The sequence below is a fragment of the Mesocricetus auratus genome, unplaced genomic scaffold, assembly GCF_017639785.1.
Source record: "Mesocricetus auratus isolate SY011 unplaced genomic scaffold, BCM_Maur_2.0 Super-Scaffold_100015, whole genome shotgun sequence".
Classification (NCBI taxonomy): Eukaryota; Metazoa; Chordata; class Mammalia; order Rodentia; family Cricetidae; genus Mesocricetus; species Mesocricetus auratus.
In genome coordinates this window covers 61,011,453-61,073,552 of record NW_024429198.1, presented here as the reverse complement: position 1 = coordinate 61,073,552, position 62,100 = coordinate 61,011,453, and the positions used below count along the sequence as shown (strand labels likewise).

The following is a 62,100-nucleotide window of genomic DNA, read 5'->3' as shown; positions in this document are numbered from 1 at the left end:
CTAGAGAATCCCAAGATTTTTTTTTTTGAGATTTCTTTCTTAGTCTGTTATTTGTGTGTAGGAAGGTTACTGACTTTTTGGGTTAATTTTATGTCCTGCTACTTTACTGAAAGCGTCTATCAGGTGTACATGTTTCCTAGTGGAGCATTTCAGGTATTTCATGTATAGAATCATATTTTCAATTTAGACACTTTGTTTTCTTTCCTTCCTATTTTTGTCCCCTTGGTCTCCTTCAGTTATCTTACTGCTCTAGTTAAGACTTTATACACTATATTGAATGGGTGTGGAGGGTGTGGACATCTTGTCTTGTTCCTGGTTTTAGTGGAATTGTTTCGAGTTTCTCTCCATTTAAGTTGTTGTTGATTAGGAGCTTGCTGTCAGTCACTATTATTATGTTGAGGTATGTTTTTTGTATCTCTAATCTGTTGAGGACTTTAATCATGACGGGGTGTTGGATTTTGTCAAAGGCCTTTTCTTCATCTAATGAGATGATCATGAGGTTTTTGTCTGTCAGTCTGTTTATGTGGCAGATTATGTGTTTTGATTTACTTATGTTGAGCCATCCCTGCACTTCTGGGATGAAGCCAACTTTCGTGTGGTAGGTAATTTTTATGATATGTTCTTAGATTCAGTTTGCAAGTATTTTATTGGGAAAATTTTCATCTGTGGTTGTTAGGCCTATAATTTGCTTTCTTTGTTGGCTCTTTATATGGTTTTGGTATCATAGAAATAGTGATGTTTGTGAAAAGAATTAGGCAATATTCCTTCAGGTCCTATTTTGAGGAATAATTTTAGGAGTATTGCTGTTAGCTTTTCTTTGAAGGCATTGTAGACCTGATCTGAAACCATCTAGCTCTGGACTTTCATTGGTTAGGATACTTTTAATTTGTTCCTCTCTCTGGATCTTAGGTAAGTGTGGTGGCTGTGGTTTGCTGATGGGGAAGTCCTGTGTGTATGTCAATAAAGCACTGTTGGCCAATAGGGAAGCAAGATAGGTGAGACTGGGAGTTGAGGAGGACTCTGGGAAAGAGAGACACAGGGAGTCACGATGTAGCCTCCAGAGGAGTAAAAGGTCCGGACCCTTTCTCCGGTAAGAGAAATACTTAGATTAGCAATTATGGGTTAAATGCTTAAGTCAGAGATAGCCAGTAAGAAACCAAGCAAATGGCCAACAGCTTCATAATTAATATAGCCTCCTGTGTGTTCATTTGGGACTGATGCGGCTCTGGAACCAGGCTAGTGGGAAGGCTTCACTCTACATATGGTTGTCAGGAGTGGGATTGAATTTCCATGTAGAATGACAAAAGCTTAAAAGGAATTTTAGAAACAAAAGAACAGAGAGAAGCACAGCTTCTTGGTAGCAGCATTTTTCCTCAGGTGGGCTCTGTTTTGCCAGGGACAGGCAGAGACTCACACGGCTTGCTTAAGGGAATCTTCCTGACTCAGCATAAAAAACCAAACCAAAACAAAAACAGCAAGGCTCTTTTAAGAGGCTCTGCTAACAATTGAATGATGTGCAGGAGCATCTGGCAGTGGCAGTGACCACATCCCCAAGCTGGCACCATGCTGCTGGATGTCAGCATAGACTGAGGCTGGAGTCAAACTTATGCCTGCCATCTTGTAAAAACTGCGGTTTAAGCAGCCATGGTTTTTAGCATATAAGACACGTGGCCAGAAAAACATAAAGATTTACAGTGAAGTCAGATTCAGATGAAGAAAAACCTCTAAAGGTTTACAGTGTGTTTAAAAATAAACGTAGGATTGAGAGAGAAAAAGAAACGGCCTGTAGGACTTGCTGCAGAGGCAGGCGGATTTCCAGAGAAACCCTGTCTCAGAGATATAAATAAATAAATAAATAAAAGTAAAAGAAATAGAGTAATAATAATAGATAAATAAATAAGCCATGTAAAGATGGAAAATACACAGAAAGTCTGGACACTGTATGCTATTGTGTTTTTCAGTTTTTGATTGCTAAAGAAGGGAAAACTGCTAAAGTATACTTGATTATAAATGCTGCTGAATTAATCCAACTTATATATTTCAAAAACTCTTTGACTTCTAACTTTAAATATAAGGACCAGCTACTTAGGAAAAGAGTTTTTGTTTTATGTTTCTACAGGAAATCAAAAGCTGTGAATTCCTTCCAGGCTTCTGTGGTTTGATGAACCAAGACCCCCGGAAGCGGTGGGCCAGGTGTTCCAGCAATTAAGACAGCTAAGATGATGCAGCCTTACAGACCCGAAAATAAGGACTTATACAGGTTTTTGTGTTTTGTCATTATCCCCATGTATGAACAGCTGCCCCATCCAGCAGGAAGCAGTTTGGAATGAGCAACGTCCAAATTCCCATATTGTTTATAAATCTTTGTTTTCATTTGAATTGGGTTGCTTATAATTGGTTAATAATCACAACCAATCTCTTTTTAATGGTAAAAGGGGATTATGGTATGGAAATGAATACTTTGTATTGGTATGGTTTTTCATTTATTTATGCAAATCCAGGGTCAATTTTGTCATGTGTATATTTCTCCTCTTGATTAAATATTGTGCTTATACTGGTCTTTTAAAAACCAGGCTGGGCCGGGCGGTGGTGGCACACGCCTTTAATCCCAGCACTCGGGAGGCAGAAGCAGGCGGATCTCTGTGAGTTCGAGGCCGGGCTGGACCGACAGCCTCCAAAACAATACAGAGAAACCCTGTCTCGTAAAAAAAAAAAAACAAAAAAAACAAAAATCAAAAAAATCAGGCTGCTACTGGCTGATGTGAGAAGGGAGAGGTGATAACGGGCAACCGGAAGGATGACTTGAGTCACCTGCCTGAGTCTCCATTATGTGTGTCCACTGGGGTGGGCTCCAGGTAGACAGCATTTCTAGGATTCTGTGGCTGACGCCAAGGAATGGGAAGGGAGGGTTGAGAGGATCCACAGGAAGGAGAAACGTTTTGTCCTAAAGGATTCTGGGGAATCTCTGGGAAGCTGGACCGATGTGGAAATATTTTAGAGATTATTGACTTTTATGAAGACTTCAGGTGCAGTTAATAGTGGGGCTGAGGCTTTACATATAAAATATTGATGACTTTGCCCACCACAGTGAAAATAACTACTGTGGTGATTTGGTGGCTTGAACAGAAGTTCTCCCTGCACGGCACTCCAATGCCCCAACTCCACCCAGCATAGGCTCACAGTTTTGAACACTTGTTCCTCACCGAATGATGCTGTTTGACGAGGCGGTGAGGAGGTGCTGTCTTGCTGGAGGAAGTGTGTCACTGGGACTTGCAGAGTCTCTAGCCTTCTACAACTTCCTGTTTACTGCCTATGCTTTATGTCTGTGGTTGAAGAATGCTGTCTCTGTTTCTTACTTTGGCCGACTGCTTCCCCAACCATTGTGTGACTCCCTGGAACTTTTAGGATCCAAAGAAACCCTTCCTTCTTCAACTTGTATTTGGTCGTGGTGTTTTATCATAGCGACACCAAAATATCTAATGCAACTGTTGATAACACAAAATAGAAATGAAACACCTGATGCAATAAGTATAAACACACATGTGCGGATAAAGAGTAAAACACGACAAGCAAGTATTCTGTGGCAACCTTAAGAGTAGTGCGTGTACTTCATGGCTTAGACTCCCAAATTGGTTCAGGGGAAACAATGCGGTTGGAGGTAAAGGACGTATGAAGGCGAGACGATGAAGTAAGTAAATAGGACTGAGCGCCAACAATAGATGAAACTGGATAAAAGGAGGTGAACGCTGATTCTCTTACTTTTCTTTCCCCACATGTTGTAAGCCAAGAAACCAGTTATTCAAAAACAGTCCAGAATTTAATGGCAATAATGAACCATGATGGATGGTGTGGCACAATAAAACCCCTGGGGAATTTCTGGTGCAGAGCTTCCTAAGCCTGAAGTTCTCTGCATGGGAAGAATACATTTTGTGCTAATAACATGACAAATGAGGCCCCTAATAGCTGCAGGCTGACAGCTGGTCACCAGAAAGACATACTGTATGATTAAAAGTTTGGAAATGTAGTACTGTTGACAGAGAAGGAAATCAGACTAGTTGAAAAGAGTGAAAACCCCATGAATCTGAGTTGCATAGTCTAAAACAAGCAAACAAACGGAACCCCCCCACACACAGATTCAAGCGGTTTTGAAAATGTGCTGTAAGATTTCTACAAAATGGCAGTTGCTGGAAAAGGAGTTGGCAGTTACTTCATTTACTGTGAACCATGATGGAGACTATGAGTTAAATGATTCTCCAGCAAAGCATTGGGTGCTGTCTCAATATCATCGAGGTTGTTCATGCGAAAATGAGTCCTATCTAGCAAAGGCTGGCGAAAGTTGATGATGTCTAAGGTTACTTGTCATTTATCAGCCTAGGCAGAGGTCTAGCTGTGCGAACGTCTGCCTAAGATCTGACTCCTGATAGTTCGCAATTCCATTTTAAGTGTCCTGACTCACTGCTGTCTCATTTTGGTTTATTCTTTAGTCCCTTGACAGGGCAGTCAAGCCCCCAGAGAGAAGGTGTGGTGCCCGAAGACGAAAGAAGTCCAGTAAGAACTAAGGACATCCATGGTGGTGCCTCGTGGTTATTTGGTAAGCACACCAAATGCACTGGGACTTCCAGGTGTGCTGGCTCGCAGAACGAGGTAATAAAATCTGTGTGTTTTAAAACTTTCTAGAGCTTTCTCTGTATTTAGGAGCTCTCCAAGTTATTCTACAAAGCTGTTAAGCCTAAGAAGGTCACGGAGCTCTCAAACGCTTGGTCAGAAGTGCAGGTCACTGTGGAGACATGGGGCATATATCCGAAGCGAGATCAGCCATGTACCTATTGTTAGAGCAGCGCTAACTTGTGGCTCACCCAGTTAATATCAGCACATTATTGACAAATCATTTAAAGAACTGTGGTATGAAGTCAGCAGTGCCCGTCCCAAACACTCTTACTCAGTGGCTCTAGATGGCATCATCTCACATTGCGGGGACTCTGTTGTCTGCATTTGTGCCCTGCAGTTCGAGTAGTCGCTATGGAATTCTGAAACCCTGAATCCCACACGCCACAGGTTCTCGCTGACAAACTGTGGACTCATCGCCTTATAGGAACACTGCCATCTTCTTTGTGACGTGAGGCCTCTTAGGAACTAAACACGGTACATAGTTATGTGCATTCCCTTACTCTGAGTACGTGACAGTCCCAGAGACGGCAGAAGGCGGACGTAGAAGAGAACATGTACACCCACGAGGAGGGCCAGGTAGTGCTTTCCTGTCCCCCCCCAGAGTGCTGGTTACTTCACACTGTGTGCATTTGGTGAGCAGCAAGTACAGGGAGGCATTTCCTCTGAACATTTTTGTCTGCCTATGGAAAGGCCAACAAATTACGTCGTGAGCCTGCCCAAAGGAATCCCAGCAACCAAGAAGAATTCATTTCTCTTAGAGGAGAAAGACCAGAGGTTGGTATCATACTGGGATAGGCATTGTCACAGGCTGTCCATTTTTCTCCGGAGAGCCTCGAGCCTCTTGTCTTTCTTGAAGCTTAGTTTTTGCTAGACAGGGTTTCTCTGCGGAATAATCTGTACGCTGTGAAAATGTCCTGCCCTCATTTTTAATAAAAAGCTGATTGGCCAGTATCCAGGCAGGAATTATAGGTGGGGCAATCCAACTAGGAGACTGAGGAGAAGGAGAAGGCTGGAGTTAGAGGAGATGCCACTCCCCCAGCTGCTCAGGAAGCAGGACATGCAGACAGTGAGGTAACGAGCCATGAGCCACGTGGCAAGCATAGAGATGAAGTGTGGGTTAATTTAAATGTAAGAGCTTGGTAGTAAGAAGCCTGAGCCATCGGCTGAGCATTTGTAATTAATTAAGTCTCGAGTCAGTTATTTGGGAAGTGGTTGCTGGGGCAGGAAAACTTCCAGCTACACGATTTCTCTGTGTAACTGCCCTGTCTGTCCTGGTACTCGCTCTGTAGTCCAGGCTGGCCTCAAACTCACAGAGATCTGTCTGCTTGTCTCCGCAGATCTGGGATTGAAAGTGTGCACCACTACCAACTGGCTTCTTAAAACTCATCTAATACCCCCTAAACTCTTACACGCCTTCTTCCTGCTTCCTTATGAACAGGTGCAAAGCTGTAGATGTCTGAGATGCTTCCTTCTCCTTCATGGCCTGACTCCATACACAGAGGAAGTACCTTTCCTTGTCAATCTTCTCACTTCCGTTGATTTCACAAACTCAGTTGCTGAGCTCAGAGGGAAGCCAGAAACTTCCCCTCTGACATTTATTTAATTTTCTTCAATTGTTTCATCTATTGTTTCCTGTCTCATCCTCCTGTGGTCAGGAGTGTGCTGTGCATTGTAATCACTTTGTGATTTGTTCAAGTTTTAGATACTTGAAAGGCCCAAAATTTATGAGACTGACGAGCTACCTACTGCGCTAACGAGGCTCCTTAAGGCCCAACATTTAGAACACATGTTCACCTCTTATTTTTGATTCCTCCTCCTCACAGGCGGGTTATTTACTTTTTGAATATGTAATTGGTGTGTAAACATGTAATAAGTAATTGATTGACAGATAGTCAATACATAACTAACGATACATATACTGATTGATAATTGGCTACAGTATTTGAAAGTCTTTGTCACTAAATTCCTTATAACTTTGTTTAAAAGTAGTATATAAAAAGATACCTGAAAACTGAATGAAAGCCTGGTATTTTTTTTTGTTTTGTTTTGTTTGGTGTGGAATGGTGAGAGAAAAGAAGAATTTGAAGCTATTAAAACTACAGAGGCTTAAAATACGAAGTATAATAATTTAATCAATACTAGAGTGCTTAAGCTTTATACCATAGAAAACAAAGCCTATTCACATCCTGTTAAAAGGAACAGATGCTATCTGAGTTGTGATCCATGAAGATAAATTGGATTACAGATGAAAGGAAAATATTGTGGAGGAGAGACAAAAGAGCGGCCAGAGGCCATTGTTGCAGTAACTTGGCTGAGGTACGGCTGTAGTTTATAAGCTGAGGATCTCTAGTCTGTTTTAAAATTGTCCTCATTGTATTGCCATTGGAAAGTTGTGAAAGTATAGCTAGCAGACCCTGAATCACTGGGGATGTGTCCTAGAAGGTGGATGGGACCTTGGCCTCTTTGTCTTCTGCTGCTTCCTAGTTCCTGATATGAGTAGCTTCCTCCGCTGTACACTCCAGACAGGATGGGCTATCTACCAGTGATCCGAAGCGTTACAGCTGCTTGATAGGGAAGCAGAGCAAGCCCTATTTTCTTCATACATTAATGACCTCATGTATTTCTTATTATGATGGAAAAAAAAGAGGCAGGGATGGTGAGGATCTGAACGGGAACTACAGTGCAGCACTGATTGCATAGTAGCATCCCATTACTTGTTGTGTGTGGGAAGGGGGCCAGCCTAAAATGATGCTGAATTATGGAAAAACACGGAGATCATGCTTTTCAATGCAGTTTGAATGGGGGATATTCCTAAGTACAACAGTGAATCTATAAAGCTTTGGAACAACTGGACGTGGCAGTAACATTGTGATAAGGCCAACTGAGTGGGTTGATAAGAAACCCAACAGATACATAGATGTTACATTTTCTTCCTTTAAGTGTTAATATGTGGTTCCCTTGTCTCTAGAGCTTTAAGGCTTAGAAATAGCATCCTCTATTTGAAAGCACATTTGGATCCTCAGTGTGTAAGAGTGATGGATTTCTTCACGAATGTCATTAGCTCTCAGTGAGGCATGGTTTGAATAAGACGTGTGTAGTTGATGACTCTTTACTAGAGTTCTACTTTACCTCTAACATATATAAATATACCAACTGTGGCTCAGTCATTAAATATGACTGGAGACTGCCAAAATTATCACCTTTATGGTAAGCAACAGCATTTTTTCAGTGTATATGCAGAAGTGTAGGCATCAGGTATGTAATTTTGTTTTTGTTTAACTTTCTTTTAAGAGAAGAAAAAAGCAACCGGTTTTATTTTCCTTGGGTTTCCCGTGTAATCAACTTTTATAACCCAAGCTAATGCATAGCTGTAATCTTGTTATGCAGTCTTTCATTCTCCTGACCCAGAACAATATCATTTGCTGAAAGCAACAAACACAGAAGTTGGAACAAGTCTTCTAAAATGAATATCCACCGTAAACGTTAAAAAACAACACTCAATAACTATTGGTTGATAAACAATGATGCTTGTAGTACTGTTTATTATCTGGGTCAGTTGGAGTCAGTGCCTTAATCTCTTGTAAAACTCTTAAATATTTCTGTAAAACGCCCTTCATTCCTGCCCCATTTGACACTTTCTGTGTCAATAAAGACAAAGTGAAGCCCTTTGTTAGGTACAAACACACAGACAGAAGACACAGGCACACGCAGACAGAGGGACACATTCACCAGAAAGTCTTCAGGCAGGCACAGATTCAGAGTCATGTAGCAGGCTGGGTAGAGGACTCAAGAAGAAGGAGGTAGAGGACTTGCTCTTTGTTAAAAGATTCCAAGGGACTTTTATTTCTTAATTTGAAGCTGAGGCATGTGTGTTGATCCAGAGTTAACCACTAATGTTTTTAATTTACACACCATTTTATGTCAAAAGTAACACAATGATATTGATTATACTATAGTTATTGCAGGTAATACTGTTTGGAGCTTTGATATGTCCTTAAAATAGTATTAATATTTTCGTAAGAGTATGTATTGCCATAGACAGAGTGAATATGACCTTCACCTTCTTTCTATTGTGGAGTTCTGTTATGTTATTTAATGAGTAGACTCTATTGGTTTTTAGGGTTAGACCTTGGTAAAAATCTAAGCATAAGTGAGAGCAACGTATACAATATTATGGTGAAGAAATTAGGAGTAGGGGAAAAATTTTGAGCAGCGAAAGCATTTTGAGTCTACTAGATGGCAAACACCAGTGGTGCTTGTAAATGGCTTCTTTTTTTCCTCCTTTGAGACATGCTTACTCTTTCTTCCTACTACTAGAGCAGGTAAGATCTACACCTTTCTGCCCGATGAGCTCTGCTCTTACTTTTCTCTGGCTTCCTGCTCAACAGCATTTGATGGCTACTCTGCCAGCTGCATCTCTGTATTGAAAAGAGACCCATGTCCTGCTCAGACACAAAATGCAATTTTTGTGTAGCTCCGGATATTCTAGTGTTAGTACTGTTATTCTTGGTAGCAGCACACACGGTACAGCGTGGTTGTTTGTAACTTGTGGCGTAGCCCATTGACTGTGACCCACAATGGCTGCTTGGGATGGCCAAAGAGAACGGTGCTAGCATGTGACTAGCCTAGGAAAACTCAAAGTCAACATTCAAGATTTAGTTTTTACTCCGCAAGTGTGACCTTCATACCATGTTAAGATTGAAAAACAGCAAATCTTTGAGCATTTTACACTGTGGTATCTAACTACTACACATACATCCATTCCAGACTGGCCAGTGCACACACTTAATTTGATAAGCTTAAGATAAACCAGGTACTTTTTTTGTTTTTCTTTTTCTGAGCGCTTTCTTCCTTCCTTCCTTCCTTCCTTCCTTCCTTCCTTCCTTCCTTCCTTCCTTCCTTCCTTCCTTCCTTCCTTCCTTCCTTTCTTTCTTTCTTTCTTTCTTTCTTTCTTTCTTTCTTTCTTTCTTTGATACAGGGTTTCTCTGTGTAGCTTTGGAGCCTATCCTGGCACTTTCTCTGTAGACCAGGCTGGCCTTGAACTCAATGAGATCTGCCTGTCTCTGTCTCTGCCTTTGTCTGGGATTAAAGGCATGAGCCACCATCGCCCAACTAAACCAGGTACATTGTTTAAACATAATTTTTTTATTGATGCCCCAATCCCACCCATTTCCCAGTCTCTCCACATCCACCCCTCACCTTTATAGTTCCCCCCCAAGAGAAAACTAAAGGAGAAATAATAAAAATGAGATAAAAACAAAAAGATTAAATAAAAATATTAGATAAAAATAAGTATATCAATTTCAATTAAAACAATTAACAAATAAGCCAATAAAAAAACAAAGAAAGCAACAACAGCATAAAAGAGAAAACCACTTTGCTCTTCCGTCTTTGCCTCTGCATTCGTCTTAGTGGCACTGGGAGGGGCTATGTATCGTGCAGTACGCCCTTGTGTCCAAACATCTTTCCTTGCAAATGCTCATTGTGTAATGTGTTGTCAGCTAGGCTTAAGGCCTCTGGCCTCCCATTCACCAACAACATGGGAGCCCCACAGAAACTCCCTGGATATTCCGCTGTTGTTCCAAGTCATGCAGACCATGCGGCCATGGTTCTTTGGGACCAGTCCCTTCATGAACTGCCGCAGGTCTTCGTTGGGTAGATTTTGGGGTGTGACAGCTCAAAACCTTGGATGTTCACCTGGGTGACTGCTGAGTTCGTCGCTCTGGGCTTCTGGGACACTCCTCAGGTAAGTGACTGGACCAGCTCTCCTAGGCCCATGGTGAGGGGCTGGCCATCTTTCTCAAGGGGTGGGGGCCACCTTTCGGGTGCCAGGGTCATGGGGTCTGTTATCCCAAGGTTCAGGTGAGGGATGGGATCGGCTCTCTGGTGAGGAGCGAGGACAACTCAGAGAGGCTCTTGTACTTCAACTCATAAGTTCAACACATGGCTGATGTGGGCCCCAGTGGTAGCATGGGCAACGGACATCCACACAGACTCCTGCTGTAACAGGACCATAGACCCAGACATGACCATCCGTTACTACAGAAGCAGTGTAGGCTTCTTTAGATTGTCACGGGCCCAGCAGCATGGTCCCTGGGACAGTAGAGGTCCCCCCCCATCCAAAGCAGTCCCATGACCCTCAGTGGCAACAGAAGGCACAGACCTCAACACAGACCCTGGCTGCAGTAGGATCATGGGGCCAGACATTCCCCACGCCCCTCGGTTGAGATACCAACATGGCCCCAGGTGGCAGCACACTCCACCCAATCTGCATGGCCCCAATGGCAGCATAATCTTCGGGCACTGACATGGCCTGAAGTGTCATCTGAGACCACAGACATCTGCATTGCCTTCAGTTAAAGATTATTTTTAATTTTTAAAATTCATTTATATTTTAGGTGTGAGTGCTCTGCATACATACCTTCGTGACAGAAGTGGGCATCAGGTCCTATTATAGATGGTTGTGAGCCACCATGTGGCTGCTGGGAGCTGCACTCAGGACTTTTGGAAGCATGGTTGTGCTTTTAACTGCTGAGCCATTTCTCCAGACCAACCAGGTGTATTTAAGGTTGGTAAAGTCTCTTCTGCCCTAAAAAGTTTGAGTCCCTCCCCTGGCCCAAATCCAATCAACCTAGTCTTGTAGTCACTCAGTAGCGTGATTCTTTAAATGGCATCGTAGATTTCTCTAAATTGTAGTTTGTGGCATCCTAGATTTGTTTGTCTTCAATATCAGGTGTGTGTTCTCACACTTGCTAGTTGTGGAGCAGCGAAGAACTGTTTAAAATGCTGCTAGTTATGATTCACACTAGAAGAATGAAGTCACGATTCTTAGGTGGAATCTAGGTAATGATGCTTTTCATGAACTTCCTCATGGTCGCTGAGCCTCTGCTTTATGGTTTGAGAACTTCCAAAGTTTAATAACCATAGTTAACTTCACTTTTACCTGTTGAAAAATAGGAATGGTTGTTTCTATTTAACTGGTTACTAGGTTGTTAATTGTCCTTCAAAGTTCAACTCTGGCATTTAGAATAGAATGTATAGCAAGAGCATTCATAAAACTGTCTTAGCTTCCCACAACAGCCTGTTTGATTGTAATCAAAACTCTATAGGACAGATCGGGAGTTGTTTTAAAATGACATGAATGATGATTTTTTTTTTACCTGCTGCCCATTTAAACCTTAAACATGTATTTCAAAGGCAAATGTTACATAGAAATAGATAAGACCATTTATTGTGACACAATTCCAAACTTAAAGAAAGGTTGACAAAGAAGTACAAGATATTCTTGTGCATACTTCACTTAAATTCACCAATGTCTTCTATTTTACTCCATTTATTTAGAATTTTATATTAAATATTTTTCCTGAAAAATTTATAAGTTGAAAATGATATATTCATGTGACCCCTGGAGGGGATCCCCGACCCGCGGGGATGAGGTGATGAGGGTCGCTACTAATTTGGTGGGTCTTCACGAGCAGATCCGATCTTAAAAGTAAACTTCAAGAGGTTAAGGGAAGCAGGCTCAAGACAACTTTTTGCTGATCAAGAGCGTTTATTTTTGGGGTGAGATAGTTCTTATAGGAAGAGAATCTCAGGGGGCGGTACAAGCATGCCAATCAAGTCTCAACTCAAATATACACCAAATAAGGTAAAGAGGAAGCTGTAATTTTCCATCAGTTGCATTCAGCAAATGCTTGTCAGTGTAAGCCAGGTGCAGGAATTAGGGAGGGGTAAAAGGTATTCAAAGGAACACATTAACCTTTTGTTAACAAAGACAATTGCTCTATAAGGGTTACTTCTGCCTATCATTATGGTAAAAGCATCCAAAGGAACACATTAACCCTTTGCCAACAAAGGCGATTGTTCTATAAGGGTTACTTCCCCCTGGCTAGGCGGGTGGGCTGCCCTGTGTAAATTTAACTTTTGTGGTTAACTTTTTCCTTTGTCTCAAGGGCATGTGTGCCCGCAGTCACGTGGGCAGAAGGCCAAGAAATGGCTGACAGACTCCATTTTGTTCAAGGTTCTAGCAGTCCCCAACATATTCATGTACTACTAAATATGGGAATTTTTATTTCCTAAAAATGACATTTTCATTGACTAAATGCATTAGTGTTTAACTTTGAGTCACAAATAATGCATCAGTTTTGCATTAAGGAAAGAAATAAAAGCACCTCCAATAGAAGTCATTTAACCTTGAGTGAGCCCAGATTTGAACTCTACTCCACGTTCCCTATGTCTCCTCTCTTATAAGATTAGGAGTCTTAATCTGTGCTTACCTGATGGTTGTCTAATAAATCTGCCCATTTGTCTGTCCCCAACGCAGGACTTCACTCTATCTTTATGGATCAGCACAGAAAATGTCATGATTGGGATAGGTTACAGAAATCTTTAACAGAGTTTTACAAAGGATTAAGTCAACCAACAGCAACAGTACTACAGATATCATTGTTTATCAACCAATATCCGTAAGTGAATACACTTGTGGGAGGGACTGGGCTCCACGACTTGAATTTTGATTGCTTGTGATTTTTCTGTAGTGATATCCCTCTGTTGCAAAGAGAAGTTTTCTTGATGAGGGGTGAAGGCTACACTTACCTGTGTGAACAAGGACCAATTTCCATAGACTGTTGGTAGGGATTGTGCTGGTTTTGTGAATTAGTGGTTGCAGGCTCTCCTCCAAGAACATGGCATCACTAGCACTGAGTAGTAAGCCAGGTTTCCAGCACCAGGCATTGCTTTCCAGCACCAGGCATTGCTTCCCTCTGGCTGAGTCCAGTTAGAGAGCTGTTGTCTACCTCCAAGGTATGCATGCCACTACTGAATCCTTAGAGTTATCTTTCCTTGATGGCTGTTGGTGCGGTTCATAGGCGTTGTAGTTGGGTAGGACTGTCAGTTGCCTTCCTCCTTTTGGCGCCTTCTGGTACTGTGAAAACTAGTCCTTAGGGAGACAGCATTCAGGTCATTTCCAGAGAAGGGGTTTCTGGATTTTTTTTAAATGAAGTGCTTGCTGTCTTCAGCAGTAGATGCTTACCTTACACCTCTGGGGGCAACCAAAGGCAGCAGCGATGGGCTGTGTTTTTGGAGTCCCCTGGATAGCTTTGAGGAATAACTCAAAGGAAGGCTTCTCAAATTTGGTATTGGATTTTGTTTGGTGGTCTTTGGTTCCTCTTTTTCTGTTTTGATTTAACGAGGAACAGATTGTGTCTATGTGTGGGGAGGTTTGAAGGGGAAATGTCTTTTGAGCACTTGGTTCCCAGTTGATGGCATTGTTTCAGGAGGTGTAGGAGGTGTGGTCTTGATGGAGGAAATGTTTCATTAGAGTGGGCTTTGAGAGTAAATGACGTCACCTTGTTTCCAGTGTGATCTCCCTTCTAGCTTGCATTTAAAGATGTGGACCTCAACTTACTCTTTTGCTCTCTGCCTGCACTTGCCTCCAACACCCCTAATGGAATCTTACTGCTTTGGAACCGTAAGATCAAATAAACTCTTTTTTCTAGAAGCTGAATTTTCTATAAGTTGTGCTTTAGCACAACACCAAAAAAAGTAACTAATACTCTAAGTAGACATGTTTTTTTCTTGGCTATGTAATATTGAATGCCTACATTTCAGCCTTTTGGGGTTGTGTTGTCTGTTACCTTATTTCCCTAATTTGTTGCTTTGTTTTTCTTTACAGAGTTGATTTATAGCTTAAGCATTGTAATTTTATGGTTTGGGTCCCAAACACCCAGATTAAATTTATTCTGATACTTGATGATCCTGTGAGAATGATCGCGCCTTTGTGTTATTATAAATTCTTCCGGGAGAGTGGGAAATGCATCTATGCTGAATTGCTAAAGAAAATAATACATTTGAAACTCTAAACGCAGTGCCCTCAATGTAGCATCTATTAAACATTGGTTAGACTGTATACATCTTTTCATCACAGATAAAAATCAGAATGCACTGAGGTCCTAAGGATGTAATATCAAGTAACCAATAAATCAAACTGATCAGTAATTAACTGATTTGCAAGAAACAAACATAAAACTGCAAAAAGGAAATGGATTTATTACTCACAATTTTTCCAGATGCTTCTATTTAACATTTTCATTCTTTTTACTTGTATACTAAACTGTAAATTTTATTTACCATCCATCTTAATATTATGTCTTTTCTACTCTGCTGAGAAAAAAATAATTGTTTTTGTAAATAATGTATCTTATATTAGTTATTCACACAAGAGTGCACCAAAATGTAAACGTGATTTTCTTTTATGCAATACTCTGAAGATTACTTATATGTAACACACAAGAATATGAAAATAACTACTAGATAGCAGACATCAGGAGATTCTTTAAAGTTAGAAAAAAGGCTTGGATTTTTATTAAAGGAAGATCAAGATCAAGGCTTGAGATACTAAGTGCCAAATTCTGTAAAATATAAGCAATAAGAAAATGTAACTTGTACATCATCATGAGGGTTAGGGAAATATTTTGAAATTCACCTAGTGATAAAAAAGCATATTGTCATGCTGGACGGTGGTGGCACACGCCTTTAATCCCAGCACTCGGGAGGCAGAAGCAGGTGGATCTCTGTGAGTTCGAGGCCAGCCTGGTCTACAAAGAGAGTTTCAGGACAGTCTCCAAAACCCTACAGAGAAACCCTGTCTCAAACAAACAAACAAACAAACAAAAAAAAGCATATTGTCTTAGTTAATGTTTAATGTTGTATATTCAAAGATCTATTCTTATATAGAAATAATAGACTCAAGAGCCTAGTTAAGTCTATAGATGCTCAGGAAGGGACAGTACCCTTGCTTCTTGGACATCAGGAAGACCTCTTCCATGTAGTTGCCAAGAGTCCTGGAGTGTGGAAAAGCAAGAGAGGGTCTCATGCCGAGAGCTTGGAGCAGGGGAGCTCCTGTCTTCTCAGAATGACTTTTAAGGCATTTACTTACAAGGTTGCACTGGCTGACGAGCTGCAAGTTCAAAATCAGTAGGACAAAGGAGCAAGCTGGCAGCCAAGACAGCAATAGATGTGACAGATGGAAAGCACGTTGAGTTTTACCTTAAGTCCTTCAAGTTCTTGAAGGAGGGTCTTATATAGTCGTGAGATTTCCCCTAGAGGAAAAAGTCAGTGCAGTTTGCATGGCTACCACGCCCACAAACCAGCCTCATGCATTAATCTAGAAGTCACTGTTTTTTACACACTACCTTCCATAAAGACTCAGTGTCAGTGATGGAAACTGTAGGTTTCATGAATTTAGGGGTCCTGATGCTGAACATAACAGGAAGTGATAATAAACAAACTACAGCCTTGCCTAGCCTTCTCACCTAGGAGGAAAGAACAGTCTATGATGCTAAAACCCATTTGTTCTCAATCACAGCAAAAACAAAACAGAAACGAAAAAACCCGATCAAAAAACCCCAATGCTTCATCCCTTAATACTTAAAAATACCCTCTTTAGTTGTTTCTTTAAAATGACTTTGAAAATTAATATTGGTTCTGAATGTTTAAGTTAAATAAGCATTATTCTTATTCTTTGATGTTAGAATATATGTGATTATAAGTTGCTATTAAATGCTGTTTAAAGCATAGTTTTTAAAAGGCCTATGGATTACACTAGATTTCCTCAGGAAAGAAGGAAATTTCACACAATATTGTCAGGAACACTACCTACTGAAGACAGAAAAAGGAGAAGAAAGTAAATGACAAGAAAAGAAATCAGTGTGGACTATAATTAGAGCCTATTACTCACTTTATATAAATGTTTGGGTAAAAATTTAGCATGTTACATATTTCTATTATAGTGATGAACTTAAACATGAGGTTTTTTTTTTTTTTGTTCTCATGCTTGAATTTGGATGATGAATATATCCTGTTCAACTTTCTCATTTTTTATGTTGGGTGTGTTGCATATTGGATTTCAGGAACAACTTTAGATAATTAACTTGCCATGTCAGGGTAGATATCTGCACTCTGAAATTGATTTCTACCATCTTCTTTTGTGTTGTTTAATTATGAGAAGGAGATCATGAATCCATTAAGGGCATTGACTATACCCACCTCTTCACGCCTTTACATTCACAGAGAGCTGAATTTCCAAATTTCCAACACTGTACATTTTAGAACACTAAACATTTTTGAAAAACATAAAAGAGAAAAGATTATGTTGACTTTCATAATTATACACAAGTTTGGGTGCTATCGCATACTGTATCAAGTATTTTGTGTGAGCAAAGGATCTATGCATACCTTCAAGACTGTGACTTGTAAACAAGACATAACCTAAAAATGCACATTTACTGCCCTTTTACGCTATCTTTCAAACATTTTCAAATGTGTTACAATTGCGGTTCTGTTCACAAAGTCCCTCTTTTGCTTTTGTTTGTAACTGCATTCAGAGCCAAAGCTTGCAGCATTGTCAAGGAAAGTCTTTTGTGATGGTTATCAACTTGATTACATCTGGAGCTAAAACCCAAGCTGTCGTGGTGGTCCATGTGTGACTCAGTTTCCATCTGGAGTCTCTTCTGACTTATAAGACATTAGAGTTCAAGCTGGCTTGTTTCATTCTCCTTCAGAGCCGTGATGAAGCCCAGGGAAAAGAGCATATTATCTAACTAACGAGCTTCTGATGCCAGCTGTAGGCACGCAGAGCTAGGAAATGAAGCCCATTGCTGCTAGCAGGACTCACATGATAGATGGTGAACCTGGCTGCTCCTGGATTCAAGGACAGTGCAGGGAGCTGGTTAACTGACTACGCTGCTCTTTGTTCTGCTTTGCCTCTAGTCTGTATATAAGCAGGGTCTAAATTAAACTCAGGGCTGTCCAGTGTGCTGAAAGGCATGGGCCGGGCAGTCCACCTGAATCTATCCTGTGCTTCTGTTGCTGTCTCTTTCATCTGCCTTTTCTCAATCCTCAGGAAACCCAGCTGACAACAAGCCTGCTCCAACGCGCCAGCTGGGTTACCTGAGTAGAGGCTCGAGGATGCTGTGCACACCTGTGAGGTATTATTCTGATGAGGAAGGATGACTCAGCCTAAATCCAGATCACATGAGGTGGGAAGACATACCTTAAATCTGGGCCACACCTTCTGGTGGCAGCCCATGTAAAGGGTATGGAAGAAGGAGGCATGTATTCTTTGCCTGATTGCTCACACGCTCACTGGCAAGTTCATTTCTACACTGGCATTAAAGCCTACTTCTTCAGGATTTCTGTGTATACGAAAGATGGCTTTCAACATCCCTCCTTGTGAACTGAACAACTAGTGGATTCTTGGACTTTCCAAGGAGCAGCCATTGTTGGACTGTTTGAACCATGGGCTGTTAGTCTTACTAGTAAATCACACACACACACACACACACACACACACACACACACACCTGATCTCAAGTATAATACCAAAGAGGAAGTGAAACCGTGTTGAATACATTGAATATTGTATGTTCTACAAAAGATATACTCTTCTAGTTAGAAGGCGATTGCAGATAGTGAGTGAGTGGTCCCACATGCAGGGGAAGGCGCTGCAGCCATGACTCCTAGAATTTCTTCAGGTGCAAGAAATGAGAACTCTTCTGGTCGGCCTTCTTTTGCGCAAATATTTTTCTCCGTATGTCTGCTTTGGATTTACTTGTGAATACCTCTGGAAAATTATCTCGTTTCTTTCTCAAAACACTAGCTTTTGTGATCCATCTGCTCCAGTGGTGGATCTGGTTCTGCTTCAGTGCAAAGCCAGGGTTAGGGAATGACTATTGTGGGCTACTGATCTTTACGGCAGATTGGGGGACAACTTTAGAGACAATCTCTCTGTCTCTCTCTGTCTCTCTCTGTCTCTCTCTGTCTCTCTCTCTCTGTCTCTCTCTCTCTGTCTCTGTCTCTGTCTCTCTCTCTCTCTCTCTCTCTCTCTCTCTCTCTCTCTCGTGTGTGTGTGTGTGTGTGTGTGTGTGTGTGTGTGTGTGTGACAATAGAGTACAGAGTTCTGGGGTCAGAGAAGAGTGTCCTTTGTTGGTACTTCTATGTTCTCATGCAGAGGGAAACAGCCATACACTCTGGGAGAGTATCTATCCCAAGGCAGGGAAGCTGAGTTGCTTGGTGTCACTAAAGCATAGCCCCTTTAATATCATCGGAGTCAGCATTGCACATATATTTTTGTGTACAGAATTCCTCTCTCTCTCCTTACTTCTGAGATTGCTCTTTGCAGACCAGGCATCCTTTCCTCCAGACACTAGTCTTCTGAAAGTTTGTTAGATTGTTGATAAAAAGCTACACGTACTGCACCCGGGTAAATAATGAGAAATTTACAGATGGAGTCTGGATTCTTAGCTACTTGGAAAAGGTATCTTTGCTTATTAGTTTATCCTTTGCTGTGGGCTTTCATATTCTGGAGAGACTCCAAGACAACATGTTTTCTACAGCATGCCTCCCAAGGTGTTAGTGAAAAGATGATGTCAGTCTAGAGAGAGACCATGAGTTTCAGGCTGTAGGCTGACTAAAGACTATTTTCTGAAGCACTGGAAAGGGAGTCACCTTTTAGTAAGTAGACAGCTCTCATTGCCCCACCATATTCCCAAGCCACTGACATGCTTGTAGAAGAAACAGGAGCTACATCCAGGCACACAGACTCATTCTGAGATTCATAGTTTTATTTTATTAAGGCAATACAAGTTGTTACACATAAAGAACCAACATAAAAAAAAAAAACCAAACCAAACCAACAAAACAGTGGTCTCCGTTCAAAACTTAGGTTAAAAAATAGAGATGCTTCCTGAATTCACATAAAGGTCCCTTAGCATTTCCTCCACCACCCCACTCCATACCCCGAACCCGCACATCCCATGCCAGGGACTCCCATGGTAAGGTACTCTCCATACAGACTGATTTTATTTTTTTTCCAACACAACAAATCTGTCTTGGGTCTCACAGCTAGTGCCTCTTCCTACTCTGACTACCTCTTCCAGTGACTCTTCAGGCTTCTTCCAGGACCTCCTAGAAGAAATCTTAGGCATTATCTACTTAGCACAAGTGTAGTAAAAGACTTCCTGAATAGGACTCCATTTGCCCAAGAAGTAGGATCAATTTTTTGACAAGTGGGATTTCGTAAACCTAAAAATCTTCTGCACAGATAAAGAAACAATCAACTGGGTGACCTTACAGAAAGAACAGATGGCAAACGAGGAAAGCTAGGAACCAGAGAGGTGGCTTTCCCCAGTGCCAAATAGTCAGCTCTGAAAACATACCTACAGGTAGCGTTATATGGGCTGAACAGGTTATATTTAAGAATATGTATATACACATATACATGTAATAACAATTAATTTTAAAAAAGGCCATGATTTGAGGGAAAGAAGTATTAGTCTGTAGGATGGTTTGAAAGGAGGAAAAGACACAGAAAAATTAAGAATTACAATCTCAAAGAAACAATTTAAAATAGCATAAAATAAAATTATTCAGCAAATCTATTTTTAGAAGTACATTTGTACCAGTGCATATGTTTTAAGTTGGCTGTCAAATATATATAGTAGGATTGTATAAAATTGTTTGACAATGTATCAAATGTATATAAAATATTGAGGTTTGAGCAGATTCATAGGCGGAACTTTGAGCATAACTCATCATTTTTATTGATATTTATGTTTCATTTACAAGTAAAACAATGTCAGTTTCATTACCAAAACCATCTTGAATGCAAAAACAGCAAAGCTATGAACAACAGATTCTTTTAAAGGGCTAGCAAGCAAAATATTTCATATCTGTGGTTCTTGATGACACACGAACTTGTCACTTTGTATTAAGCATGTCAGTATCTCAGGAAATTGTTAATTCACTTAGAAGAATTAAAAGTCACAACATATGACCTTGGGGAGCACATTACAGGGACATACACATGAAACAGTTGCATAGACAAAGGCTGCATAAATTAAAATGCTAAGTCCATGTTATCCAGATGAGATGTGCTGGGTGGTGGTGCACACCCTTAATCCCAGCATTCAGGAGGCTGACAGGTCGATCTCTGAGTTTGAGGTCAGCCTGGTCTGTAGAGTGAGTTCCAGGACAGCCAGGATTACACAGAGAGACCCTGTCTCAACAAAACAAACAAACAAGCAAATAAATAAAGAGGGTAAAGTTTAGATACAACATGGAGCATAGCATGGGAAGCATGCTTAGCACCACGGCATCGCTCACATAAGAAACAGTTTCTAACTGAACAAAGGAGATGCCTGTTACGGTACAAGAAGCATAAAGAACACTAAGAAGTCCCCTCACCATGTAATAATCAAAAACACTAAACATACAGAACAAAGAAAAAAGCATTAAAAATCTGCAAGAGAAACAGACCAAATAACATATAAAGGCAGGCCTATTAGAGTTACACATGCTTTCTCAATGGAGACTCTAAAAGCCAGAAGGTTCTGGATATCTGAGACCACAGATACCAAGCAAGACTTTCAATGACCATAGATGGAGAAAATAAGATATTCCATAATAAAATCAAATTTAAGCAATATTTGTAGCTTGGTCTGCCTTTATATAGTAATTGGTCTTTTTCCTTTACAGCTTTTAATATTCTTTCTTTATTATATATGTTTAGTATTTTGATTATTAAGTGGCTAGGAGACTTTATTTTTCTGGTACAATCTATTTGGTGTTATGTATGCTTTTTGTACCTACCAGAATTATACCCTACTTCTCAATGGAGACTCTAAAAGCCAGAAAGTCCTGGACAGTCTGTACTTCAGACTCTAAGAGATCACAGGTGGCAGCCCAGATTACTATACCTAGCAAAACTTTCAATCACTGTAGATAAAGAAAATAAGATATTCCATGATAAAGTCAAATTTGAACAATATCTATCTACAAATCCAGCCCTACCAAAGATGCTAGAAGGGAAAATCCAAACCAAGGAGGATTACTACATACATGATCACAGGAAATAAACAATCTCACACTAGGCAAACAAAAAGAAGGGAAGCAAACATATGCCACCACTACCACTAAAATGGACTCAATCACCCTTCCCCAAAGACACATGCTAACAGAATGGATGTGAAAAACAGGATCCAGCCTTCTGTTGCATTCAAGAACCACACCAACAACATCAGAGACAGACATTAACTCAGAGAAAAAGGTTTGAAAAAGATTTTCCAAGCAAATGGAGCTAAGATGTAAGCTGGTGTAACCATTTTAATATCTAACAAAATAGAATTAATAACAAAATTAATCAACAGAAACGGGGAAGGACACTTCATACTCATCAATTGAAAAATACACCAAGATGACATTTCAATTCTTAACATCTTTGCCTCAAAAACAAAGGTACCCAAATTTGTAAAAGAAGTACTATCACTGCTTAAGTAACACACTGACTCTCACACACTGATAGTGAGAGATTTTCATACTCCATTCTCACCAATAGATAGGTCATCCAAATAAAAACTAAACAGAGAAATTCTGGAGCTAACAGACATTATAAACCAAATGGACTTAACAGATATTTACAGAGCATTTCACTCAAACACAAATGAATATACCTTCTTCTCAGCATCTCATGGGACTTTCTCCAAAACTGACCACATATTTGGACAGAAAATAAGTCTCAACAGATACAAGAAAATTGAAATAACCTCCTGAGTCCTATCAGACCGTTAAGGATTAAAGGAGGAGTTCAACAACAAGAGAGACAACAGAAAGCTTACAAACTCATGGAAACTGAACAACTCTGAATTGAATGAAAAATGGGTCAAGATAGAAATAAGGAAAGAAATTAAGACCTTCTAGAATTTAATGAAAATGAATACACAGCACACCCAAACTTATGAGAAACAATGATAGCAGTGCTATAAGGAAAATTCATAGCACTAAGTGCTTACATTAAAAAAAAAGGGAGAGATCATACTAGCAACTCAATAGCACACCTAAGAACTCTAGAACAAAAAGAAGCAAGCACACCCTGGAGGAAACAATCAAACTGAGGACTGAAGTTAGTAAAATAGAAACAAAGAGAACAATACAAAGAATCAATGGAGCAAAGAGCTGGTTCTCTGAGAAAATCAACAAGATAGGCAAACCTGTATCCAAATGAACCAAAAGACAGAGAATATTCAGATTAACAAAACCATAAATGAAAAGGGGACATAGCAACATACTCCGAGGAAATCCAAAGAATTGTAAGGGCATATTTTAGAAAACTGTACTCCCCTAAATTGGAAAATGAAAAGAAATGGATAAATTTTCTCATCAAGATCAGATAAACAATTTAACTAGACCTATAACCCCCAGTGAAATAGAAACAGTCTTTAAAAGTCTCGCAATCTAAACAAGCCCAAGGCCAGATAGTTTTAGCACAGAATTCTGCCAAGCTTTCAAAGAAGAGTTAACACCAATATTCCCCCAATTTTCCACAAAATGGAAATAGAAGAAACATTGCCAAATTAATTTTATGACACCACAGTTTCTCTGATACCCAAAGCACAGAAAGACTCAACCAAAAATAAAGAACAAACAGTTGCAAAAGTATTCAACAAAATACTTGCAAACCAACTACAAGGACACATCCAAAAGATTATCCACCATGACAAGTAGACTTCATCCTAGAGACGAAGATGGTTCAACATATGAAAACCTGTCAATGTAATCCACCATATAAACAAACTGAAAGAAAAAAACACATGATCATCTCACTAGATGCTAAAAATGCCTTCGACAAAACCCAACACCCCTTTATGATAAAGGTTTTAGAGAGCTTAGGGATACAAGGAACATATCTAAATATAATAAAAGCAATATACAGGAAGTCAACAGCAAACATCAAATTAAGCAGAGAGGAACTCAAAGTGATTCCACTAAAATCAGGTAGAAGACAAGGCTGTCCACTCTCTCCATATTCATTCTAGCTAGAGCAATTAGACAGCAAAAGGAGATCAAGGGGATACAAACTGGAAAGGAAGAGGTCAGACTTTCACTATTTGCAGATGATAGGATGGTAAGTGACCCCAAAACTCCACCCAGGAACTCCCACAGCTGATAAAAACCTTCAGTAATGTGGCGGGACACAAGATTAACTAGAAAAAAAGTCGGTAGCTTTCCTATATACAAATGATAAATCCTTTCTGTTTTAGAGATCAATTTTGTATGCCGAAGGATTGTTTCATAGTTTGAGTAGTTTTCAAAGTTAACTTTGAGGATTTTCATAAATACAGAGCATCTCATTTTCAAAAGCGTATTTCAGCTTAAAATCATAAAGTGTTTGAAGTTATCTGGCTGACTCTTTTCTATTTTTTTCTAAGGATAAATTTGAAACCACAGAAGAGGAGCAGACATGCTGGGAGCTCACAGCTCTTCAGAGGCAGAGGCTGGCTGAGCTTAGGTTTCAGACACGGAGATCAGTGCAGAAAGCTCCCTCTCCCTCCACGTCTGGCTGCTGAGCTGGCTGCCTCAAGGGCGCCAGATTCACCTGCATTGTTCTTGTGCCTATTGAAGAGCATCTTCAGAGTGTTTGGTGTTCCAGTATAAATTTCCTCTATTTCCATTAGTGTTGGATGAGAGGTGGTTAGCCATCCGTTACTTTGACAAATCTCTCCCTTTGTTTGGGAAGTTGCTATCATGGTCTGTTGTGCCTCTCAGGATTGTGGTCAGGTGTCACATCACAGCTCAGAAATAAGAAAGGGAAAAATGATCAAATCAGGGACCCCCCAGTTTCTTCCAGAGTCATACCTACAATGACTTAAAACTGCTCACCAGGTGCCCACTCTCAAATATTTTACTACCTCAAAATAACACCAAACTAGACAAAGTCTTTAATACATTACATCACAGTGAACATGCGTCTAAGACGTCACTTGTATTCTTTTATTACATGTGTGACTCCTTTATACAGAATAGATGCATAGCCCTTAATTAAGTGTCTCTGAGATAGAAAAATACCAGTTCATGCCCCAAAACAGTTTTAAACACTTGTTAATTGCTCATTTATTCAAAGCAACATTTTGGCTAAAATTTAAAGGTATTATAGGCAGAGATGTCTCTCTCTAGTTTTTCAGGTAAACAAGATATTCAGCTGTGTTTTCATGCATACTATATCTTTTAAAAGTTTTTATCACAAAATTCGTTAGGGCATTTGTTTGCTGCAGATACGTATGGGACCTTAAACATTATGGCACAAGGAACAAGCATTAAACTATACTCAAAGTCTAGTGGACACACATTTGGATTTAGAATTGTAATTGGGCCTGCACAGTGTGGTGAGGTAGAGATTACCAAGGTAGGCATGGGTGTTGGAGCACTTGTGACGTGAATTCAAGAACCGGAAACAGAAATTATATTAAAGATTGCTTCCACTTGGCCATTTTGGAGACATAGAAACAGGGTCTCACAAAGTAACTTCTCCAAGGTTTGTGAAAGAACCTAAGAGAGATTTGGTTGAGATACTGATTTTTTGTTTTTGTTTTTTACGAGACAGGGTTTCTCTGTATTGTTTCGGAGGCTATCGGTCCAGCCCGGCCTCGAACTCACAGAGATCCGCCTGCCTCTGCCTCCCGAGTGCTGGGATTAAAGGCGTGCGCCACCACCGCCCGGCGAGATACTGATTTTTAACATACTCATAGAATCCAGAGAAGGCATCCAGTGATTAGTTAGGAGTTGGGGGAGGGCGTCTGGACAGAGATGCTTTCAGCTGCAGTGGATGACTGAGCCATGTAACATTTAGGAGGAAAAAGTTTGAGAAAAAAATGCTATCCATAAGACTCAAACAAGAATTTAAAACATCCAATATGGCCCCTGTGTCCCAGTCCCAGTATTTCTCAAGCCCCACTTTAAAAGCAAATACAGTTGCTCTTTACCGTTTTTTTTTTTTCAGACCACTGACTTTTCGTATTCATGCAAGTTTTCCCTACTTATATCGAGTAGACCAGAACAATAGGTTTCTTCTTGTCCCTTTCTTGTATCTTAAATCATGAAGGCTGTGCTGAGTCTCTGCAGAAAGTTCCCTTTTTCTTCTCAGGCTTAGGGTTCAGTTTCCCTTGGCTTCTGGCCACGCCCTGGCTCTGGGGAAGACAGACACGGGCCACGCTTCTGCAGCCATGCTTCGTGGCTTCTTGTTCCACGGATGCGGAAGAGAGCCACGGAAGCGAAGACTCAGGCCAGCACCCGTGTCGCGCACGCGACTGGCTTTGGGAAGAAGTAAACACACGCTGTTCTCTGCTGGTTTTCATCAGGGAACATGAGAGTGAGCCGCGGAGCAGAAAAGCTGAAATCCTTTCGAGTCTGCTTGAAAACGAAATCGCTCCGTGAAGCCTTAAGAGCCTGTAATTTACCCAGGAGCTGAAACATAGGTGCTCTCTAACAACCAAAACAGAGGTAATCTATTTTAAAACCCCGGGTTTCACAGTCTCTTGGCTCCAAATTAAACCTTTCATTGCACGGGAAGAAAGCACTTGGGCGTGTTCAACGAGAGACAAGAAGTGTTTGCTTTCAAGTTACCTGGTGGCTCTGAGATGGTTGATCTGGAAGCCACTGCTAGAGAGGCCTCACAGGAAGCGGGAGTGCCTTCTTTTCAGAGCAAACAGATGAGCACCCAGTCCCAAAGGAGGATTTGCCTCCCAGATAGACTGGTCCAAAATATGCGCCTACTTTCGTCATGGCAAAAGCGACGTTTTGAAATAAGGAAATCCAACTATTTCCATCCCTTAGGGAGGAATTACCTGTGTGGATACCCCCCCCCATACACACTCATACACTCATTCCCAGACACAGACGTGCTCTGACACACGCACATTCACACTCACAGCGTACAACACATCCGTGGGTGCAAAGAGCAAATCTCTGCATCAGCACGTTCCTTGTCTCTAATACCACACTCGGTGTGCTAAACTTTCTGTTTATGATACAGTGATCAGAGTGTGTCGGTAGGTTGTTGATTAAACCAGACTCTCATGGTGGTCCTACCCCAGAAAAAGCTAGAGGTTAGGCTTCCACAGACACACGCAAAGAAGCTCTGAAGAGTTGGGATGTCAGTGCTTCGCGGTTGCTTCGTTCAGAAACTGACCACGGTCAAAGGAAGCTCCCCGGGACACACGGCGTCTCAGACTCTTTGCTCCCCGTGGCCTTACACTCAAGGGAGATGGGTTCGCTAGCTTAACTGGATCCTTCGCTGCCTCTCGTCCCAGCTTTAACTTCTCCGGCCTCCAGATCTCAAAGTCAAAGGGACAAGAGACTGAATTCTACTTCAGAAGTATTTAGATCAGAATTTCGGCTGTGAAAGGCACTGGCGAGGGGAAGCAACAGATGTCAGGAGCGGGATTGGGAACCTTTAAAAATTCATGCCAACGGGCAGAGCTAGTACCAGAGGCAACGGCATTTGCAACAGCGCTGAAGACCCAATCCTTGCATGCTAACACACTCCTACGCTCCTTGTTTCTTGCCATGGAAAACACCACTTGTTTAAACTGTGAACCAACACAACCCTGTCTTTTGTTAAATTAATTGATCTTGTTGGGTTCTTAAGTTAAAGCAATGAGGGACTAGAGAGATGGCTCAGAGGTTAAGGGCACTGGCTGCTCTTCCAGAGGTCCTGAGTTCAATTCCCAGCATCCACATGGTGGCTCACAGCCATCGGTGATAAGACCTGGCGCCCTCTTCTGGCGTGCAGGAATACATCGCTGCATGCATAATAAATAAATCTTAAAAAATTAAAGCAATGAGAAAGGTGATTAATATAGACAATGCTTATGAAAGAGGCACAAGTTTCCTTTACTTGTAACTGCACATTTCGAACAGGAACGGGCCATTAGCATAGGTTTGATTGTTCCCAGTAAATAAAATGCATTAACATTTTATGCATTTAAAATAAACTCACGCTTAATTCTACACATTTACTTCTGAATACAAAGGCAGTAATATATTCAGTTTAAAAATATTTATTATTTGTTGTTTTCCTTTTTTTGAGTAACTGGACTTTCATTTTAATGCACAGTATGAAAAATGAACCTGTAAATCAACTGAAGTGTATATACGAGAAATGAAATAGCAAATAAGCTAGACCCGTGTTTCAAACAGAAGGTCAACTAAATGTTCAAACTTGAGGCTTCCGTGGACGCATCGATTCCACAGTCTTCTTTAAAAGGTTGAAGTCTTTCCAACACAACTTTGCTACGAGCTGGTTCAGGGACCAACAGCAAATGGGAATGCTCAGCAGGGGCGGTGATCAGGGACAGTTTCCTGGGCCGCCTCACTTGGAAACTCTGCTATACCCAGTATTGCCATGTCTCCTGGGCACCTTCCTTCGTATCCAGTCTAACAGTTGTGTGGCCTTCACCGTGGCAGCTCGGAGCTGTGCGGCCAGATCTGCACCGTCATAGCCTGCTCTGTCAGCTATGACGGTTGGCAGCAATCTCAGTGCTTTAGCAAAAGGCTCCATTGCTTTAGCAAAAGGCTCCATTGCTTTAGCAAAAGGCTCCATTGCTTTAGCAAAAGGCTCCATTGCTACAGCTTCTTTTCTCCTGGCAAGTTTTGCCACGGCATGAGCCACCAGCATCTCAGAACAGCTTCCTCCATAAACTGTCCTAGGACCTTTCACAGTCTGGGCAAGACCACAAAGGGCATCGTGCAAAGACCTTTCAGCTTCATCTAGAATTTGTTGAGTGGCACCCCGAAATGCAATGGCACAAGCCTCCCCAGAAAAATGGGTAAGTCTGTTTGATCAAAAGTGGAGGCAATCTCATCATCTGTGGCAGCATGTAGGCATGCCACACCTGCAAAATCTGCATGCTCAATAGCCAGGACACCAGCAGCACCAAAGAGCTGTTCAGGATAATTATAAATTGACTGTCTGTTAATAAAGCGATCTATCCAGTCCTTAAGAATAAGTTCAACTTTATCTTTTTCTTTTCTGCATGTTCTATTTCTGCAACCTTTGCTGTGGAATCAACTCTTACCCGATAGCCAAATATCTTTATTTTTGTCTGTATCCATCCCAGTATTTTCAATACGAATTTTGGCATTTTCAATTCTCTTTGGTTGATTTACTCCAATTTTTTTTAATCCAGCAGAAAACCTTCATCTAAATAGGAGTTTGCTAGATTCCTGCCTAGTGTCTTGATGACATGAACAGCCTCCAGATTACCAGACCCTTCATTCTGAGACCAGCTTCTACAGCTAATTCAGAAAAGTGGTCCTTGTGATGAGTAAGAAGTTCTGAGTATAGTGTTCTTCCTGCAATAGTCATTAAATCTTGCCAGAACGTGACTTCATCAGAACCATGGTCAACAGCAGAGCTCAGCAGCGTCTCTCTTGCTGCCTTGGTAGCTTCTCTCCTACCTGCAATGGTGATCTGTGGATGTATCTTTTTTGCAATGAAAGATTCCGCTTCCTGGATTAGTTCCGCTGCCAAAACAGTAACAGAGGTAGCGCCATCTACAGGACCAGTCCCTTCATGAGCTCCAGCTGGGCCTTGTGGTGAGACAGTATTTATGATTTAGTAAAGCTTGCTGGAGGGTTCAGAAAGCAAAGCCAGCCACAAGACATAGAGGTCAGGCAATGGTGATACACAACTTTAATCTCAGCCAGCCGTACTAGCTAGCCAGGCAGTGGTGGCGCACGCCTCTAATCCCAGGATTCAGGAGACAGGCACACAGATCTTTCCGAGTTCAAGGCCACTCTGACCTTCACTAGAGTGGAGAGTAAAAGAGCCTACGCCTTTGATCCCAACCCTTGGAATCACATGCCTTTAATCCCAGCACTAGGGAGGTGGAGACAGGAGTGACAATGGCTGGGTGGAGAGAGGAATACAAGGAGGAGGAGACAGGAACTCGGAGCTTTTGCCTCTGAGGATCCGTGGAGACAGGGTTGTCGTTTCATCTCGGTAGAGGTAAGAGCTACTGGCTTGGCTGCTTTGCTTCTAATCTTCAGCCTGAAGGAGAACAAAAACTCGCTTGGGAAGGGATGCAGGAGATGCCACCGCAGAGCACAGCACTTGGGACGTGGAAACAGCAGGAGCTGATGGTTTCTCCGGTCCCCTTCTACCTCTTATCTGACCTTACTTTACAGCAGGTCACAAGACCCTATTCCCCCTGTCCCCCACTCACGAGAGCAGAGGTCTAAGCAAATGCCTCAACCAGCTTTCTGCTTTGATTCATGAATGCCACCCTCTCAACGCCACTTCTGTTCGATTCCCGTAAATGCTCTCACATCCTATTTGTGTAGATTGTCTCTTTTAACGCTCGCGTATGAAAGCTCACATGTCATGCATGTCTTACATTAAGTCATTTTATGTTTTAATTTCATGGGTTTATTCTTCGTGATGGAGATTTCAGTCATAAAACTTGTGAAACAAGAACAAAGCCTGGGTTGTTTCCCTGTTGGAGTCAGGAAAGTACCAGCCAAGAACTCTAGGTGGCAGCAGCAGTCTACTTGCTCAAGAAAGATTTCAAGCACTCAGAAAGAAGGAACATTTAGGTTTTTTCTTTTGTTCAGATAAGCAATATTAAAGTTTCTTAACTGAACAGAAATATTCTGGGTTGTTTTAAATCACTGGACACTGGAATGGAAATATCTACAAAGCAATGAGATTGGAGGCAGCCCACGGTCTCCACTCGTGAAAAAATCGTGTTCTAATAACTTAGTTCAGGAAGAAAGCGTGATACCGGGAAATACACATATCCTTCTTCTTGTGCATCATATACTTACGAAATTGCACTCTGACATACCTAAGTTTTGCCTTACGATCTCGGTCATAGCCAAATACAAATTTCCTGGAGTAGCAACAGCACTGGCAGAATGGTCTGATCAGAGGCTTTCGGGATGAGGGCTGTGAAGGCTGTGCTAACGCTCCGATCCTGTGCTGGGTCTGGCACAGGTCTGGGATCCTGACTACACTAGGAGCAAGGCAGAAAGACCAAGCAAGGCATGCCTGCAATAGAGGTGTTCAGGGAAACTTAGTGAGACCCTCTCAAAAGGGAAAGAAAGAGAAAAGAAAGAAAGAAAGAGAGGCTGTGTATACGGCTCAGAGTTTGCATGCATGATGCTCTGGGTTAATGCTTAGTACCATAAATAAGCAAATAAAAATAATTTTTTTTCATTTACTCGTCTCTCCTGATCCTGGGTGTTTTTTTTTTTAACCTATTCTCACTTCTTATAGCATTTTTTATTGACTCCTCTTTTCATTGTTGTTTTTCATTCTGAGAAAATATGGTGGGAAAATACTTGTAAGTTATATAATCAATAAAATCTCTTTGCAAATCATTTTCCCATAGGAGAAAGAAGAAATAAGAGAATCACATGTACACATCACTTTTTTCTAGATTTTTTATTTATATTAGAAACAATCTTATTTTACATATCATTCCCAGTTCCCTCTCCCTCCCATCCTCCCATGTCCCCCACCAAGCCCCCATCCCATCCCCCTACTGCTCCCCGGGAAGGGTGAGGCCTTCCATGGGGGATCATCAAAGTCTGTCACATCATTTGGAGCAGGGCCTAGGCCCTCCCCCGTGTGTCTAGGCTGAGGGAGGATGGGGAATGGACTCCCAAAGTCTATTGTTACACTAGGGATAAATACTGTTCCACTACCAGAGACCCCATAGACTGCCCAGGCCTCCAAACTGATACCCACATTCAGGGGGCCTGGTTCTATTCTATGCTGGTTTCCTAGCTATCACTCTGGGGACCAGGAGCTCCCCCTTGGTTAGGTCAGCTGTTTCTTTGGGTTTCCCCAGCCTGGTCTTGACCCCTTTGCTCATTACTCCTCCCTCTCTACAACTGGATTCCAGGAGTTTAGCTCAGTGCTTAGCTGTGGGTGTTTGCTTCTGCTTCCATCAGCTACTGGATGAAGGCTCTAGGATGGCATATAAGGTAGTCATCAATTCATTTTCGGGGAAGGAAATTTAAGGTGGCCTCCCTACTCTTGCTTAGATTGTTAGTTGGGGTCATCCTTGTAGATCTCTGGACGTTTCCCTAGTGCCAGATTTCTCTTTAAACCTATAATGGCTCCCTCTATTAAGGTATCTCTTTTCTTGCTCTCCTCTATTCTTTCTCTGACTCAATCTTCCTGATCCCTCATATCCTCCTCCCCCCTCCTCTTCTCCCCTTCTCTATTTCCTAACTCCCTCTCATCCCCCCACTATGTGCTCCCAATTTGCTCAGGAGATCTTGTCCCTTTTTTCTTCTTCAGGGGACCCTGTATGTCTCTCTTAGGGGCCTCCTTGTTTCCTGGCTTCTCTGGGGTTGTGGATTGTAGGCTGGTAATTCTTTGCTCTGTGTCTAAAATCCATATATGAGTGAGTACATACCATGTTTGTCTTTTTGTAACTGGGTTACCTCACTCAGGATGGTTTCTTCTAGTTCCATCCATTTGCCTGCGAATTTCAAGACTCTATTGTTTTTATTTCTGCTGAGTAGTACTCTATTGTGTAAATGTGCCACATTTTCTTTATCCACTCTTCAGTTGAGGGGCATCTAGGTTGCTTCCAGGTTCTGGCTATTACAAACAATGCTGCTATGAACATGGTTGAACAGATGTCCTTCTTGTATGAATGTGCATCCTTTTGGGCATATGTCTAGGAGTGGAATTGCTGGATCTAGAGGTAGACTGATTCCCATTTTCCTGAGGTACTGCTATTCTGATTTCCAAAGTGGCTACAGGTACATATCACTTTTAAATGAAAGGTTGGCTCTTCATGTTAACAAAAGATGAAATCTGGGTCTAGGTTATATAGAAGAAAAATATGATACAAAGTTCAGAAACATGAGTTGGGCATGGTGGTGCACACCTTTAACCTCAGCATTCAGGGCAGAGGCGGAGGTGGAGGCAGGAAGATCTCTGATCTACTGATGATTCAAGGACAGCCAGGGCTGCACAGAGAAATCCTATCTTGAAAAACAAAACAAAAAACCAAAGAACAACAACAGCAAAAACCACCTCCACAAACAAACAAACAAGCATCAACAAAACAACACCTCCCCCAAAAAGCTCAGAAACTTATCAGTTGATAAAAGTTTTAAATTTCTGTAGACAGGGTGTCAGGTTTTAGGAACTCAGATTTAAGTAATAGGAAAGTGAGGAGAAACTATCCAAGAGTAAGACTACATTGCATTGTGTGATTACAATGATTACAGTGGACACATAGGGAAAATTGTCAGAAGAAAAAATTCTTGTATTTGTCAAGGGACAGGAACATCTCCAATTTCTATGAAAAATACAGGAAAGTGAAAATCTGCCATTAATATAGAAATTGAGCTGGGTCTATTTGGATATATATATATATTGATACATATTATATATTTTCAATCAAAGCATTTTTTGTTATGTATGGTTTCTCTTTCTGCTGATCAAATCTTGGTTAGAGTTGCTAGTAGTGTCTGAGATTGCAACCTGGTCCCAGATTGATCATTCATCATGTGCTCTGAATAGTTGAGTCTTATAGATAAACATTACTCATATCTGAATAACAATAAGAAACACTGTATCTCATTATCTTAGTATCTAACCCTGTAACTCAGAGGTAGTTAAAATGGAACAAAATAACAATTTGAATGAAAGTTACTACTAATTATTTACTTGTTCTGATAGGTTACTTAAAAATGTGTTTGGAAAATCAGTTCCCTAAAACATAAACCAGGGGTAAGGGCTATACAGTAATTAATATTCAAAATAATGCAAAATAGATTAGCAGAATGAACAGCTTCCCCATAAATTTCATAGACATCGGGGGCACACTCTTGTACCTGGGAGACTCGTAAGAGAAACCCTGCCATCTGCATTTGATTGGAAATTGCCTGTTGCTTTTGTTACACAAAATGTAACCTTATAAAAGACATCTGTGCTAGAGGGGGTAAAGAAACAGAGAACCTCCAATAAAAACAGAACCTAGAAGGCATTGCTTTCTGCACATAGATATTGGTTCTGTAAATCCAGTCTTGCCTTGTAAAGTTAATGAGGCTCCTCCAAGCTTTTAAAATCACCACAACTGGAATCCATATAACTAGAGAAATAAATGGAGGTTAACTATACTGTGGCTTTAGATTATACTTTCTATGTTAACAGTCCAATAAAAACTTGGGCTAAGTGAACAGAGATATTAAACTTTTTATTGCATATATATTGAAACAGTCATTTTGTTAGCGCTCCTGTGAACTGGGCAAGGGAATTAGGTCTCTGAATGTAAAGGGCCCTGTGAGGAAGAAAGAAATGGAATGACTTAAACGTATTATGAAGTAGCAAGAAAATACAAAAGCTACAGAAGCGATTTTAAAGACAGAATAAGACAAGAAGAAAGAGGAAGGTTGAGTGGAGAAAAGAAACAGAAAAGATATTGTGCAATAGGGGATGCTGTATCAGTCATGGAGAAATTGACAGGTGAAGTCTTTTACATTTAACTTTGTGTGTGTGTATGTGTGTGTGTGTGTGTGTGTGTGTGTGTGTGTGTGTGTTGGCTCTGAGCTGACTTTGAATGATGTGGAATATATTGATAATAAAGGGCCTGGATATTAATTATACTACTTAACTGAATTTTGAGAAGTCACACCAACTAGGAAATAATTACAAAAGCACTCTGACCACTTTCAGAACTCTTGAGTCTTGAGTATTCCTTGGTCTATTTCCTCATGGGTCACTACGTCGTCTTCTCTGAGGGAATTGTGTTTGTCATGAATCTATAGGCTGGTTTAGACAAATTTTAAACTTTAGAATAGGAACAAATAAGGCGTTTGTATGTGTGCCTATCGTATAATTGTGAGATCAATGATTATTCTTTTGATTAGCACACTTTGTTCTGTTTCATTACATAACGTACTCTGATTTATGGTTATACTATAGCTCAGTATTAATGGAATTGAAGATTGGTTTTTATTTGTTACTATGAATCACATTTTTGAAAATGTTGTGTAACAATTCCCTTTGAGATTGAAACATTCTATCTTATAGGAGAATCTCCTTAAGCAGGAAGGTAAACAACCCAAAATAGCTTTAGGAAGTTCCTGAAACTGATTGGATTCACTATGTCCCTCCCTTCCAGAGTAAACAGATGAAGCCAAGCTGCAAAGAAGGCTCTCAGATAGGCTAAGCTGCAAAGACTCTCAGGCTAGACCAGCTGTCTGGGAGAAGTAGAAACAGTCAAAATGCAGGGAAGAGGTTAGACCCCCCTGAGGCACCTGGAAACATCACTCTCCAAGCTGCCTATAGGCTGTACAGAGTGCTCCAGGTTCCCAGCTTTGTGCATTGTCACCCATTCTGGGGTGGACCATGGTGAGGCAGCTGTCATCAAGTCATTTCTGCTCCTGAAAGTAACCCCAATAAAACTCATGGGTTCACCAAGTTGGACTTCAGTGTTACCAATTCTTTTATCTGTCATGGGCTTCTCATCTGGGGTGAGTAGATGTGTGTGCTGCATCTTCTCAGAAAACATTTTGTCACACACCACATAGTTCCCTGCTGGGGTATATAGACACCCTTGGGAAGTGTTGGGACCATGAGACTTGTAAATAGTAGTTGCAGAGAATGTTATTACTTTTGCATTTCACCATCAGTGTATGACTGTTAAAGATTCTCCCCATATACTTAGTGCTTGGTATTGCCAATGCACTGACACATATGATGTAAATCCTATTCAGTAGGAATTGAACACTGTATCTTAGTTTGATCTTCGTTTGTATTCCTAAGATGAAAGTTCATAACCTTCTAATATTTTTTTTCAGGAATTGATCATATCAGACAAACCATGTATTTTGTATGTCTTTCTTACTGATTTGCAGACATTCTTATATAGTCCAGGGACAAGTTATATGACAGGTAAGTATAGCACAAATGCATTTTCCAACACAACAATCTGTCTTTTACTTTATTTGGGCGTCTGTTCATTTTAATTTTAATCTCGTAGTCAGTTTCTCTTTGCTTGACATAAGCAACTTAAGGGAGAACGGGCCCATTTTGGCTTAAAGTCCCTGAGGGATACAATTGGTGGCAGGGAGAAATGTCAGCAGGCAGGGAAAGTGTGGGGGAAGAAACGAGAGGCTAGGTGGTCACATCGCATTTGCATGCAGAAATCCGAGACACTGAGCAAGAAGTCATGAATTTGAGGGAGAATGGGGAGAAGGGTTGGAGGCAGGTAGGGAAGGAACCAATGTAATTAAATTAAAACCCCCAAAATTAAAAAATGTTTTCTTTTCTTATTTCATCAATGAATCATTGTTCATCAAAAGTGCCTGGCATTTGAAAAAGTCATAGGGAATCATATAATATTATGTTTACCTAAAATCACATAATATGCATACATACATACACATATATTTGTCTACGTAAAACTAATCATAAGAGATAGGGGAAGACCCTATACACTCATTAAAGGAAAAATCCACCAAGAGGATATTGTACTTCTAAACATATATACACCAAACACCAGGACAGCTGAGTTCATAAAAGAAAAACCAACACAGCTGAGATCTTATATTGACCTCACATAATTGGTGACCAATATACCTCTGTTGCTAATAGACAGATCATCCAGACAAACATCAAACAGAGAAGTGCTGGCCTTCATAACATAATAAATCAAATGGACCTAGCAGATGTCTTCAGAATGTTTCACCCAAACACAGAAGAATACACATTCTTCCCAGAGGCTCATGAAAACTTTCCCCACATATTTGGACACACAGCATGTCTCAACAGATATCAGAACATTGAAATAACACTCAGCATCCTATATGATCATGATAGATTAAAGCTGCGTTTCAAAAATGACAGAAACAGCAGAAGTACTCAAACTCATGGCAACTGAACAAGGCACTGTGGCATTACAGCACATCAAGAAAGATATCAAGAAAGAAAGTAAAAACTTTTGAGAATTGGGTAAAAATGAAGTCACGAGGAATCCAAACATACAGAGCACATGAAGGCAAGTTCACAGCAGTGCATGCCTGCAAAAGAAATCAGAGAGCTCTCACATTAGCAATGGTACATCTGAAAGCTCTAAAATAAACAGGAGAAACAATACCCCAAATGAGTGCATGACAAGAAATAATCAAACTCAGGACTGAATTCAATAACTAGAAACTAACAACCCTCCCAAAACTAAACCAAACCAAACCAAACAACCAAAACAAAAATAAACAACAACAAAACAATACAAAGAAACAATGTGATGAAGAGTTGATTCTTTGATAAAATCAGTAAGATTGGTAAACCCTTAGCCAAATTGACTACAAGACACAGAGAAGATGCAAATTAACAAAATTAGACACAAAAGGCAGACATTATTACACAGTGAGGAAATCCAGAGATTCATAAGGATACACTTAAAAAAGTCTGTACTCCACTGAATTGTAAAATTTAAAAGAAACGCATCATCTTTTTATATGTACCACCCATAAAAGTTAAATCAAGATCAGATAAGCAATTTAAACAGATGCATAGCCCCTAGTGAAATAGAGGCAGTAATTAAAACTCTCCCAACAACAACAACAAAAGCTCAGATAATTTCGTGCAAAACTCAACCATGTCTTCAAAGGAGAATTAACACCAATACTTCTGACATTAATCTGCAAAGCAGAAAGAGAGGGAACACTGCTAAATTATTTTTATAATGCCACAATTACCCTCATACAAAAAGTCCATCAAAAAAGAGAATTACAGATCACTTTCCTTTATGAGCATAAATGCAAAAAAAAATCGCAATGAAATACTGGCAAACAGAATTCAAGAGCGCATTAGAAAGATTATCTACCACCATTAAGTAGGTGCTAGCCCAAAGATCAGGGATGACTCTCCGGCATAGTTCCCTGAGCCCCAAGGGGTCTGATGGACGCATCCCATTTAGGGCCCAGTGCTCCATAATTTCCCACTCTGCACATTCTCCAGCTATGGGTCTCTGTATTAGTTCCCATTCACTGTAGGAGGAAGCTTCTCTGGTGGGTATAGAAGAATGCTGTTAGAAGTCATTTTGTTACTATGTCCCGTTATCAGAAAAGTAGTATTTGTGGTTCACCTAGGATTGTTTTAACTGTACTGTTTTTTTTTTTCTGTGAAGACACAAGTTGTCCTCTCATTTTCTATGAAGAATCATGTTGAATTTTTGATGGGGATTGTATTGACTCTCAAGATTGTTTTTGGTTGATTGACCATTTCCCCTATATTAATCCTACCAGTCCATGAGAATGGAGACCTTTCCATCTTCTGGTATCTTCTTCAAGTTCATTCTTCAATATCGTAAAGATTTTATTATACAGTCTTTTGTTATGCCCAGGATGCAGAACCCCAGAACACGAGCACCACAGAGCCTAGTGCCGATGCAAACGCACAGGGGTTTATTAAAAAACAAACTGGAGTTTGGGCAGTCCAGCAGCACTCCAACACTGTATAATATCACTGATCGAATTAGTGCCCGACTGTAATGTTATTCTGGCAGTTTTGCTGGTTCTGCTAATTCAGCATTGTAACTGTGGTTAGGTGTTTTGTTGATGAAATGTTAAATTTAGTATATAGCTTAAATCAAGCTGCTACTAACCTGGGATTTTCAACCCTCCTGTCTAGGTTTCATGTTCCCAGAATGTTGTATTCATGTTACCAGAGGAGAAAAGCAGTCAGTAGTCTTTCCCAGCTGTGAATCTTGTAAACTACAATAATGACTGACTTGTAAAAATATGCCCTTTGCGGCAACACTTCATATGAGAGTTATGGGAGTAACTAACTACTTTCTGGTTTGATTTAAGGCCCACATCACAGATTGAATTCATGCCACGTACTTTTAACTGGGCCCCAAACCAATCAAACAAATAAACAACAACAACAACAACAACAACAAAAAAAACGGAGAAACTCCAACCTCCCCAAACAAAAACCAAACCAACCCCCCCCCCACAAAGAAAAAAAAGAAAAAAAGAAAAAACCCAAAACAACAGACCTAGGCCCTAAGGGAAAGTCTGCCACTGTTACTCTGCTGAATGGACATAGTAACGAAGCGTTCTGGCAGTTCTTACCTTTGCAATTAATGCATTTCTCAGCTGCCACCAGTGAAGCTTCTTTTCACACAGATGACGATTGATACCGAAACCCATAACTGACCAAGGTTTGCAGAATAAGAGACTAAGTGCTCACATCTGGGTCTCGCCTCCTTTCCCGGAAGCTCAGGAATCATTGCAGAAGCAGGAGTAGAAAGACTGCAAAAGCCACAGGGAGTGCAACCAATAACAAAAACTAAAACAGTCAATTAGTCAAAAATCAGAGTTTACCCTGCCAAGTAGTTAATACTGAAATGAAAAAAAAGACAGTTTAAATTTGCAAACCAAACATCCATGTTTTCTATCAGAACACCAATTAAAAGAATATAAAAGGAACTCTCAAAACTGAAAGGAAAAAGTAAACATTCTGCTTAAAAACTAGGAAAAATAAATTTAGGAAAAATTTAGAACTAGGAAAAATAAAAGAAGCATTTTATTGCAGAGAAAACACAACGAAAATAAGCCCACAGATTGTGTTCAGTGCATTAATAAATGAAAAGCAACATTCTTGCTGGGTAGTGGCGCACACCTTTAATCCAGCACTTGGGAGGCAGAGGCAGGCGGATCTCTGTGAGTTCAGCCTCATCTACAGAGTGCGTTTCAGGACAGCCAGGGCTGCACAGTGGAACCTTGACTCAAAACAACAGTAGCAGCAAAAACAACAGCAAAACAAAGCCAACCAAACAACCAGCCAACCAACTAAACCAAAAAGAATGGAAAAGCAACGTTTCCATACACCTATCGGAACAACTAAAACGAATAATCAAAATTCCAAAATGCAGGTGAGAACTTGGTGAAATTGGATCATTTAGTGGAAAATACAGAATGATGCAAACACTCTGGGAAAATGCCTGTGATGAAGGATCCACGGCGGGGGTGGGGTGGGGTGGGGGGTGGAGTGGGGTGGGGTAGGGGGTGGGGTGTGTCTCCCTGGCTTCACATATAATCCAGGGGAAGATGTTTCATGTTTACGCTCTTTTCAAGGCCTCCCAGTAATTTTGTCGTATAGAAATGCTTTTTCCTTTGGTAAGTTTTGCACGGCCGTGTTTTGGGCTTAATTCTGAACAGTGATATAGAATGGCGTTTATCTACCGAATCCACAGCACCACACCGGAAAACTGCAAGGAAGGTTTCCAGGGTTTTTGACTGCTTAGCCACCTGGCTTATATCCTATGCTTCTCTCAGAAGACTCAATTCTGCTTCTACTTTCTCTTTGATAAAAGCTTTTGTTCTTATAGTGACTAATACTTCAGGCTGAAAGGTATAATCTGAAGATAGACAGGTACCCAAGCCCTTCCTACAAGCGCAGCCAGGCACGATCCCAGGGGAATAGCTTAGGCTGCCTTCTACCATTAAAATGGAGGGAACACATTTCTTCTATGGCAGCACAGGCTGTGCTTTTATTCCAGCAAGGAGTAACGTGTTCCCATATTCTTCTATCGAGCCCAAAATGAGGTTGGATAACAAGAGAAATAGTTGGTTCGTAACTATTACCCAGAACTACTTTAATAATAACCCAACAAATTGGGATTTTGACAAGCTGTATTAATATAAAATCTTGTATTAATATCTGATTGCCAATCCAAAACTACCCAAGAGATATTAACCACCAGCATCAATCATCAAGAATAACAAGAAATAACAAGTAAGAAATTGCCTACCGGATTGAAACATCCACTTTATCAACGATGACAGGTGTGGTTGCACAGGTAAACAGAATGGGCTGGAGCACTCGGAGTCACATTCGAGTTGTGAAGGAGAGCTCAGGGGTCTCCTCCTGGCTTAGTGCTGCCTCCCACTCTGCCACAGACATTCCGAGTAAATGCAGTAAGAGTTCATTGACAGCTCTTCACAATAGTGTGGCCGTGCCCGGGTCAGCGCCCCCTGGTTCTCTGCCTCTATCAGCCAATGTCGAATGCTGTCCTGAAGACTCGTTTCCCGGGGCTTCCCTTCCTGCCTTCAGTGAAAGCGGACAGTGATTAGCTGGTTTTAGAAATCCGTTTTTAATCCCCTAACGGCAACAACCACCTTTGCTCTTCCTAAGGTTACGTACTTAATTTAGTGCAGTGTTTACGAAGACCAATGTTCTAAACATTCGTGCTACAGAAGAAAGGCATTTAAAATTTTTATTGTTTATTTATCAATTTATTTATTATGTATACAGTACACCAGAAGGAGGCATCAGAGTCATAATAATAGATGGTTGTGAGCCACCATGTGGCTGCTGGGAATTGAACTCAGGACCTCTGGAAGAGCAGCCAGTGCTCTTAACCTCTGAGCCATCTCTCCAGCCCCAAGAAAGGCATTTAAAAAAAACAATTCAGTATATTTCTATATGTGTTATTCATGTCTCCCTAAATTGTATTTAAAATGTTAAGATAATTTTCTTTCTTATGATTAAATTATATAGTATACTTTATTTCTTACCTGTTTTACATTTTTGATAGTTCACTGTTAAGGTCCTTTAGGCCAACTCAGGATTTCAAAAATAATATACAAGAATGGTAAAGAGTTGCTATAGTGGCAAGATATGTAAAGAGGAATGTATCATATGATCTGACCTCCCTAGGAACATCATTTTAACTGTTTTGTTAAATAAAATCAGAACGGTGTTGTATTCCTTCCACCTAAATTAATACCTTTACTTACCCCAATCTAACACTCTAAAACAACATCTTGGTGAAATGGAGCTAGTCAGTCCTAATCTAACACTTTTATCCTCAAGAAAAAGGTTTCTAAGGTAAGCCCACTCCTACACACTGTATCCGTTTACGTGTGAATGATTCTGTGATGCGTTTCCGAGACAGACTACTCAGGGCACTGATATCACACTTGCAGTCCACCCCAGACATACTAAATTTTAAGATCTCATCCTTGATAGTTCCATATTTTTGTTTTGCTCATTCCTTTATTTACTATTATTAGGATTAATAGACTCTAATTTTTAAGATTATAATTACATTTCTCATTCCCCTTTCTCCCTCCAAAGACACCTCCCATATACCACCTCCTTTCTCTTTTTCAAATTTATGACATCTTTTTCTGTTAATTGTTGCTACATACATCCTGGAAATATGCTTACAAGTTACATTGTACAGTCTGAGAAGGTTGTACTTATGTATTTAGAAATCCTTGTTGTGGCCTTAGGTGATTCTTGGGAACGTGGAGATTCAGGAAGCCCTAAGCACCTTTTATTGGCATCTTCAGGATGTTACTGAGCTCTTTCCAAGTCAAGGCGCCCCGCTAAGTGGGGTGGACACTAATCCTCTCTGGGGAGAGTGGCTGAAGTGATCCCGTGGGATGGATAGTGTGTGTGAGACAAGCCTTTCCAGGTGAAATGCTTTCTGAAATGGTACAGTGAGACTAGGTTGCAACAGGACTTTGACAAAAGATCCAGTTATAGAATTACAGATACAGGAAAGGAGAAGGGCCAGTGTTACAGAAGAGAATCCAGACAGTGTAAGGAGGGAGTACACGGCCAGTGTACAGGGTTACAAACAGTAGGTAGTGATTGATACGGCCAGAAATAGGAAGTGAAACACATGCTTAGCTCAGATAAAAACAAGATTAAGATTTTTGAAGGACGTCTACCTCTTGTCTATGTCCCGTGTTTTTTTAAAATGTAATTTTAACTTAATCTCTAAAAAGAATATTCTCAATAGAAATACTGAGAATTCCTCAAAATTCCTCTATCTGTGTGTACAGTATGGGTCTCAACAAAGTACACTTTTAGTGCTTTTCCTGAGTGAATGAGCAAGGCTTTTAATGATAGCATCTAAAAATCCAACAGTAAACAGAAACTCTAACATTGTAGGAAAAAGTCCCAGATAGAGTTGAACATGCCATAGAAAAATTAATGGGACTTTATTCTTCTGATTTATGAAAGCATAACTGCAATGGATCAATTATTTTTGAGAAATAAGAAAATTGCATCCTTTTTTTTATAAGGGTGATATTGAATCCCTTTTCACCTATTATGAATGATATGCAACTGTAACTTCGACAAAATTCTGAAGGTTAGGTCAAAATGAGGAAGTTTTAAGATTTTTGTCTTACTGTCAACGTGTTGACTGGTGGTGTCACGCTGCAGGTCTTGTTTAGGTGGTCCTATTTTTGAGATTTCATGGGTGTTGTGTCTCTGCCATATCTAGTAGACACTTATCTCAAAGCAGAGGCTCTTGTTCTCTGGCTCTTACAATGTTTTACACTCTCCTTTCCCACAGTGTGCCTTGATCCTTAAGTGGAGATGTATGAACTGGGTGTGGGCTCCCCATATTCTTTTGTTCTTTGCATCTTGATGTGTTACAGATTTCTGTAATGGTTCCCATTTGGCTCAAAAAGAAACACTGAATCTGTCAGAAGAGAAAGTGGGGAATAATCTTGAACTTATTGCCACAGGAAAATACTTTCTGAAAGGATACTAATAGCACAGGCTCTAAGAACAACAATTAATAAATGGGGCTCCATGAAATTGAAAAAATTCTGTATGACAAAGATTGCTACCATTCAGACAAAGTGGCAGCCTACAGAATTGGAGGATATCGTCCGTCACCAGTTACACATCCAATAAAGGGTTAATATATAAAATATATGAAGGATTAAAAAAACTGGACATCAAGAAAAAATAACATAATTAAAACTGGGGCACAGAACTGAGCAGAGAGTTCTCAAAAGATGAGTCACAAATGACCAAGGAACACTTAAAGAAATGTTCAAAATCTTTAGTCATCAAATAAATGCAAATCAAACTACTTTGAGATTCTATTCTACACCTGTCAGAATGACTAAGATCAATAAAATAAATTTCCAATGCTGGGGAGGTGTAGGGACAGAGGAGCACTGATTCACAGTGGGTAGGAAGTGCAAACTTGTACAGCCACTATGGAAATCAGTATGGCTGTTCATCAGGAGGCAGGGAATAGATATACTTCAAGATCTAGTTGTACCCCAAATGACTCTGCATTGTACTACAGAGATACTCACTCACCCATGTTCATTGCTTCTCTATTAATAATAGCCAAAAATGGAAAACATCCTAGGTGTTTAGCAACAGATGAATAGGAAAGGAAATATACTACATTAAACAATGAAGCATTATCCAGCCATTAAAAATGAAATTATAAAATTTGTAGGTAAATGGAGTTAGAAAAAAATCACATAGAGAAGTAAACCAGACCTTGAAAGACAAATATTGTGTATGTTCTCTTATGTATGGATATCAGCTTTTAAGCCTTTGATATGCATGCTACAATCCATATAACCACAGAGGTTATTTAAATAAGGGATTGTCAGGGAGAGGAGGATCTCCCAAGGAAGGGAAATAAATATATAGTTATAGAGAGGCAGGGGGAGATTAGAAAGGAAAGATTAAATGGTGAGAGGGACAGAAGAGAGGGGGGAGGGAATGTGGGGAGAGACTACTAAAAGTATGAACTATGTGAGGGGTTATATATAAATGGAAATATAAATGGAGTAACTAAATTATGTGAGAGACAATACTCCAACTAGCATCTTTGTCACCAAGTGAAGCCTCCAGTGCAAGGAATGGTTTACATCTAGTTGAGTTGTTGGCCAAAGGGGCCCCATGGAAACCCCCAAACAACCCAGGTTAGTGTCAAGATGACTAGTTGCTCTCCAGATCTGATTGTTTGGCCCTATTGCTGAAGACAACACCTACACAACTCATTTAACACAGGGAAGGTGAGCTGGGCCTAACTAGAGTCTTCACCTCTACTGACTGGTGTTCATGATACCGAAAGGTACTCTGTGTGCTACCAGAGAAGAAAGGTAACTGTCAACTAGCTATAAACCGTGTGATTTACAACCATGTCCTACCTGTGATATATGCTGGTGCAATATTGAAAACTTTGTGGAAGCAACTAATCTCCCTCTAATTGCATTTAAGGCCCACTCCATGAGATGGAACTCATACCTGATTCTTTGGGTGGCCAAGAACCAGAGACTAGATATGCCATAGATCTAGTCGAAAACCAAACACTATTGTTCTGCTAAAGGAACACAACAATCAAATTATTCCTAATGACATTCTTCTACACCCATAGATGAGTGTCTCACCAAACCTTCATCAGAGGAGTTTCCTCCTACTGTAAATGGGAACTGATACAGCGACCCACAATCAGAGAATATTCAGAGAGTAAGAAATTATGGAACACTCAGTCCCAAATGGGATGTCTTCATCAAACCCCTCCCCTTAGGGCAGCTTGTTATTATGCCTACTCAATATAAGCATTACAAGACCCTTGCTAGGGTTGTGGTTTTTGAATTAAAAACACAAGAAGTATAATTAGGGACAAGTGTTGATGTGGGTTTCTTATTACAGTGATCAATGCTATAACTATTCTGGCTCGTAAGTGTAATAAGCATTGTCAGCTGAAGATGCTTCTCTGGTTGATAGGAATGTCTTCAGTCCTGTAAAACCAAATACTAATTTTACTTTTATAGCTTTCTAATTTATTTATTATATAGAACATATTTAAGCCACATTTATGAGATAAGAACTCATATTCTCATTGCCTGGATTCTTGCTTCTAAGAATTCTTCCTTTCTGGAAATACATAATAACTCAGATAAGAGAAATGCAGTCAGTTAAAGTATTACGAAGAAGCCTAAGAGATAACTGATTGAGAATATCTTGAAGCCCCTGTACTTCGGTAGTGATAGCCACCTCATCTTATTCCTTGTTAATATGGTGATTTCGTTCATTCCCTGATATGTAGAATGTAGTGGTGACTTGCTTAAGATAATAAAATAATCTTATAGTATAATCACCAATTAAAAATAATTTTCAAATAGACAGTCCAATTCCTGGTTCACAGGGAATGTCTCACAAACTGATGCAATCTGTAGACTCGACGGAGACCTCCTTTCCTGTAATAGACCCTTGGGAATATTACTGAACCATTGGCTTTTAGTTTGCTTTTATAGTATGTTTCCTCATGCTTATCAAGAGGGAATTGGGCTCTGTGCTCTTTAACAATTTGGTTCTTTGTGTTTTGGATTGAGGGTAGGGGATACATTGTAATGTACTTATGCTCAATCAATATTTATTGTTTATACAATATGCTAATTTATGGGATAGTTGCAAGTAAACTGTAGATTGCTAAAATCCATCCCAAGTTCTTGTACGTAAGAAACTGGGTGAGATTAAGGGAAGGTTAGGCTACCCGCACAATTTAGGGTGTCTTTATGATGATACTGATACACATTCTTCCGTTTTTTCCTTCTGCAGCCACACGCGCTCAACTGAAGCTTTATAGGCAACGTGTAGCGTACATATCATCCTAGACGGCACGCAACTTCATGAAAGGGTTACGGCTGCAGAGAGTAAATTTTGAAGAACTATTTGCTACAGCACTAGTTGTTTTGAATGCTAGACGCAGCCTTCTCGTTTGCCTTCCAGCAGGACTAGTCTACTCAGAGTCTTCCAGACCACAGCTGCTTCACAGGACCATCATCTCTCGTGAGTGCAGAGGCCCGGCCGGATGCACCGTTGGAGATTTTCTTGCGCGCTTTTTCAGTGCTCTGCTACAGCTTTTTCATGAACTGAAAGCTCCCTAAAGAAATGCCCAGCCATGGGAGCTAGAGAAACGGATAAACAAAAGGGGAATACACAGTTTTATTGTAACCAGATGACTCAGAATCTCCAATAATTAGGTAAGTACAAGCCCAGTTCTTTGAATCAGCCGCCCCGGAACAAGATTGTCTAGTGAAAAAATAAAGGGGGGGTGTCCCTGTATTAAGGAGGGAAGCAAATCACCATGGAATTAACTTTCCCTTGATACCCAAGTGCTTAATGATAGCAACATGCTCACTAAAATACATTGCTCGGATACTGCAGAACAGCACACAACGAACTTTTAGACCTTTTTAGGTGAAAAAAAAAGTTCAGGCATAGTCTAATATTACCTCTGAGGCAACCAATGTGTAAATGATGCTGTTAAAAAAAAGATTCCAGGGAGTGACACGACTTACAAGTCAATAATTTCTGTCATTAGCGTCTGTTCAGACACGCTTCTTGAATTGACCACTAGTCATCACTTCTTGGATTTCACCCTGGACTCAGCAACTGAGCAAGGCTCATATGAACTCACCAAAGCAGCAAAGGCAGGGCTGATGTGGGTCAGCAGTTAAGTTCTCTGCGTACACATTATACCTTTCAGCCGTGTGCCTTCTCTTAGGGCTCTTTTCTTTCTGTCGGATTGCTTTGTTAAACTTGGATGTGTTGTGCTTGCTTTCTGTTATTATATCTTTGCTACCTTTGGTGGTTATCTCTTAGAATACTGTTCTTTTCTCATGAGAAACAGTAGGGGAGCAGATTTGGATGGGAGGGGAGATGGGGAGGAACTGGGAGGAGTAGAAGGATGGGAAACCATAATCAGGATATAATGCATGATAAAATAATCTATTTCCAATAAAAGGAAAAAATAAGTTATAATTTCAAAAGGAAAGTAACAAATGTACATACCAACCTTCCTGCTCCCCCATGCCTTCTTCTCCCTTCCTCTTCTCCCACTCTCTTTTTCTTGGTTCCCTCTCCCCTCCCCCGATGTTCCCAGTCTGCTCAGGAACTGCTCATTCCACTTCTCTGGGGTATCATGCATCTCTCTTGGGAACCTCCTTGTTTCTCAGACTCACTTGCACTGGGATTGTAGACTGACACTGCTCCGATCCATATCTAAAGTCCATATATGAGAGAGTACATACCATGTTTGTCTTTTTGTGTCTGGGTTACCTCACTCCGGATGGTTTCCTCTAGTGCCATCCATTTGCCTGCAATTTTCAAGATTCCATTGTTTTTTTCCGATGAGTAGTACTCCATTGTGTAAATGTACCACATTTTCTCTATCCACTCTTCAGTTGAGGGGCATCTAGGTTGCTTCCAGGATCTAGCTATTACATACAATGCTGCTATGAACATAGTGGAACAGACATCCTTGTTGTATGAATGTGCATCTTTTGGGTATATGCCTAAAAGTGGAATTGCTGGGGCTTGTGATAACCAAAATTTTATCTGAAGAGAAAATTTCTTTGAATAATGATCAGACATATTCATTATATGTATTCATGTCTCTTTTCTTCCCAGCTAGTGGAACCAGGCCTAATTTTGTTAAACAAAGACATTAGTGATAAATGTAGCTGGAACATAAAATACTGAATTTAAGTTACTGATATTTAAATGAATCAGTAACTTAAATTTTAGAATTTCATGGCAATTTCTCTCAAGAAGTATTTTTATTGTCTCTCTTAAAGAGACAAAGATATGATAATAAAGTCTAAGAGGATTGTTATGCTGAAGGGAGGAGACTTGGGAGTTTACTTAGTGAAATCTTTGTGAATGTTTTTCCTGTATTACATCACCTTTGATAATTATTACTTGACACTCTTGCAATGATAGAAAAACATGCTTTTGGATAGGTCTAAGCCAGTTGCTGTCAAACCCTGTGTCACACGCTACCTTTGTGAGTGGAGTGTCAGAGCCTGAATGGTGCTAACTGTTCAGAGCAAATCCCTTCACTAACATAGAGGGAGTGTTTGTTACTAAGATGTGTAGGTAAGACATCCAACCTCCCAAGGTAAGAGATAACAGATACTGACATTGTCAGCCCAGTGGGGGGCATACCTGAGGGTCGCTGACTACCTGGGAAGACTGAGGGAAGATGGAAACAGTGGGAATTTTCCTTGACTTCAGAGTTTGGGATGTTGTCTAATTGAGATGGTTAATGTCAGAGATCTTAAATCCAACTCGTCTATAGCTGATCCTATATACAACAAACTGTAAATATGCCTGAATCTCAGAAACTGTTTGATTTTCATGAAATTGGAATTAAAGTATAGTTGGATACATGGCCTAAAAACCACGAAGTTACAAAATAAAGGAAACAAAAAGAAATAAAAGCCAGTATATAAAAGAATTCTGTTTTTTATTTTATTTATTTATATAGAAAATTACATATCTGTCTCCCCATTCCCTCACCTTCCCATCCTCCCATGCTTCCCACCGACCCCCCAATGTACCCATAACCCACTCCCCAGGGATAGTGAGACCCTCCACGGGGGATCATTAAAGTCCATCACATCATTTGGGGGAGGGCCCAGGCACTCTTTTCGGTATCTGGGCTGCAATAGTATCCCTCCATTGGGAATGGGCTCCCAAGTCCATCTGTGACCTAGGAGTAAACCCTGGCTCCACTGTTACAGGTTCCATAGACTGTCTTGGCCTCCTAGCTGAAACCCACATTCAGCGGGCTTGGTTTGTTCCAATGCTGGTTTCCTCGCTTTACAACTAGGGTCTGCGTGCTCTCATTATGTCAGGTCAACTGTTTCTGTGGGTATCTTCTTCACCAAACCTCATCCCCCTTTAAGTGCCAGCGTGTCCAGGGTTGTGTGGATCTCGTGCATGTGGTCACAGTCACTGTGGGTTCATGTATACAATAGCTCTCTCCCGTGGGAAGCCACACACAATATTATGGTCAGAGACCACAAGCATGAACTGGAAATTTTCCTGTTGGACATGAGATTTCAAATGCACATCAAGACTTCATTGGATATGTGATGGGGGAGGTCCTTCTTTGTGTATGCTGTCTTATTGGTTGATTAAATAAAGCACTGTTGGCCAATAGTGAAGAAAGATAGCTGGGACTAGGATTCGAGGAGGATTCTGGGAAACAGAGGCACAGTCAGTCATGATGTAGGACGTCAGAGGAGTAAGAGGTCCAGACCCTTTCTCTGGTACCAGGTGGAAATACTCAGATTAGCAGTTTTGGGTTAATAATTAAATCAGAGCCAGCCGATAGGAAACCAAGCAAATGGACAACGGCTTCATAATTAACATAGTGTCTTGTGTGTTACTTGGGGGCTGAGACAGTTTCGGACCCAGACGACTGGCAGGAAGAGTTAACGTTACAGATATGACTGTTTTAGTGTGCACACGTGTGTGTGTGTGTGTGTGTGTGTGTGTGTCTGTGTGAGCGTGCATGAGTGTGTGTGTTTGCCTATGCAAAACTTTAGCAGTTGTTTCTTAGTAGCTATATATCTTCATAGATTTTTCACTTTCATGGTTATTTTTATTCCAATTTTTATTCTACTGTGAATGGGACTGCTTTCATGATTTTCTCTAATCTGTTGCTTACTGGTATAGAGAACAGCTCCTGTGATTTTTTTTTAATACTGGTTTTTTATCTTACTATTTTTCTAAAAGTGTCTACCAGAATCATGAGTTGTTTAGTGTAATCTTTAAGGTCTTTTACAGATAGGATCAGATAATTAGTAGAGGGCAATAATTATTTTCAATTTACATCACTTTTCTTTCTGTTGCTCTGATGTCCATCTCAGAATTCGACCACTATGTTGAATAAAGTGCAGAAGGTGGACATCTTGTCTCATTACTGAGTTGTGAAAATGGTTTCACTTTTTTCCACACTCAGAAAAGTGATTTCCTTTCCTACTTAGTCTTCTAAGTCATCCTGGCACATTCTTGATCCTTACACCCATAGTTCTACACAAGATGATTTATGCCCTCACTAATACGAATACACAGTTTTCCACAGGGCTATAACTCAACTGTTTTATTTTAGAGTTTTTAAATATAATTTCATGGTCTCTCACTTGGTTTCAAAACTTCTGGATCAGCCCAGCTGGCTGGCCAGCAAACCCCAGGGATCTACCTGTCTCTATTTCCCCATTGCTGGGATTATAAATGACTGTCACACCCAGCTTTTAATATAGTTTCTGGGGATTGAACTCAAATCCTCATGGTTATTTGACAAGCACTTTACTAACCAAACTACCCAGCCCCTAAACAAGACTTTTGAGTCTGTTTCCCAATGTTAATTTTTTTCATGTAAAATTGCAGTAGCTCTAATTGGATAAATCACCCTCTTTTACCTAATAGCATTTTGGAGGCAATCAGAACTTCAAAGGGATCTTCTTTCGTCATGGATGAAAGGGGCAGAAATATCATGGGGAATATGATGAATCTAAGAACATGTTTCCTGCATATTAAATAAAAACTCCATGATCAAATTCCACTTTCAAAATGTGGCTATCACAGTGGGAATTTGTGCAAATTAATTTAATGGAGGGCATCTTGTCATGCGATAGAAAGGTTTCCAAAAAGTACTTGCTTGTTCAGAACAAAAATGGATCCTCTCTGGCATTTCTGAGGAATAACATATTTAGTTCTTTCTAGCATCAAGGACTTAAATCAATTTTCTATTTTTTATGACAAAGATTCATCTTTTCAGGTCTTCTGCCAGAATTCTTTGGGGATAAATATGTGGGTAATATTTTAAATAAGTTCACTCCATTGCAATTATGTCATTGTTCTTGTCTTTTCTTAAGTCATGTTGGGATTAATGAATATTTCATGAACAGCTGTAGCTACAATTATCTATAGTTCATGGACTATGTATAAAGTAAAGAGTATAGCAATCTGTGATTCTTTTAACCTCTTCATAAAACTTGTATTAAGTAGGTGGATTGGAGACTTCATGTTTCGTTTCTTGTAAAATCAGAGTCTCATCAATTCCCCTGAGATCCCAGGGGTCATATATGAGAATGAGTTCTTCAACCTTAGTTCCAAAGAACAGAACTGATGTGTCTCATATATTCTACTCATGCACACTCACGTACTGCAGAGTTCTGCGCACCTTCCCATCCTGCTGTCTTTCTGCCTATTTTTTCCCCCCTAGTAATCTCCAGGGTAGGGAGAGTTCAACAGTACCACAAGCCTATGCGCCGTCACTGCTGGCAGATAAACCTTGCTGCTCATCGACAGGAGAATAAACACTTCATTCCTGTCACTCTTGGAGTCTTACCGACAAAAGTTTAGGGGGACTTTTAAGAGTGGGTACTTTCTCATGTGAAATCACTCGTGAAATTTGGCTGTGCAACGCAGACCTTGCAATGCAAGAGAAGCAATATACACTGCGTGGTACACGGTGGGCTCAGATTTCATTTCCTCACCTCTCACCCTGTGTGTGCAATTCATTAGGCCCAGGAGGCTTCACACACTGTTCTGGATAAGAGGCGAGCTTGTGTGCTCATCTCCTTTAACTCCCGGAAGTCTTCGGTTTTACTTGTCTTCCCAGGTATTTCGGCAAACTGTAAGTCAAAATAAAACCTTCTTTCTCTGGGCCGCATTTTTTAGGTGTTTCTATTTTTTCTTTCTTTCTTCAAAGCAACAAGAAAAGTAATGAATAGAAAATTGGTACTGAGAAGTAGGGTTGCTGCCGTTTTCTTGACCGTGTAGTCCTTAAGCCCCTGGAAGTGATTTGGGCAAGGTGTGTGGGAGAGTGTGGAACTTTAGGCAAGAAAAGTATTATTGTACTATAAGCTTGGTGTCAAGGGGTCACTCCGTTGTTGACTGCAGGGGATCAGAATGTTGAGAAAACCGTGGACCGTGGCAGCCCGGCTCATAAGGATTTAGAATGAACCTGGATTCTATCAAGAGATGGGTTAGTTGCCATTCATGTTGCATTCCGTTAAAGAATTTGGATGCCTTCTGCACGTCTTCTGAGATTTTAAGTGAAGCTGTATTCATAAATTCACAGCCCATTTGTTGTAAGTTTGGCAAAGGAAATTTCAAGAGAGGATAACTTCTAGGTTGTGCCATTTTTATGCTCACTTGTCTTATGAAGGGCCATAGCGAGACGATCCAAACCAGAGGACAAAGGTAATTTTTAAACTCTGCAACTGGGTGTGGAAAGCAGGTGGTTCAAAGTTGCAGACAATGTGGTCGAAAAGAGAGTTGCAGTTGTCAAAGGGATTACCTGCACTAAGGATAAACCCAGTGTTCTGCATTGGAACAATAGGCAAGGTGCCCACCTATCAAGTTCCAACTTGAAACAAATCCAAGTTCATTTGAAAGGTGAAGGCCTGAACTGAGGATGCAGATGAAGGGATTCTAGCTGGAGAACAACTGCTTTCACAGATCACTCAGGGCGTAGAGGCCATTACAGACAGAGGGACCAGCCTGCAGCTCAAACCGGCCATACAGCTTGGCAGCAATGTCCAAGCACTATATACTGTTTTAACTGGCATGAAAAACGCCAGAGGGATGGAGTCACGGAGGTTTGTGCTAACGTTCCAGTGAGCCAGTGTGATCAGGCAGTGTGTGACGGGGTCAGATTCCTCACGAAGGTGCTCTGAGAAACTTAGGTGAAGCTGTGAGGCTAAAGTCTCAGTTGCAGTGGTAACCCCGGGATGCTGGCGGTAACAGGACTAGGGAATGTCAGCCGTGCAACCCTAAGAAACAAAGTATATCTGGTCCAAGAGAATACAGGTGAGTTAGAGGTGCTCGGGATGGAGGAGGTAACGCTACTCAAGTCACTTAGAGTGCCGACGAATGTATCCTGAGTTTCAGATGGTAAACGTAGAGCTTCAGGGTTTCATGCTTTGCTTGTTAGGTTTCAGCCTTACTTTGGCCCAAGCCTTGCTTGCTATCTTCCTCTGCTGAGAGTGGTAACGTTAATTCCACAACAGTGAGTATTGGAAATTTGTAACTGCTTAACATTTTTGCTTCGTAAGGGCTCACAGTTGTTTCAGGAGGGGCTTTTTTAAATTTTTTTTTATTTTTTTTTATTTTAATTTTAAATAGCTTGTTTTACATGTCAATCCCAGTTCCCTCTCCCTCCCCTCCTCCCGCACTCCCCTTCCACCCTCCCTCCCACCCTATTGCCAAATCCTTCCACATAGGGGATGTCTAGAGTCTATCATTTTACTCTTGGTAGGGTCAAGGCACTCCCCTAAGAGTCCAGGCTGAGAGAGCATCTCTCTTTGTGCTATAGGCACATGAAGACAGATTGTATACCAGGGATAGACATTGATCCACAGCTCAGAGCCCCATAGGTTGTCCAGGCCTTCTCACTGACACTCCCATTTGGGGGGTCCAGATCAGTCCCATTCTGGCCTCCCCACTGTCGGTCTGGGGTCCAAGAGCACTCCCCTGTTCAGATCAGCTGTCTCTGCTGGTTTTGCCAGCCCATTCTTTGCCAATTTGCTCATCATTCCTCTCTGTCACTGGGTTCCTTGGGTTCAGTTCAGTGCTTAGTTGTGTGTTTGCCTCTGCTTCCATCAGTCCCAGGATGAAGGCTCCCGAATAGTTATAGACATCAAGTTCATTATCAGGAATGGGCATTCGAGGTGGTCCTTCCACTATTGCTTAGCTTGCCAATTGATGTTATACCTTTAGATCACTCGAGGTCACTCTGGTGCCTGATCTGTCTTCGATCCTATGATTCCCTCTTCCCCCTATTCTACCCCCACCCCCTCAACTTCCTGTTCCCCCATGACCAACTCCCTTCCTCTTTACCCCCTCTATTCTTCCCAGGTCCCACTACCCCCCCTCGCCCTGTTCCCCATCCATTCAGAGGATCTTGTCTCCATCCTCTTCTCTTGGGTACTATGCATATATGCATATCTTTTAGGTTCTTTCCTGTTTCCCAGACTCTCTATCTGTGGAAGTGCAGACTGGCACTATCCTGATCCATATCTAAAATCCATATATGAGTGAGTACATACCATGTTTGTCTTTTTGCGACTGGGATACCTCACTCAGGATGGTTTCTTCCAGTGCTATCCATTTCCCTGCGAATTTCAAGATTCCATTGTTTTTTTCTGCTGAGTAATACTCCATTGTGTAAATGTACCACATTTTCTCTATCCACTCTTCAGTTGAGGGGCATCTAGGTTGCTTCCAGGTTCTGGCTATTACAAACAATGCTGCTATGAACATAGTGGAGCAGATGCCCTTGTTGTATGAACCTGCCTCATTTGGATAAATGCCTAAAAGTGGAATTGCTGGGTCTAGTGGTAGATTAATTCCCATTTTCCTGAGGAATCTCCATGCTGATCTCCAAAGTGGCTGTACCAGTTGGCACTCCCACCAGCAGTGGAGGAATGTTCCCCTTTCTCCGCATCCTTTCCAGCATAAACTGTCATTAGTGTTTTTGATTCTAGCCATTCTGACAGGAGTAAGATGGTATCTCAGAGTTGTTTTGATTTGCATTTCCCTGATGGCTAAGGATGTTGAGCACTTTCTTAAGTGTCTCTTGGCCATTTTAGCCTCCTCTACTGAGAATTCTCTATTTAGTTCTGTACCCCACCTTTCAAGTGGATCCTTTGGTGTTTTGGAGACTTGTTTCTTGAGTTCTTTGTAAATTTTGGAGATTAGCCCTCTGTCAGATGTAGGGTTAGTGAATGTCTTTTCCCATTCTGTGGCCTGCCTTTTTGTCTTTTTGATTGTGTCCTTTGCCTTACAGAAGCTTTTTAGTTTCAGAAGGTCCCATTTGTTAATTGTTGATCTCAGTGCCTGTGCCACTGGTGTTATGTTTAGGAAGTGGTCTCCTGTACCAACTCGTTGAAGAGTATCTCCCACTTTCTCTTCTAAAAGTTTCAGTGTGGCTGGATGTATGTTGAGATCTTTGATCCATTTGGACTTAAGTTTTGTACAAGGCGATAAACATGGATCTATCTGCAGTCTTCTGCATACCAGTACCCAGTTATGCCAGCACCATTTGTTGAAGATGCTTTCTTTTTCCACTGTACAGTTTTAGCTTCTTTGTCAAAAATCAGGTGTTCATAGGTGTGTGGGTTAAAATTAGGGCTTTCGATTCGGTTCCATTGGTCTACCTGCCTATTTTTGTGCCAATACCAAGCTGTTTTCAGGACTATAGCTCTATAATAGAGCTTGAAGTCAGGTATGGTGATGCCTCCTGAAGTTCCTTTATTGTATAGGGATGTTTTGGCTATCCTGGGCCTTTTGTTTTTCCATATAAAGTTGATTAATGTTCTTTCCAGGTCCTTGAAAAATTGTGATGGAATTTTGATAGGGATTGCATTGAATCTATAGACTGCTTTTGGGAAGATTGCCATTTTTATTATGTTGATCCTACCAATCCAAGAGCATGGGAGATCTTTCCATTTTCTGGTATCTTCTTTGATTTCTTTCTTCAAAGACACAAAGTTCTTGATATACAGGTCTTTCACTTCCTTGGTTAACATTATCCCCAGATATTTGATGCTGTTTTTGGCTATTGTAAAAGGTGATGTTTCTCTGATTTCTTTCTCAGTCACTTCATCATCTGTATATAATAGGGCCACTGATTTTTTTGAGTTTACCTTGTATCCTGCCACATTGCTGAAGGTGTTTATCAGCTCTAGGAGTAACCTTGCGGAGTTTTTTGGGTCACTTATGTAAACTATCATATCATCTGCAAATAATGAAAGTTTGACTTCTTCTTTTCCTATTTGTATCCCCTTTATCTCCTTTTGTTGTCTTATTGCTGTAGCTAGAACTTCAAGTACAATATTGAAGAGATATGGAGAGAGTGGACAGCCTTGTCTTGTTCCTGATTTTAGAGGAATTGCTTTGAGTTTCTCTCCATTTAGTTTGATGTTAGCTGTTGGTTTACTGTATATTGCTTTTATTATATTCAGGTACGTTCAGGAGGGGCTTTGAATGTTGGATTTTAGACAGTCTTGTAAATTTTAAAGACTGGGTTTTTTTTAGAAGTGGACTAAATGCAATTATGAGATGAAAATGAGTTTTTAGGGGGCCTAAGGTAGAATGTTTTGTTTAAAAGATTGTTTTTAGACATCAAGCTATAAGGTGAAGTGTTGTGAAGTCTAATGCTAATTGTCAACTTGACGGGAATTAGAATCACGCTTAGGTATGTTTAACTGAAGGGGAAGACCTACCCAAAATTTGTGAGTTACTTGAGAGAATGGTAGCTACTGATACTTTGGGGGTAAAAGAAGTTGGGGCTTCACTAGCTGAGGGTATTCAAGGGAACATTTTTTTTCAGTCTGGAAGAACCCAACCAATGATGCATTACATCAGTACCATGAGTGAAAGGACAGATAGATAATCATTTCTACCACCAGATGGTGTTTGTCTGCTTCTGTATACTAATTGCTATCAATAATTAAACACAAGCTTCTGATTCATATGCACAAATGCAGTGATTATTAAACATTTAAAAATCATTAGAGCACATTTTATAGGTTCAGCCAAACATAGCATCCTGGCTGATTATGATTAAACATACAGATAGTAAATTGCATACTGATCCATAAATATCAATGCATGCAGAGAAACAATGAGAAGAATGCTTATGGGTAGAGATATTTTAATTTTAGATGAGAATTGGGACAGCTATTAATGCAAAATCATGCAAGACTCCTTGCTACCCCCAGTTGATTTTTACTATACAGGAAGTGTCTTATTATTTCTTTCCTAATAATAAACACTAATTATAGATGTTTTCCAATATTTTGAAGTATATTGGCAACAAAAATAGATAAAATAACAATAAGAATGTCTGAAAAACCCACACAGAACCATATATTAGTTATTTAACTAAAAAAGACCTATAATACAAGAACTTTTCTCATCTGGGCTAATGGTACTCCCTCCAAGAAACCAAAAACCATGTAACAAAACCACCAATAACATACAGGAGAAGGAATCTTTAGTGTTGTTGATCTGGGCTGTCCAAGAGACTCCCAAAACATACAGCAATTCTTTTGCCTTTGGTTACCTACCAGAGACAGAAGGAAAGTCCCTGTTGCTGAAGACATTATGCACTTCAAAAATAAGTCCCAGAGACTCCTGGTCTGGAACTGAGCTGAATGCCTCCTCCATGGGGACTCACTTTCATGGTAACGGAAGGTACCATGCAATCCTCCAAAGGAGGAAGGCAACTAGCAATCCTACCTAGCTACGATCCCTGTAGAACCACACCATTAACTAGCATGCCATGGCAATCTTAAGGATGTGATAATGGCATGCTCACCTTGGTGGTAGTCAATCGCTTTCTCATTGACTTAAGACCTGTTTCACAAGAGGAAAGCTATGCCTGGTACTGGGACTCAGTGCTGGTGATGCCATGGTAATTGGAAGAGCATCTGCAACTAGCAATCTGCTAAACTACCATAATCCTCAGCAACTATCTGTAAATATTTTGCTCCTATCCTCACAGACAAATGTAGTCTTCACCCCTGTTGAAGGAAACTTCTATTCATAGTAGATAGAGATCATTACCATAAGCCTACAGCCAATGAAAATTCGAGTTGTGGATCCAAGTCCCAATGGAATCATCTACAAAGATGTCCCACACCTATGGCTCAGGGAACACTGTGGGAGTGGGAGCAGAAAGACTGTGAGAGACAGAGGACTGGGGAGTTTGCTGTGGGATTGCCTCCTAGCAACATCAGAAGCTACTTAAGGATGATTTGAACAAGGGTGACTGACACCAATGGACTTGCCTCAGTGGATGAGCAGGAGCCTACAAGACCTGAACCCTATACAAAGAGCTCCGGGCAACTGAGGAAAGCTAGGGGTGGGAGAGGTGAGCTTCCTCAGGGAAGACCACACCACCTCTGAAAACATACGCACGAGTAACATTATGTGGATCGAACAATTTGCATTTAGGAATATATATATATAGTCCTAAATGCAAATGTTATTATATGTATAATAACAATTATCAAAAAAGAAGCCATGAATTTGAGGAACAGAAAGGGGTATGTATGAGGGTTTGAAGGGAGGAAAGGGAAAGGAGAAATGCTGCAATTGTATTATAATTTTAAAAAGTAAATTTAAATTACTTGGAAAAATGCCAAAAATTAATTTAGGTTTCCTCAGCAAATTTTTCTTTGGCACACTAAATATACTAATATAAGTTAAAGGTGTTTCTACTATCTTACATGTTTATCTCTAAAAGAGAAATAGTATCAGAGACAGAGAGACATAGATTTCATTCCTCTATTTTAGATACTGTAAAAGTAACTTTGAATTGGGTAAAATGTTACAGCATTGTTTTCTTTCTGAGGAAAGATTACTACTGTATTATAATATGATCTTGAACCAGGACACTTACTAGGCAGGAAATTTGAATTATCATATTGATTTTGAAGAAGAGAGTTATGAGATGTCTGAGACATCCAATGACTCTTAACATTGTGTGATTCGGTTTCGTTACTGCAATACAGCCTTTGGGAGGAAGTTGGAATAGAACAATTGGGAATTGTGATTGCTCATAAGACCTGTAAGTCACATTTGATGATTCATTCAATTCCAGTCATTCCATCTGCATATCCATTGACTGATACAGACACTTGGTGTGGTTCATCGCCCTCCATCAAAGCCATCACATGATGCAACCTACTCAAAGGTCTCTTTTCTGTTATGAGTCATATGTTTAATTGTGCTTGAGGAGCCGATAAATAATGAAAACATTCAGATGTGGAGAAGGTCACTGTTTTATATAAAAATAGATGGACATTTTTATTATTAAATTGCTAACTGCTTTGAATAACTTTGTGTCCCAAATTACTGAATTTATTAGAGACAGAAAGAAATCACAATGGGGGGGTATAAAGAACAGGTAATCCTCTTTTAGAGATTTTTGTCTTCATGGGGCTCCAGAAGCTCAGCAGACTCTCTGAAATGCCACATTTGATTCATCTCCTTTGCTTCTGTTCCTTTAGTTTGTGACCAGATTTCCAGAAACAGACTAGAGGTAAGTACAGTAGTGGAGTAGCATAGCCCTTGGGTTCAAGGGCAAAGGATGCAGAAAATAAATGAGTTGCCATCACAACCTAGCTTCCTCCCTTTCATTGGGCTTCTGCAGTGTGCATTTATCAACCCCTTTATGACTCATTTGCTAAGGGGAAAACAGGGAAGCTGTGCAAGATGAGCCTCTGCTATGGTCATGCTGGCCTTATGATTCCAAGTTGAGGATGTATTTTGAGTGGGAGAGCTTCTTCTGAAGCACTGTGTAAGGACACTCATAGTTCAATGGGGACTTAGGATAAATGAGATAAGGGGTCCATGACGAGGGGCACTTAGGTTATTGATTCTGAACCATGATTTTGGTTTGACCTCCCTCAATGTTTCCTATAATTGTCCAATAACTGAGTTTTGAAAAGGACCCAATAGCTGTCAATAATTCAATGTCTCTACAATAAAGGCAGCCACTTTACCAGATACTCCATTTATTGTACAATCTGCTTAACGCCCAGTGGCAACTAAGTTCTACTGCATATAGTAAATTGTCTCACTACCTTATATGTGTCAAGTAGTATGTGTCCTTTTTCTCTTAGCCTGAAAACAAATGTCCAGTTTTCATCTGGGGATTCATTATCAGACACTTCTAAGGTTGTATTTTGGCATGAAAGCCAATGGAATGTTTCAAAAGCAACAGAAGAAACTGACCTTCATCCTCATCTTCTGGAAGGAATACTTGTTTTTGAGATACTCTTGAATTTTTCTTTTTTTGAAGTTGATCCCTGGCTACAAAATATTCTGACCTAGAAATTTAAGTGTATCTTTGATCATGGGGAACAGCAATTTAGAAGACATATTCATGAAAATTTCAAGGTGGGGCAATCTTTACAGAAGCAGATCTCAGTGTGTTAATGCATTTGAAGTCTGCAGCCACAGCAGCCCGACTTCCTTACAAGGTACCAATTGCTTCTTTGATGGCTTTGCAAATGCAGCAGCTCTTAAGTTCTAAGTGGTTCCTGAAAGAAGCAACTACGGAAAGCCATTATGATACAGTATAGAAGTGAATGAAATTGTAACGGTCCTAGCAGCACTGGGGGTGCGGGGACGGGGGTGGGGTGGGGGTGGTGGAGACAACTTAGAAAGAAAAGTTTGGGTTATGAATACTCTTCCCACTGCATGTGATACACAATTTGGTGAAGTTTTGGGAGACTTAAATACCTGGGGAAAATGTATACAGTGAATACGGAAATTCTGAAGACCTTTTTTCCCCCCCTTCAGTTTTTAAGCCCATGAGGAGAGTAGTCCTGAACCATGGCTATCTGGCATGAGAACACTGGTAAAATCAGGAAGTGGAGGTGGGTTTGTCTTTTCCATCCTCTATTTCAGTTAATTCTTTAACATTAGTCTTGGAAGACAGCAACAAAACGGAAACTTTAGGAAGACTAGAAGACAATGAGAAAAAGCACAGAATATAGATTTTTCTTTCTTTCCCCAGTGGGTCCCGCCCCTCATAGCAATCTAAATCTGGAATGTGGTAACAGAAGCCTGTTTATTAGGTTGACAATGACAAGGATTATCACACATGTTTATGTGTGTTATACTGCGTTCTCCAAAGATGTGTCTTTGTTGCTGCATCTGTTTCAAAGGCTCATGCTGATATTCCCTATTTATCCACAAATAAGAGAAAATCCCAACAGAAGTTTAAAATTATAGGAATGACCATGAGTTTTAGATCCATGAAAAGTGAGTCTAACACAAAGCATAGCTGGAACTTTGTAAACAAGTTAACTTTAAACTACGAGGAAGGGCAAAGGGGATAGAATGACTGATTAAAAAAGACAAACAAACAAACAAACAAACCCCATCATTGTTCAAAGACAATTACCAGTTCTAAAACTTAATGCAAAATTGTAGCACAGTGTAGTATTAGCAAAGAGTTAGAAACATTGGTCAGTGACACAGAATAGACAGTACAGAATTATGACAGTGAAAGTCTAATTTTTTAAATTGTAATAAAGCTTGTCTTATTGTGGTTAGGGGCTGTGTTTTATAAGTACCAACAGGATGATCCAATAAGCAAAACAATAACATATTGTTATATTCCAAAGTTCAAATTTTTTTGCTTGCCTAAACTACCTTCAAGATGAAGCAAAGACATGTTGCTTATTGGTAGGAAACTTACTAGATCAGGCATGCAACAGAGGTTATCAATACACTTATATTTCACTAGAATATAAGAGGAATCTCAAAATTAGTAATAACTAAAATCAACAACCCAATTTCAGTAAATAGTCAAAGGGCTTGTGTGGATATTTATCCCCAAAACTGTAATAAGACTGGCACATAAGCAAATGAAAAAGGATATTCATTACCAGTTATTAACAACTGTAACTTAAAACCTCGAGGTACCACTGTACAACTTACACATGAGAGAGAGAGAGAGAGAGAGAGAGAGAGAGAGAGAGAGAGAGAGAGAGAGAGAAATGTCAAAAATACCGATAGTACCTGCTATTGAGAAAGGAGAACAAATGACCCACTCACACATTACCAATGGGTTTGAAAAACAGTAGTCACTTTGGGAAGTGGTTTGGTTATAGATTATCAATGGCAACTTCAGCTTCTCCGATATTCTATCAGTCTCATCCCTTGCTACTTAGTTGAGGGAAATAAAAATATTTATGCAAAGTCTTAGACATGATTGTTCCAGGGATTTCGTTCATTTCCAACACATCTTCCTCCTAGCTTCATGTCTTTTTTTTTTGTCCCATACACTTGGTAATCCACTGAGTCAAATTGGTGTTTCCCATGTGTTCATGGGTATGGGGCCATCTACTGTGGCACGTACTGTCAACATTTTTATCAAAAGCAAATAAGTCTTGAACTGGGACTGAAGTTCAAGTTTTCATTGCCCTCAGGATGCCCTGCTCCTTTCCCAAGATCAT

At 40.4% G+C, this 62,100-nt stretch overlaps 1 pseudogene; it reads right to left on the bottom strand.

Moving 5' to 3' along the window:
- Positions 1-27,828: 27,828 nt before the first annotated feature.
- Positions 27,829-38,685, bottom strand: LOC101833113 (annotated as a pseudogene).
- Positions 38,686-62,100: the final 23,415 nt, after the last annotated feature.